Source organism: Eucyclogobius newberryi, unplaced genomic scaffold (assembly GCF_026437365.1).
Source record: "Eucyclogobius newberryi isolate DKJ021-1_F unplaced genomic scaffold, fEucNew1.0.hap1 SCAF_5, whole genome shotgun sequence".
NCBI classification, from domain to species: Eukaryota; Metazoa; Chordata; class Actinopteri; order Gobiiformes; family Gobiidae; genus Eucyclogobius; species Eucyclogobius newberryi.
The window spans coordinates 12297383-12349828 of record NW_027316167.1 but is presented as its reverse complement, the minus strand read 5'-3'; the positions used below and the strand labels follow the sequence as shown (position 1 = coordinate 12349828).

Here is a 52446-nt window from a genome sequence, read left to right as displayed (position 1 = left end):
CTTTGTCACCCTCTGTTGGCCACAGGGGAGAATGAAGGAGGCTGAGCTTCAGTTAGGAGCATGGCTATTCACAACATGATGCTAACGTACATCCAGTTGAAGCACTGAAATGATGATAATAAAGGAGTTAAATGTGTCATGCTAAAGAAACAGAAGGATACAGTGGAAACACTTTGGTGAAAGTTGATTTCAAGAGGTCGTAATGTCTTCAAATTGAGATCAAGACGCTACACAACACACACAATGGTTCAATCTGCTTCTTAAGATATTTTATGATTTATTTAGTCCACTCACATCCACGACCCTTAAAGTTGCACCTACAAACACCAAACTTTACAATCTAAAACAAGATCTTGACAGAACATACAGAAGGATTTGTTGATATCTAATTCCAAGCCTGATTTAATGCAATTGTGAGTCTAAAAAATGAGGCAAAATTTGAATTTTTTGACAACTTTCCGCTGATCGAGTTGACTCAAAAACTAAATAAGCAATCAAAATCTCCTCAGTATTTTTTTAACAATTAAGTCAACAAAAATGAATCAAAACATTTAAACCTGTCTGTTTCTATGTCCCAAATACGTGCAATTTTGGCAGTTTTTGCTCATAAATGCCTTTAATTCAATACAAAGAAAACTTGTAATACATTTTTTTCTTACATTCATGTGAGAAGTTTGAAATGGACATCTTCAATTTTAAGATGTTTTCCCTTTCACCTGCAGCATCTGGCCTGAATGAAACAGAGATCCTTCTCACCTCTGCTCACTGTGGATCCCTGACCACAAACGCCTGGATCCCCGCTCTCCCATCCTCGTGGACCGACAGAGAACAAAGTGCACACGCCGTGAACACAAACTGCATCCGAGGCTCAGTCGAAACGCTGAATGAACTGTTTACGTCAAAGTGTCTCTCAGACAGACTCCGGAGGGTCCTCGGTCTCCACAACTGTGTCCTAGAAACACACAGACGGGACAATGCTCAGGTGAGTAGACGGATAAAGACCTGGAACAGCCTGTATTTAAACCTCCTCAGGGAACATGAACATAGTAACGCTGTACACAACAAGAGACTTGACATATTTGCACAAGAGCGTTCAATTCTCTATCAAATATCACTATCACTTTTTTTAGCTGCAATGAAGTTATTTGATTGTTTAAGTCTTGTTTTTGCCGCTTCCTGTTACTGGCAAAATTTTGAGGACATTTCACCATTCAAAAGATTATTAATTACTATCATCATTACTATAATCATTCTTAACTTGAGTATAGAGCGTGTTAAATGACAGATTGTAAGATTTGTACAACTGTCTGGGCTTAATTTGTTTGTTTTTTGCCGAATGCGTTGAGTTTAAAAGGTAAAAGCTTTGAGATAAAGGCTGTGGGACATATTTGACTGAGAGAATTATTATTGTGTGTCATCAGCTTAAGTCCTACAGCCAATTCATGGCTTTCAGTCACATGATTCCATCCTGATTCAAAGGACGGTGTGAGGACTTTTCCATGCTAAACTGATTTTGATATAAAATGCTTAGTTGTTTAAATAGTCTATAATACATACATTGTTTTATTGTAAGTAAAGGGGTTGGAGGTTGTAGCACCAAAACCTTCCTACAGATGGCGGACATCACCAAAAATATATATTTAAGGATGTTACATATTTACCTCAAAAACAAACCATCAAATACCCAATCTGTCTATGACATTTTTGCTCTTGTTTTGCCTATGATAAGATAATTTTTCAGAGTCACATTTTAACTATCATATGTGAAAATAGTGTAAGCAACAACAAGCAATTTCTGCGCTCTTGGTAAATTCTGTTTCTGCATCTTTGCATTACACCTTAAAATCAGGTTTTGCCACTGTTAAAGACTTCTTATGTTTAAACGTTTCCTACATTTGTCTAGAAAGCCTCAGTTGCCTGTGAACACACATTTGAAGACTTCAGCTTTCGTGCCAGTTTGAGGACTTTTCACCATTCAAAGGCCGGACCATTTTGTTTTTAACCGTTGTAAATGTCTCATGACTCAGAACAGAAACACAACGACATTATCACTGGATTTACCATCTGGACTTCACACAGAGGCACAACAGATGCATCTACAGAGGGAGAGAAGGGTCATTATTTCTACATCATTACTTCACCCTTACTTACTAACCCTACATGATCAAAGCTTGGGCTGCAGTCTCTCTCACCTGCTCTTGAGCGCCCTCTAGTGTCAGCTTCACATTCACACGTAACTGTCTGTTGCACAATATTTGCCTGAAGCGTTCTGAGCCAAGTGTGTGTCCACCAGCCTTCTGTGTCCCATATGAGACGGCGGCCTCCATGTAACGCTCAAACTGTGAGGCACCGAACAGCTTTGAGTCTGAGTCTGGCCGAGATGAAAAGGATTCAAAGGAAATGGATGGATTGGACAGAATCAAATCGAAATCGAAAGATCGAATCGAAATTGCGATTTGAGTCAGCGCAATTATGAAATCGCAAGGCTGTTTCTGTGCCTGTGGTTTAGACTGGGACAAAGATGTTCTGTAATTCATTCTAGTATTTATTTACCTGTATTTAACCAGGTAAAAACTGTGAAGAGTGACCTGGGCCAAAGTCAAGAACAATTGCAGCACACAAATCGTAAAAACAAAAAAAAGTGTGCAGATTTACACTAAAAACAAGACATTTAAGAAACATTAAAACTACTTTTTTTGTCTGTAATGTCTATGTCTCTGTGTTGGCCCTGCGACGAGTTGGTCACTGTCCAGGGTGTACCCCGCCTAAGGCCCGAAGTCACTGGGATAGGCTCCAGTCACCCGCGACCCCGAAAGGGAACAAGCGGTAGAAAATGGATGGATGGATAAAACTACTTTTAAAAGCACAGAGCATTTTTTTTCTTTATTTTTTCAATTTATCAGCTTTATATTTGAATCTTCTGTCAAAAAGTTCACGTTATAAACACGACCAGAAGACTACAATCGGCTTCTGAAGCGACAGTAAAAGCATTAGATGATCAGTGTTTGTTTTGCACGTGAATTAAAGCAAATGTATGAGGCCATGTATTATGTTAATGTGGATGGTTCATTTGAAAGCCGCCCGCGCGTCTCTCAGAACTGAATAACAAAACAGAAACGTTCCTGATGGGACGAGGTGAAGTGGTCAGTGATTCAAACCACGAATGAGCGGATTTCATTAACATTAACAAATTGTGTGTGCTCTTGGTTTATAAAAGCGCTTTGGGCAGCTCAGTTTGGCAGATCATTTCACAAAAGCGTCAAAAACAACATCATTTATTTAAGCTTTGGCTAAAACTGTTAGCTGTGTTTTCCCTATAGTTTGACGATTTTGGTGTGGTTTACTATTTATTATTAGACACTTTATCAAATTGAGGTTTAAACCTTCTTTGAATATAGATACAGGACAAGTCAGAACAAATAATTAAAGTATTGAATTAAAAACCCGACGTGAGCAGTTACAGCATCAATGGTTTTATAGTTTTTAATGGGTTTATTCAATTACTGGAAAATGCAAAAACACACAACACAAACATCTTCTGCTCATATTGTGGTCAATGTTTGAAAGTGTAAAAACATGGAGATTATTAAAGGTTTAAGGAAACATTTCAGTTTGTGTCCAGTTGTATTTCAAAAGTTGAATCCGTCTTGGTCAAGAAATGTGTAGAATTCAGTGATTATTTTTCTGTATTTCTAACCTACTTATCTGTGTACTAGCTAGAAAAAACAGGTTACTACAAAATCCTGCAACAATATGTCAGGTTTGTTTCTATGTTTTTCTAATTAAAATATTTGTGCCCCGCCTAAGGCCCAAAGTCACTGGGATAGGCTCCAGTCACCCGCGACCCCAAAAGGGAACAAGCGGTAGAAAATGGATGGATGGATGCAGATATTTGTATTCGTGCTAAATGTCTATAGTTTTGAACCAGTGAAGAAAAAACAGAAGAAGAAAGTTGAAAATTAGTGTTAGTATAAGTATAACTAAAAGGCAATGTATTTCGGTGTTTTTTATTTATTTTTTTACTTTACTTTATTATATTGATTTATTGTAATAATTAATTGTATTATTTTATTTTTTAAATAAAATACATAAAATAAAAATATTTTATTTTATTCATTTTATTCATTTCATTTTATTTAATTATTTTTCATTAATTGATTTGCTGTATTTGTTTTATTTGATATATAATTGGTTGCATTTGATAAAACAGCTGGGATTTTTTTGTAGTAAAGTAAAACGGATTTTGATTAATTATACGCATGAGTCCCACCAGATCTGAACTAAAACCAGGTCTAAAGTCTACACCAGGACTAAAGTGTTCTTCTGGAGTTTGAGAAGAACCCCAGAGCTGCTTTACATAAGTTCATTACACATTTATTGGTTTCTGATAAACGCCGGTGTCGAGCTTCGGCTGCGTCTGAGGAGGAAAACAGATTGAATGTCAAGTTCGACGTCACCTCCCTTTGTCCCGACGCTGACGACTTCAAACTCTGTCCCGTATCGGCTTACACTTTCAGAAAACCGTGACGTCAGATGTGGGTCATCTCCAAGCAACCGAATAAAACATGTTCAACAATGTATCGGAGTGAAGAGAAGTGACTGTGTTTGTAGCATTTCTTTCCAGTTACAGATGTTTTTATAGCTAAAAGTTGAAGATCTTACCTGTAATTTGGCCTGAGAAAGTTAAAAAGAAAGGGATTTTTGAGTTGAGAGTAATAGACATCGAGAGCAAAACAAACGTCATGGTGTGTCTTTGTTTAAAAGGTATAACTTCGATGGCAGAACAATTGTATTTATTTAATTGAACACTTTGTGTCTCCACCACATCGTTTCATCCGAACACAAACCTGAAGGAATTAATTCTGAGAGGAACAAAGAGTCTGATGAATTTGAATGAGAGTTTGTGAGCTCCAGGACACGCCCCAGGACACGCCCCTGGACACGCCCCAGGACACGCCCCAGGACACGCCCCTGGACACGCCCCAGGACATGCCCCAGGACACGCCCCAGGACACGCTCCTGGACACGCCCCAGGACACGCTCCTGGACACGCCCCAGGACACGCCCCAGGACACGCCCCAGGACACGCCCCAGGACACGCCCCGAGGTTCAGCCTGAGTCATGTCCACAAACAACAGATGCATAAACACGTGCTGAGGCGCCACTGAACAGGGCTTAAAGGTGACACTGGTGACACTGGTGACACTGGTGACACTGGTGACACTGGTGGACTGGTGACACTGGTGAACACTGGTGAACACTGGTGACACTGGTGGACTGGTGACACTGGTGATACTGGTGACACTGGTGAACACTGGTGAACACTGGTGAACACTGGTGACACTGGTGACACTGGTGACACTGGTGACACTGGTGAGACACTGGTGACACTGGTGACACTGGTGACACTGGTGAGACACTGGTGACACTGGTGACACTGGTGAGACACTGGTGACACTGGTGACACTGGTGACACTGGTGACACTGGTGAGACACTGGTGACACTGGTGACACTGGTGACACTGGTGACACTGGTGAGACACTGGTGGGACACTGGTGACACTGGTGACACTGGTGACACTGGTGACACTGGTGACACTGGTGAGACACTGGTGAACACTGGTGACACTGGTGGACTGGTGAACACTGGTGACACTGGTGAACACTGGTGACACTGGTGACACTGGTGACACTGGTGACACTGGTGAGACACTGGTGACACTGGTGACACTGGTGAACACTGGTGACACTGGTGGACTGGTGACACTGGTGAACACTGGTGAACACTGGTGAACACTGGTGAACACTGGTGACACTGGTGACACTAGTGACACTGGTGACACTGGTGACACTGGTGAGACACTGGTGACACTGGTGACACTGGTGAGACACTGGTGACACTGGTGACACTGGTGGACTGGTGACACTGGTGACACTGGTGACACTGGTGACACTGGTGAGACACTGGTGACACTGGTGACACTGGTGACACTGGTGACACTGGTGACACTGGTGACACTGGTGACACTGGTGGGACACTGGTGGACTGGTGACACTGGTGACACTGGTGACACTGGTGGGACACTGGTGACACTGGTGGGACACTGGTGGGACACTGGTGACACTGGTGACACTGGTGAACACTGGTGACACTGGTGACACTGGTGAGACACTGGTGACACTGGTGACACTGGTGACACTGGTGGGACACTGGTGACACTGGTGACACTGGTGACACTGGTGACACTGGTGACACTGGTGACACTGGTGGACTGGTGAACACTGGTGACACTGGTGACACTGGTAACACTGGTGACACTGGTGACACTGGTGAGACACTGGTGACACTGGTGACACTGGTGAACACTGGTGACACTGGTGAACACTGGTGAACACTGGTGACACTGGTGACACTGGTGACACTGGTGACACTGGTGAGACACTGGTGACACTGGTGACACTGGTGACACTGGTGAGACACTGGTGACACTGGTGACACTGGTGGACTGGTGACACTGGTGACACTGGTGAGACACTGGTGACACTGGTGAACACGGGTGACACTGGTGACACTGGTGACACTGGTGACACTGGTGAGACACTGGTGACACTGGTGACACTGGTGACACTGGTGAGACACTGGTGACACTGGTGACACTGGTGACACTGGTGACACTGGTGACACTGGTGAGACACTGGTGACACTGGTGACACTGGTGACACTGGTGACACTGGTGACACTGGTGGGACACTGGTGGGACACTGGTGACACTGGTGACACTGGTGGGACACTGGTGGACTGGTGACACTGGTGACACTGGTGACACTAGTGACACTGGTGAACACTGGTGACACTGGTGAACACTGGTGACACTGGTGGACTGGTGACACTGGTGACACTGGTGACACTGGTGACACTGGTGACACTGGTGGGATACTGGTGAACACTGGTGACACTGGTGGACTGGTGATACTGGTGACACTGGTGGGATACTGGTGACACTGGTGACACTGGTGAACACTGGTGACACTGGTGACACTGGTGACACTGGTGAGACACTGGTGAGACTGGTGACACTGGTGAACACTGGTGACACTGGTGAACACTGGTGAACACTGGTGACACTGGTGACACTGGTGACACTGGTGACACTGGTGAGACACTGGTGACACTGGTGACACTGGTGACACTGGTGAGACACTGGTGACACTGGTGACACTGGTGACACTGGTGACACTGGTGACACTGGTGAGACACTGGTGACACTGGTGACACTGGTGACACTGGTGACACTGGTGACACTGGTGGGACACTGGTGGGACACTGGTGACACTGGTGACACTGGTGGGACACTGGTGGACTGGTGACACTGGTGACACTGGTGACACTGGTGACACTGGTGAACACTGGTGACACTGGTGAACACTGGTGACACTGGTGGACTGGTGACACTGGTGACACTGGTGACACTGGTGACACTGGTGAACACTGGTGACACTGGTGAACACTGGTGACACTGGTGGACTGGTGACACTGGTGACACTGGTGACACTGGTGACACTGGTGGGATACTGGTGAACACTGGTGACACTGGTGGACTGGTGATACTGGTGACACTGGTGGGATACTGGTGAACACTGGTGACACTGGTGGACTGGTGACACTGGTGACACTGGTGAACACTGGTGACACTGGTGGGACACTGGTGACACTGGTGACAGGAGAGAACGGTGCTGAATGTCCCGAACACTATGAGCCTCTGAACAGCCATGAATTCATGAAGAAAAAGAAAAACAGTTCAATGGTTTGCAATACATATCCAATACAGTTTAGCACATTTTATCAACACAAAGTCTCCAAAGTGCTGCACAGAGTAAAAAACAAGCACAAGTAAAATATGCTAAAAATAAGAAAAAATACATAGAAAATAAATAAATACGTACAAACCAAATAAAAACTAAATAAAACAACATAAAATATATAAAATAATAAAAGACAGTCAGAGGACCACACATTCCTCATGCCGGGGTAAATGCCAGTAAGAATCTACAATCTTCAAAACAACATTAATGCGGTTAAAAGTTTGCTCAAATGTTTTATGATTCATGTTAGAGTAATATTTTTGTAATTTCTTTCTCTGAAGAAGTTGTAACCATAGCAACAGTAATCAAATATTAAGACTAAATCGTTTGTTGATCATTGGTAATGCCTTCACCCGCCACTAGGGGTGATTTCGCACTGCGTTAAACTCTGCATAATTCCTGCGCCTTATTTTCAGGAAAAGGTTATTTCTGTGTAATCTGCACTTTATTAGGATTATTTTACTGTGAACCTAACGCTAAAGAGACGTTTAATTCTCCATTGTTTTCATAGAGAGGACGCTTCTTTACCCACAATATGGCATTAAACGTATCCGTCTCGCCTCTCCACAGACCTGACTTTGGGACCTGGCCTGGCTGCAGTGGAGTTAGATACGTTTAATGTCACATGCTGCTCCTCCACCAGAAAAATTGCGTTGTGAACCTTTAAGACGTTGATGATATGGTCATAATGTCAGATGGTGGTCCTTTCAGCTGACAATAATCACACTTTTGGGGCTGAAAAGTGAAAAGTGTCTTTGAACTTTTTCTGTCACTTTTGTTTATTTGTGCTGGACAGAAAAGACGTTGAAATGTGTGTTTTTGTGTCACGTGAGCAGTAATGATGGAGCACACAGCAGAGGTGTGTTTGTGATATTCAGACCATAATCAATCCAACAGCATTTTTAAAAACATGTCTTTAAATGCATTAGTTCAGGTTTAATCATTCGACAAATGTGGAACGTCTGTCTAATTAATCACAAAAATGCCAAAATATCACCTTATTACAGTTTATTTATTTAAAATTTTTTAATCAGCTCTTTTTGTTGCACTTTTTTAGATATAAACCATGTTCTAAATATTCAGATTTAGGATTATCTCCAAACCACATTAGCTACATTTCCATATATTGTCCACTTTTCACTCTAAAGCGGGGAATTGTCATTGAATAATAGTATTTAAAATAAAAGTTCTTTAAAAATTACAGATTTGCACCTCAAAAACAAGAAAGATTGCAGTAGAAGTAATAGAATAATATGTGTTTTGTTCATTTGATTTTAGTTATGCATTACTTTTTGAACAGATTTAAGTTATTTGATTTAATGTATCTATTTTATTGCTTATATTTACAGCCTGTTTCCATTGTTCCGATTTATTAGAACTTTCTTTTGCCTCCTGCTGTCTTTTAAATGTTTTATAATGCGTTTATGCTTGGGAAACGGTCTTGTTGAAGTTTAATTTAATGTCTTACTAATTAAAACTGCAACGGAGCAAAGACTAACTACTGTGACTACTGCTGTAGACACGCCCCTTTGGACAATGACACATAAACTATTCCAGAGGCTTCTTCACACATGTATTGCTTCTATTTCTCTTCTTTGGTACAATTATACACATCTAAACATATTTCACAAGTTATTTAAACTCCTACTTCAATATTTCACTGCACAAATGTTCCTCTTCTTCTCGTCCCTCCTCTTCTTCCTGAAATAAAACGTAAACGCTTTGTGTGACAGAGATCTGCTTTGGGCCTGTTCCTTTTCCACCTGAGATTTCAAAAAATGGCCCACATGCCAGAGAAAGGTCGTCCGTGCAGTGGAAAACGTGCCGTGATGAGACATGTGGGCACAAAACTGAGCAAAGTCAATGGAAAGTTCACTGATAAGAGGTTTTTTCCAGGTGGAGTCCAGTTTTGCAGCTGCAGCGGCGACAAGGACAGATAACGTGCATTTAAGGACTAAAAGCTCTGAATGTTTTGTACTGGGAGGCAGCTTGGGTATTTGTCTGAGGTTGTATGATTATGTTGTGGGATTAAATACAATAAAAAGTATCTTCTGTTGGACTGAAAAGTGAAGTAAATGTGGTTAAAAGAAGAGGCAGCGTCGATGTTACAGGATCTGGCTCCTGATGGTCACGTTACACAAGACGTTTGGACTGACGCACTCGCAGCTCAGTGGGATTTCATCAAAAAAAGCTGATAAAAAAGTCAATCTTACCCCATTTAGCCTGCTAAGTTCTGTTAAGTTGATATATTTCTGCTTGTCTCGTGGCTGGTCACTCTAGACTTGACCTGCTGTGCTCCTGTTTTGACCTTTAGTTTGGGGATGATGTTGGCCTCTACCACTTTCCTTTTTGTTACTTTGTATTTTTGCGAGGTCTTGGTCTTTCAAAGTAACTTAAAACTAAATCAATGTAACTTTTGTAACACTTTTGACTCTTGTCCTCTTGGATATGTGTGATCTATCTGGTTAAACTGTTAAAGTGGAATATGCAAAGATGATATCAAACAGAAAACACACTGTGACAAATATTCAACACAGAAGTATCTGTTTGTTACACAATGATCTCTAAAAGTACACATGATTCCACCACAGGAGCAGTGTTCTCTTCTCACTACACTGCAGTTTGATCCTGTTCCTCCCTGTGTCTGTTCTTCACTGGCCAGAGTTCATTTCAAAGTTCTGCTTCATACTTTTCAAACGGCCTCGCCCCACGTTACCTCTCTGACCTGTGGGGGTCACACTCCTCTGGCTCTACTTACGATACAGGAATACAGTTACTCAAAGTACTCTGAATATGTATTTTTGCTACATGTTGTCAGAAGTAGTAGTTATTTTCCAACATCAAGGAGAAAAAACTCAAATCCAAACTTGTATTTAGTTGTATGATCTAATGCTACGACATATAAAACACGCCTTCAGTACAGTCTTACAATATAAAACACAGACGCAAAAAATGTGAGCCGGCTCTGCTCCAATCACTAAACGCTCCGGTCACTTTGTTGCTTCTAAAAATGGCCCAAACCAGCTCGAGTTCTATGTCAAGTTTAAAAATCCTGCGTCGTATTAAAAGGCCGGGGTCAGGCGAGGTCACGGTTCGGGGCGACCCGCAGCGGCCTTTAAAACACGTCAGGCGCTGATCCGTTTCACCCGGGGAGCATTCGTGAACGCTCTGTCTAAGTTTAGCCGCGCTCTGGATATGGACACGTCCTAGTGTTAAGAGTCGTAATAAAAGCAGGTCCGAGCGGTCGACAATGTGCGGAGAAGGTGTCGGGAGAACGAGTCAAGTGCACAGCGGGAAAGTGGTGGACGCGGCGGGGAAACGCGACTGTCCCGTGTGGCATTTTAAGTCCATTTCATTTTTGTGGAGCCCAAAATCACACCAGCGCTCGCCTCGCAGGGCTGAACACTGTCACTGGTCAATATTAGAGAAGCAGATTAACCGATGTTCACAGGAAATAAGCAAATAGAGAACTGTCCCAGAGCCTCCTTTGGGTGAGGGGGAAAAGTCCACTCATGACCAAGGTCCTGGCTCAGGGATCATTATTATTATTATATTTATTATTTAATTATTGTGTACAAGAGTCCAGATGACTACAACTGTCTCTTTTTCTACAATGGAACACACTGATCACACCGACAAGAACAAACCAAAAAAGCTTGCAAAGACTGGTGGGGTTAAAAGATACAGAGACAGTTTTGTCGTGATCTATAATTACTCTCAAATCTCATTTCAATGTTTTTATTTTATTTTCTATGCTCGGTTATTGAGAATGCAGGAGAGAGAAGCTCATCTCATTTGTTTCAGAGAGCAGCTTAAACATCTTACCTTCTTCTTCTTCTGGTTCTTCTTGTCCATCATGGCTTCTCCTCCTCATGTTGGAGGTCAGAGGTCATTGCTCTTCGCCTCCTCAATGACCTCATGCAGCTTATTCAGTGGCTTTTACTTCTACAATTATTCATCGTGTTAATCATGGCGACCTCCTGTTCTTCAAAAGCGTCTGCACTGTAGAAGTGGTTATTCACTCGGTCCTGGAGACGCTGAACTTTTGCATTTCCTCCAGCTCTGCTTGTTTTTGGAGGCCAAATGTCTGGGGAACATTGTCTGATTGTTGTTCTCCTGGTGTAGGTTTTTGACAAATTCTTTAACCTCTTGTCTGGTTTTGTTAAAGAGTTTTCCCCCCAAACTTTATAATGTTCTTCTTTATCTTCCTTCAGCTGCTTCTGTAGCTCTTGTAGGAGTTTTCTGTTCTGCTGGAGCTGCAGATTCTCCTCATGGAGCTTATCCAACTGCTTCTGTAGCTCCTCCACTTTTATGATAATAAGGGTTGAAATACGGCGACTGAACAGAGAATATTTACAACATGAGTGTATTATTGATCAAAATCAGAAATTGTTTATTATTTATTGTCATTTTGATGTACAGAACACGACAGCTGCGACTGGCACAAAACGCTGCCTGTAAATTCATTGCCACCGCTGAGTCTTCCCGTGTATAAACATAAGCCACGTTACAGCGGCTGTAAGCCGGACGGCACACATCCTTAATTAATGAGATGCGGAAGGACAGAACACCCTTGAAGGTGTTTGAATGTGAAGTTAAGCTCCAATCATGTTCCAAGAGCTGCTCAGAGCTTATCCCTGAGAGAGAGGGGGGAGGGGGAGAGAGAGGGGAGAGAAGGGGGAGAGAAGGGGAGAGAAGGGGGGGAGAGAGGGGAGAGAAGGGGGAGAGAGAAGGGGGAGAGAAGGGGGAGAGAAGGGGAGAGAAGGGGGAGAGAGAGGGGAGGTGGTGTTTTGAACAGCCTTAAAGGCTGGAGAGGGAGAGAACAGTCAAAAGTGAAAGAAAGAGACGTAAAGAAAAATGTATGACATTTACATGAAGTAAAACAAAAGCGTGATATGGTTATGATGCCGACACTTATGATCGTTTTGCAGATAAACTCAAATTGATTGTTTTTTGAAGATTGTAGTTTTTTTTTTGCATGAGAATCAACACATTTTGATGCTTTTTCCTTCTTGAAATGGCCACAACAAGTTCATGAAAAGAAAATAAACCTGTATTTCTGGCATTAATAATTCAACAAGGTGAAAAATAGAAAATGGGCTAAATTTAAGACCAAAAAATACTGTGTCGTGAAATCAATCCCCAGCTCAGACGATTTGCTGAATGTCTTCTCTACTCTCTTCACCAGCAAAGTTACATTTTGAATATCTGTAAATGAAGTAAAACCAGCCCATTTTGGACATGATTAATTGTCTTTCACTGTCGTTAATTGCTCTATAATTGGTTTGAGGTGATTGGGGTCAAGTGAAGATAAAAGCTCCTTTCTTTACTTCAAAACAAACTAACAGAGCCATTCTTCTCCCAAAAGTAGGTCACATGTGGACGGCCTGTGGTGTTCAGGGTGGAGAGGGTTCATGCAGCGCCCCAGAGGACACACGTGCACACGCCAAACGTGCAGAAGGACACACGGGACTGGAAGACGCGGAAAGACAAACATATGATATCATCCGCCGGCGTTTGGCCTGGATTCTGGGCTGGATCCGGTTTCATTTTCAGTCCGGAGTCTGAGTCATGGCTCAGACTGTGGCGTTACCAAGAGCGAGGCCCCAAGAGCGAGGCCCCAGCGACACGTGGAACCAAACCTGTTGTTATAAAAGGAGTTACGTCTCCACGGTAACTCCACTGACCTGAATACGGATGATCACAGAGGTTTGTATGTAACTAGGCCTCGCTATAACTGCACATGGACCAAAAGAGAGTTCTGACTGTCTGGCCCCGTAACTTTAGACTGTGGACGGGCCCCACATCGACACATTTGTTTTATTCTCTTTGTGACTCACGACAACACAAAGAAATACAGGTTATTCTGTTTAATACTTAATTTAATACATCTTTTTGGCACGTCATTTTGATGGGGCAAAACGGCATATTGAGGAAATAAAAGCCACTAGAGGCCACAGGAAATGTTTTGCTCACAAGCCTGAGAATAGTACAGCATTATTATTATTATTATTATTATATTATGCATTAAAGGTGCACTATGGCTGCGTCTGAACACTTTCTTTGCCTCCTCTTGTCCTCGATTCCTTCAGAGGACATGAGTGTGTCCCAGCCACAGGTCAGTGGGAGTCTTTCCTTTACCCTGCAGTGAGGACCATAAGCTGCTTAAAATGAGTTAGACCAGGGGTGACATTTAAATCCGGCCCATCCAACATCACACATTGGACTTTCTTATTCATTTATTCCATTTTGTCCACGATTTTATAAAAGTGAACTCTCAAGATGCTTACTGTGTTGTACATAAAAATAAAGCTGTAACGCACTTATTTCCAGTCAAATCAATCATTCAGGGAAGAATGACCCTAAATATGAATAGGACTTTTAAATGGATTTCGCCAGGACATCTTTGCTTTATTACACGACCCTAAAAGTAAAAATATTTTTTTGTGAATTTACCTTCAGCTTTTAAAAAATAATTTTCAAAACCCAAGTCATAAGTCCATGTTCCTGTTCCTGCTCCTGAAGCATGAATATGGACTCTTTCACCACATAGTCCAGGCTATATAAAGCTATTTATTTCAAATCGTTTTTCTAGTTTAATTTTTTACATTATGTTTGGCCTACGACCCAAAATGAGCTGGACACCGCTGTGTTAGACTAAATACTCCTAATGTCTGATTTTCATTCAAAATAGGACAAACCCTAAAAGTGAATCATTTCATGCAGGGCAGAACTTGGCATTATTTTTCACTATTTTTATAAGCAAAGGTTTATTTTAGGATTTAAAATTTGAGTTAGGATTAGACGTATGTTTAGATGTGGTTTATTTGGTTAAAATTAGGGTTACGATAAGGGCTCTAGCATTTTCTTTGGCAAATGTTAATTTTAGACAAGATAATCTTTCACAATCAGTGTAAAATTAGGATTAGGATGATTAGAGGTGAAGAAACCGTTAATTTAGCTAAATTTAGAGCGTTGGGACATGGAAAACTGGTGCTGACCCTGGAACAAATGCCTAACTTTTACGAGCAGTGACACGTGTACGTAGATGTTTTCCATAACTGCAGCCAAAGACCAAAGCTCGTCTCAGACCAAGTCAGTCTGTTTTTAATTGTACAACTCTTAAATCAAAGCAAGACAAACATCTTTATTTTCAGATGAATATTTGTTTAGTAGATTCAGCAACTTTTTCACCAATTCTTTTCCCTTTGCCGTTGTTCCTGAACTTACATCGCTACAGAACAAAGTCATAACTGTGACAAATAAAGTGTTATTTATCTTTTCTCATGTCTCCGTTGTAGTTTCCTTCCTCTGATCTCACTCGCAGTAAGGTTCTTGCGTTAACAGTGCATTTCATTATCAATAAAAAGCACTTACTCGCATTTGAAATAATGAAAGACAAGTTTAATGCTCTACTGCGGAGAACACATCTCCATGACTCCATCGTGCCAGTGATTTATGCCCTTCCAAAGTAAAGTAATCTAATCCAGCAACGCTCGTAAAATATTCATGTTACAAACCCATCGCTTTGAGGAACAAGACTTGGAAAAGACGAGACAGAGGCCAGACTCTTTGCCTGTAATTTTATTTTGATATTTTGTAGAACAGGGTAACCAATGATTACAAAAGAAGTCCGCAAGTGTTCTACATGCTACACCTTAAACCTAATTCATCATCATGCTTCTGCTTTTTGAAAAGGACATAAAAAAAAACAAAAAAAAAACATACAATTAAAACCAACGCACAGTTTATACTCACCATTGACTTTGAATGTACCCTTCTGTTGCCTCCATGCACACGTTTGTACAGAACAATTAGATAAAAAATTAAGACTTTAGGCGCTTTCTTTTTTTAAACGATAAAGCAGGTTTTCCACCAAAGCCAAGAATGCACCTTAAGAAAATAAAATATAAAATAACACAAAGAATGACATCCGTTTTGGACAATATCGATGGAAAATGAAATATGAAAAAGCCGCTGGAGCTTTTTTTTTCTCTTCTCGAACACAGATTAAGTCGTTTCCTACCATAAAAACAAAACACTGACACGCCTATATAGTGCCGAAATGACCGTGGAAGTCTGTCTCCTCGAACGCCTCTCCCATCTTCAATAACCACATCGAAATAACACCTTTTGATAAAATAAATATCGCAAATCTCGCTAGAAATAAATAATGATGATTGAAACACGTCACTATGTTAAATGCTTCGACAGATTTCATTGACGAGACCTCTTGGTTTGGTGGTGTGAGGATGGTCGTGGGTAAAGCACTAGTTTGGCTCCAGAGTGTCTCGCCCGCGCGGCTGTTACCTTGAGGTAGATAACACACTTTTTACATTAACGCCTACGATATAATGGTCTGCTGCTGGCATCATGTGAAAGATTTACAGTATGAAAGGGTTTTAAGGAAGCCTTCTTTTGGGGGAAATCAGAATAAAAACGAATAAAAAAAAATAAAAAAAAGACCCCCAGTTTGCAGGATGTTCCAAAGGTGTTTAAAAGCCGAAGCAACATTGGCAACGCCTCCTTCCGTATGTCCAACCCAAACAGCCCAACGACATCTCAAAATAAGAGTCCGCGAATGTCCCGTCGACACCTTCCCCGCTCACGATACAGTACTGAATGTGCAAGCGACATGCCGCTGTGGCCGTGAGGGTGTGGACATAGAACATGGAGGGTCAAGGCTCAGAGCGATGGTCTTAAACACGCCGCTCGACACAAAAGTCAAAGAAAGAACCGTAATAAAAAAAACAGGTATGAAATAATTCAAGTACAATTATATACTATATTCTTATAAAATTGCCTAGATGTTGCACTGTGAGGAGGACTGATGCTTAATTCAGGTGTTTGAAGATGCTGCTGTAGGTTTTGTGGGCGATCTGTGGCGAGCACTTGACGGCGCAGGGCGACAGCGAGGCCTGGATGGACTTCAGAGGCAGATCTTCAGAGAGAGAGTCCAGCTGCATGTTCAGGACGATCTCCGCCCCGCACCCCAAGAAGGCCGCGTCCTGCAGCTCGGTGTCGGGGCAGGCCAGAGTCTCTGCTGGACACTCCTCCTTTCGTCCAAACAGCGTGTCCAGGTAACTGGTGTAGCTGCCCTCGGGTTTGTAGTCGGCCTGCTCGCCGCAGCCGAACGCCGGCCACACGGCGTCGCCCAGCTGTGCCAGGTTCACCAGGCACTTCTCCTCCTTCTCCTGACTGATGGACTTGGACATGGGGCCGGATCGCGGCGCCTCCAGCTGAAAGACGGAGGTGTTGAGCTCGTTCAGGAGGCCCACCTGGCTCAGCAGCGCCACCTCTGGACAGGGCTCAGGCTGCAGGCTCAGTTTGATGGTGCTGGCGATGAATGAGTCGAAGTCAAAGCCCTGGCTCTGTGGGGCCTGGTGCTTCTCCTGCTCGCGGTCTTTCTCTGAGACGCTCTTCTGCTGCAGTGCCATCTTCACCAAACCGTTCTTCTCACACTTGGTCTTGGACTTGGTCTTCTCTTTGCTCTGCTCCTTCCAGTTGGACAGGTCCATGATGAGTTTGGGCTCGTAGTAGTGGTTGACCTCGCTGTCCCTCCACACCAGGTTGTCCAGGTACGACGGCGACACGGCCTTGTAGTTGCAGGTGTGGCTGCACTGCAGGTCACAGTACTTGTTCTCGTGGTACTCGTCTGACCACGAGCGCTCGGCCGAGAACATGGACGAGTAGTCGTACGACGGCTCGTCCATGAACTTCTCCCGCTCGCCGTCTGCGTATTTACGAGGATCCACCTGAGAACGAAGAGGACGCACATCAACATGAGATTTAAGACAGAATAGATCAGCCGACATTTAAAGCGCTAGGTTGAAGTCTCACCTGGACTTCCTCCTCGTCCGTGACGTCGGACAGCGCTCTGGGATCCACCTGCACCTCTTCAGGGTCGTGGGTGCTGCGCAGGTTCCAGTCGGCCTCGGACAACTGGCTGTCATGGTACCTGCCGCGACACACAGATAATGAGCATGTGCGCAGTACAAGTACACAAAGAGCACAACGTGAGCGGCGGGAGGGCGCGGTACCTGTCCCATGTGTGGCTGTGGCTCTGGTCCATGAGCAGGATGTCGTCCACCTCGTCCTCAATGTGGAAAGGGTGCAAGGAGATGGGCTCGTCCAGCGGGAAGGAGTAGTCGGACATGTACGGGTGGGCCAGCGCCTCCTCGGCGGTCAGACGGTCCATGGGGTTAAAGGTCAAGATCTTCTCCAGGAAATCCAGCGCTGCAGGCAAAGAAGAGATAAGATTATTAGAAGATGAGGCGTGTGCGACAGGAGTTCAAGTCAGAGGCATTTTTCAACCTGCGTAGAGCGTAGTACTAAAAAGGGATGCAACTAATTATTATAGTACTAGAATTATTTTTTTGATTAGACGAGCCAAACTTTTTAAATACATTATCAACCAAATAAAGATTCAAGCATGGTGATTGAAGGCTTCTAGATGGCGAATGTTCATGAATAAAGTCAGAAATATATATATTTTTTTGACATTTTGATTTAATAAAGCCCCCGTCTTTGATATAAAAGCAGACACACTTTACAAAATCAAAATGAAGCAAATAAAATGGCTTGTTCACAAAGTTTACTATACATTTGACTGGTTGATTTTCCACTTGGTAAAATGTGCCCAAATCCACGTTGTACATTCATTATACTGTTGTTCGTAGTTGATTAAGTAATAACAGTTGGAAGTCTAAGCTACAGAGTGAGAACAGGAGGAGTGTGACCCAGACGCGTGTTTGACCTGAGCAGAGGACGCTCACATAAACACATGATTTTGAAGAACGCTGTGAGATTCCTGCAGCTCGGATCATGTGACGTGGAGGGGAAATTTAAAAAAAAAGGAGAAAGGAATTTGGAGCAGAGAGATTTGGTGTGGAGACTCTTGTGACCAGAGAAACGCTTTGGATCGATGTGAATGCAGTTTATATTCATGGCTGTAATGCAGTTATATAATCGTTCAATATGTCCAGTTTTAAGTTTCTAATTTTCCATACACACTAGAAGTTCATAATACAGTTGCGAATAAATTGAGTGGCAAAAAGAATAGGTGACTACTACTACACAATTGACTGTGCACCTCAAAAAACATCAATAATTGTAAAATCCCAATGTTGTGAAAAGCTCTTGAAAATCCCTCTGGTGCAGGTGTATAGTGTATATCACAGGTACTCCATGAATATCCCTTTTGTAAATGTGTATAGCGTATATCACAGGTACTACATGAATATCCCTTTTGTAAATGCGTATAGTGTATATCACAGGTACTCCATGAATATCCCTTTTGTAAATGCGTATAGTGTATATCACAGGTACTACATGAATATCCCTTTTGTAAATGCGTATAGTGTATATCACAGGTACTACATGAATATCCCTTTTGTAAATGCGTATAGTGTATATCACAGGTACTCCATGAATATCCCTTTTGTAAATGCGTATAGTGTATATCACAGGTACTACATGAATATCCCTTTTGTAAATGCGTATAGTGTATATCACAGGTACTCCATGAATATCCCTTTTGTAAATGCGTATAGTGTATATCACAGGTACTACATGAATATCCCTTTTGTAAATGAGTATAGTGTATATCACAGGTGCTACATGAATATCCCTCTGGTGCAGGTGTATAGTTTATATCACAGGTACTACATGAATATCCCTTTTGTAAATGTGTATAGTGTATATCACAGGTACTACATGAATATCCCTTTTGTAAATGTGTATAGTGTATATCACAGGTACTACATGAATATCCCTTTTGTAAATGTGTATAGTGTATATCACAGGTACTACATGAATATCCCTTTTGTAAATGTGTATAGTGTATATCACAGGTACTACATGAATATCCCTTTTGTAAATGTGTATAGTGTATATCACAGGTACTCCATGAATATCCCTTTTGTAAATGTGTATAGCGTATATCACAGGTACTCCATGAATATCCCTTTTGTAAATGTGTATAGTGTATATCACAGGTACTACATGAATATCCCTTTTGTAAATGCGTATAGTGTATATCACAGGTACTACATGAATATCCCTCTGGTGCAGGTGTATAGTTTATATCACAGGTACTACATGAATATCCCTTTTGTAAATGTGTATAGTGTATATCACAGGTACTCCATGAATATCCCTTTTGTAAATGTGTATAGTGTATATCACAGGTACTACATGAATATCCCTTTTGTAAATGTGTATAGTGTATATCACAGGTACTACATGAATATCCCTTTTGTAAATGTGTATCGTGTATATCACAGGTACTACATGAATATCCCTCTGGTGCAGGTGTATAGTTTATATCACAGGTACTACATGAATATCCCTTTTGTAAATGTGTATAGTGTATATCACAGGTACTCCATGAATATCCCTTTTGTAAATGTGTATAGTGTATATCACAGGTACTACATGAATATCCCTTTTGTAAATGTGTATAGTGTATATCACAGGTACTACATGAATATCCCTCTGGTGCAGGTGTATAGTTTATATCACAGGTACTACATGAATATCCCTATACACCTGCACCAGAGGGATATTCATGTAGTAGGTGTACACTATGCACTGACCTTGGGGGCTGACTTCGGGCAGCAGAGTCTTCAGAGGTGTGTGTGGCATGGACATGTCGTTGTCGTTGATGAACACGGGGATCACACTGTGCAGTTCCTGTCGGTCTTCTTCTCTCAGCACCGGGATGGACTCCAGGATCAGCTGCATCTGTTCCAGCTCATGGGCCCCTGGAGCACACCACAACAAACACCAGAGGGGTCATTACGGAGGAACGCCAACAACACACGGCAAAAGTCTCACTATAAAACAAGCAAGATACAAAGGGGTGCCCTAATCTTTATTTTATTTGATCAAATTGAATTACTACTTAAAATGTATTTCACTTATTTCATCATATTATATTTGTGTTACTATAATTCTTTTGCATTTTTAAACATTTTTTTTCAGTTATTGTGTGTAAATCCTGTGTTATTCCACTGTGACAAACAAAGACCATGATCCTTTGCTTCGGTTCATTGTAGGAAATATAAACACTCATCACTTAACAACCTTTAGCCTTTTGAAATGTGAGTAAAGATATTAAAATGAGCATCGATATGGTGCAGCGACATTTGCATACTGGCTGGTTTAAACCTGGTCAGGTGCCTTCTCTAAACGGTTACGTAACGCTCTCATTGAGTTTGTGTGAAAAGAGCTGAATCACGAGGCTGCTGTGGTCTGTGTTCAGCTCCAGGCATTTGGGAAAGAGCAAACGAGAAGTGCGTTTGAGTCAAGCGAGAGAACGAGCGTGTACAGGCCTGTTCACGGTCTCACTTTTTAAAAAAGAGGGGAAAAAAGCACAAACAGGACAAAATTTGACTTGAATCATTTCTGCCGTGTCTATATTCACTTCCTCATTAGACTCATTTCTCTGTGAATATGAGTCTGAAGATGAGTGGTGGTCATTAGCCAGTAAAATCTATAAATTAGATAGGCACCAGGGTTCAAAACGAGGGGGAAAAGTAGCAGCTTAAAGTCAGAAAAGTACGGTACTATTAGTGTTTTTATTATCATTGTGGCATCTAAATTGGTATCCGGTAATGAGCAAATTTGTTAGTATTGAAATAGAGTTTGAAATAATTGTAGTGACAATTAAATTAAAGACAATTTAAAATCATATCCATTTTAGCAGATTAGCGGTTTGCAAGACAAACCTTATGTTGACCCTAATTTGCAGAGGATAAAAACTTAGGCACCTCTGATCTACATAATCTTCAAAATCTTTGTCAAAATAATCCTTGGCTCATTACCAAAATGTCATGCAAATATATTCCCCAATGATTCTACATTAACACAGCAATTGTCAACACGCAGTGACTCAAGACGCCAAAGTGTCTGCTGTTGATGAGGGACAAGCGACAACCAATTATTTTGGATCTATTTTAAGAGTAAATCCTGTTCCTCAGACCTGCCAATCACAGTGAGAACATCCAGGGCCTCAGTCCAGACAGAGGAGGCAAAATATAACCCATGATGCATTTGTAACCCATGGGCCTTTTACAAATGCAGTCTTTTCTTTGGTTTTGTTTAACAAGAACCATGATTAAAGTTACAATGTATTAGTATCTGTATTTGTTATAAAGACAGATTCAACCATGAGGACATTTCTTTCTTTTGTTCCATTAAAGACACTAGTGTAGAGTATCAAAACCACAGCATAAAATACATTTACCTTGCAAAATAATTGTAATTTCTTTAGGTTACAAATAGGTCTTAGACTTGTTCTGATAAAGCTCAAGATCATCGTAAAATTGTTGAGGAAAAGTCCATTTTTGTTTGATTTTTTTTTTGTCTAGTTTCTTTTAAAGCCTGCTTGTCTCCATGGCGACAAGTTTAATGTGCTACTGTGAAACATTCCAGACAAAGCAATAACAGAAAAAGCACTTTTTACACTTTAAACTATGACCAATACGCAGTGGCCCACGCCTTTGCATAAGTATTGTTCAGAGCTTCATTTGCATAAACACAAAATGACTCAGATGGATTTGTACCTGCGAAGAGGGTTTTCCCAGTGAGCATTTCTGCGAAGATGCAGCCGGCCGCCCACATGTCGATGGCTTTGGTGTAGTTGTTTGGAGAGAGAAGGAGGCGCGGTGATCGGTACCACTTTGTGACCAAACCTTCAGAGAGATGCCCCTGGAAACAACACCACAAACATCCATCAGCACCTTTAACAACACGGGGAAAGTGTTCACGTCCAAGTTATATACAGACAATAATTAGCATCCAAAACAAGAAGTTGATTCCTGTGGTTTAATTAATTAACATAAAAAATTAGACCACAGTTGGAAAATTGTTCATTTATTATTGTTTTTCCTCCATAATTCTGTAGAGCACTGAAATAAATAAAATGTCTATGTTTTAAAGCTACTTTCTTAACTTGGGAATTATTTTCAGCTTGTTCTTAAATGACCAAGCTGTAGTATGAGAAGTCGACTATTAGGTTGTTTGAAAAAGTGCATCTCTAGAATATGCAATTACTAAAAACATGCAATCAGCTGACATTAAGGCAATAAATAAGGTTAAAATGGACAAAAGAATAAAAATTGACTGGAAAAAGTGGTTTGGAGCAGATTTTGATGTTAAAATGGCCCTGAAGTGGAAGATCTGTTATGTATGTCGTCCCATCCAAGCCACAATACACCATTTTAATTAAAGAAAATAAAGTTTTGTCATTTATTAATTCAATGTCTAAAAAACACTCATTAGCATCCCATAATGACCCAGTTCCATTTGAAGTCCATTCCCTCTCCAAAAGAGACACATGAAAGCCTTTGATCAGTCAACTTTGGCCTCATCATTTGTGTCAGTCGGATTGTAGGACGCCCGCGTGAAGCAGATCATATTCTTCATCCACCGCCCGTTTCTTTCATCACATTAAAAGCCTAAAAAGCCGTCGCCTCCAGTGGGACAGGGTTTAGTCATCTCCCCCCCCCCCCCATGTCACGTAGGCCATGGAGCACAGACAAAAAGAGCAAAGCGCCGTCGCATCAGATAAAAAAAGATGGCCTGGACACGTGTGGGCCGTGTCAGCAGTCTAAGCATAATCCCTCTGAGCGCAGACATCAATGACCCCAGTGTGTCGTCCAGTCTGGTGCTCTGCTTCAGCACTGACCACACACTCATGGACAACTGGAAATGAGTACTTCATGTTGGGCTCATCAAGTCGGAATTCATCTTTCTTTAAATATTAGTGTCTCACACAAATGTATTGCGGCACGGGAAGGTCTCGCCTGAAAAATGTGGACATACAAGCTCTTCCAAATATAAAAAAAGGATAATACCAAATGTTATTATGTGAAAATCAGAATGTGTAAAGCTTAAACTGTTTGCATTGGTCCAAACGCATTCGTTGCGTCCTAATTCTCCACCACAATGGGTTTATAAGGGCGTTTCACAACTTTCAGAGGCCAGAGCGGAGTTTTACCATCAGCACAAATGACAACTAGCATGCGGCTGATAAAAACGCTTCTTAAGTAGATGCAGACAGCACACAGCAATCTCATTTTTACAAGAAATCTATCCTAGGTCAAACCCCATTCTTCCATGGAGAAAGTCTTAATTTGGTGTGCAGATACTCAATACGTTTAGATGACTTGAAGCAAAAAGTGTCATTTGTCGCACCAGTTTTTTGCTCAGCTTGTTTTTGGAAAAAAAATGGGAATGGAAATGACTGCAGTGACTCAACCAACAGCCAGTGCCAAATTGGACAAGACAACCACGCACTTAGAACATGTTATGCTCACAGTAAAAACGGTTAGCCTGCAATAATACTGATGAATTAATAAATAAAATCAATGCTGTCGTTTGTCTGCATCTCGTTTATGAGGGGGAAGGGCTGGTAAAACAACACCCTCCATTCACTGGTTGTGATGGGACAGAAATGGCCTGCCAAAGACCGTGCCATGGCTCCGATTCATGTCCAAATTTGGCTACTAAGCATTACACCAACCGGTAGTGAATCATACACGACACGCGCCCATGTCTCGACGTGGGCACTGCAAAACCACCGCCCACTGGAACAAACAAATGATCCGTTTAGCGAGCAACAACCCACAACACCAGGACAGGCAGGAATCAGCACAACCAAGTGCATGTCACTGGACCAATTGGAAATTAAACGATACAAGAAGATCCGCAACTTCAGTCACCTAAATTATAATGTAGAGTATTACCAACTCGCCCTAGGCAACAGATTCATTGTCCATAGTTTCTGGGTTGTGCTGAGAGTTGAAAGTCTGCTCAGCATTGAGTCAGCAATGACCAGCAAGCATACAATTTAGCCAAACTGTCAGATACAAGGCATTTAACAGAGATAAAGGAGAATTTTATTATACTTTTATTAGTGTAGATAACCCATTGACCTGGAACATTGTTTGGTTGTTTTCCAGAGGATGAGTGATACTTTTAATACAAGCCCCAGAGGACGACCGAGCAAACATTTACTCAACGCATATATTTTTAGTGGTATTTGCTTTACTAAAGGAGTGTTCAGACTGGAAACCTAGCCTGAAAGGAGCCAGATATTTGTGGCAATCTTGATTCGAATGCTACACATCATCAATTTGGGCTGACTCTTGTAAAATGTGATCAGGAAAAGGCCGAGCGTACAAAAAACCCTCACGGCGATTGGGTGAAGCGTCACCGAAGAGCAAGCAGAGAGAATCAAACGTTTGTTGAATCCAGGCGATTGAAAAGCACAAAGCGATTCCCTTTGCATGCTTTTCAAAAACCAAATAGTCCATATTTCTGCTAAAATAGGTCAGCACCTCCATGTTTGTTTTGGTTCTTCGCCTTTGCTTTGCGCCCAAACCATGAGCATTGCCGTGCGAGTTAAACCATAGCGTTTAAACAAAACTAGGCCATCCCACACACATCGCTGGCAACAGTTGGTAAATTAGTTCCGTGACATTTAATGAGATGAATCCTGCGCATGTTAATCCTCATCAGGCACTCGCTCTTCTGCAGGACGGACCAGATGAATCTCGAGTTTGATCGGACATCGTTCTCATCTCCAGGATAAAGCCAGGCTAATTTGAATAAGCCCGGATCAAACGCAGTCATCGTGCATATTTCTTGCAACGCAGTCGCCCACGCTCTCCCACACACACGTGAAGAACAAGGGCTATAAACGGCGATCCACAGCAGCCGAGCACATTTCACACATGAAGCGGTATTAATAGAGCTTTATTTATAGATTTTATTTCAGTGGAGGCTTATCATGTGTCAAGTCTGCCGAGCACTGTGTCAAATGTCGCCGTGGCTGGATTTCAACTACCAAAATGACCTAGATCAACGTATTCCAGTTTAATGTGATGGAAACGTTCTCTTCTGAAGGCTTTATTCTAACACGAGTCAGGCGTAGCGTGAACTGGGGAGCGAGGGAAGAGACATTCAGCAAAAGCTTAGAAGGCAAGGAAAGACTAATTCCAAACTACGCAAGAATTTAACTTCAAAGTGAACTGCAAAAAGATGGTTCAGTCAGATGGTACAGAAACTAGGTCAAATGTTGTGCGTGTCTTTGGATTAGAGGGTTTGAACAGACAAAGAAAACTTGATGAACCCGCTTGCCCTTTTATAACACACAAGAGTTACCTGTGGTCGTCTCGGATTGGGCTTTTCGCTATTCATTTCTTCCTTTGAGTAACTTCGGGGCATTTCGCGGTATCACCTTCCATTGTGTAAGCCTGGATTTGAACTGAATGACACACGTTCTCGCAATATCTGCAGCTACTAATTCAGCAACATGAAGGTCAATGTGCTCATCGTGCCAAGATAAATGGAGAGAATTCCAGTTCAAAGAGCACACAAATCACGGATGTTTAGGAGACAGATGACGGGAAAATGTATTCCTTCCTCGTTGTAATGCTTCTTGACTAGAAAGTGTCGCTTTATTTTAAAAACTTCCTCAAGTTAACGACAGGTTTCCAGCAATTCAAGGCTTTAGTTTTATAGATCCAGGAAAAGGTTGGGTAACACATTTGGTCATTGGTTGTGAAATGATTTTTATTTACGGTACTTCAAGATGATTGTTCAAGGTCCACTACGCAAGCTTTCTTTTATTAAAATACTACAATACTATGACCTACACCCACAAAAAGTACCAAGAGCTACTATATATGGCAGGGTTCAGAATAAGCGGTATCGCATCGCAAAATGTGACGCAATTTCTCTCAAATGCGATGCATTCGTCAGAAAAAAGTGCTTTTGTATCGCAGCTTTTGCGATACAAAAATGTATGTTCAATTGTGTAACCAAAGCGCCTAAAAAGGTCTGATCACTCGTCAATCGATCGTCAATAACAGCATGACACACTTGACAGGTCCCGCTGCTGTCACAGATCGCGCGTACAAAAACTGCTGAGCTGGAGGAGCCGCCAGGAGCGCGCGCAGAGGCGATGAGGCGCTTTACGAGCGCCGCGTCTCGCTGATCTCACATACTTATGTGTTACACATAGTTATGTATGTTCCCGTTCTCCCACATAACTATGTGTAACATGTAGTTATTGTGGTGAGATGAGTGAGACGCGGCGCTCGTCCAAACCCCTCGTCGCCTCCGCGCTCCCGTTTTCACCCCGAGGATGTGGAATTCAAAGGGGTCAAACTCACTCATGTCCAGGACAAAACCAAAATGTGTTGTGTGTGTAAGATAAGTCATTCTGATACAAACAGCTCATCGTCAGGACGACTCTGGTGGTGATATGTAACTTGTGAGTGGAAAGACAATATGTAAATGAGACTCATGCAAATAGTCATCTGATGATGATGATGATGATATGGAAGAAAGTTGTAAATAAGACCATCTGACTTGGTGTTAATTAATTTGTTCAATAAATAATTTTATTTGCAAGTTTTCTATTTTATTTAGGGAAAAAAAAGTGTTCAAAAGTTCATTTGTTAAGAGTTTTTTTTAAATAGAATATTTACAAATACATTTGAAATAAATAATCTTGTTATATCAATGGAAAATAGTGAGTTACTTTTGTGTTTTGCTATGCAATTATGAAATTGCTATACAAATTGGAGAAAAAAAAATGCTGATTGTGTAGCAGCACCGCTATACAAGTGAAAATCCTTCATCTGAACCCTGCGTGCTGTCACATATTGTATTTAACCACAGATACAGAACATTACTTAATTACTTCCGAATTAACCACTGATTAAGTCCTGATCTACAAATGACTCGATGTGAATTTCCCTCTGGAGCCACACGTCTCAAACATGTGCTGTGCTAAAGAGCAGCACTTCACTGAACACATCGTGCACTACTCTGTTACGGCCTGTAAAACCAGGTTAAGACCAAACAGAGAAGGATTTCTCAGACTGCTCACTTTCTCAGAACAAAACAGGAGGATAAGTCTGAAATAAAAGCGGCTTTGAGTACAGAATACAGTTAATCTGCGAGTAGCAACGCAAAGCCCTTGAAGAGGAAAAAGCCATTTCATGTTGTAAAACGTGAATTCTTGTCATTCTAGATTCCGAGCCACAAGCGGTGCAACGTTCTCAGAGACAAAAGCAGCTCAAATGCACCTACCACAGAGATTATTGAACAAAAGGCCAATCAAAATTGTACATGTGGTGGTTTGTAATAGGCATTTGTTTTAGTCCATTTATCCATGCTTTAGAACAGCGAAGAGTAAAGTAAGGTTTATTATGTCTCCTACTTTTAACGGTTTTTCAAATGGAACTTGTTAACTCAAGCTTTATCCATCTAAGATTTGTCCTGATCTATAAAATTACCAACCAGCTCATAGAAGTGACTCCCACCTCACTCCAGAATTGCTAACTGAAGTAGTTTGACTTTGGATAGCTTTAAAAGTTATAATGTTATGTATGATATAATGTAATCTATGTAGTGTTTATCTGGCAGCAAGTATCTCTTAAAAGCAGTTATAAAAAGTCACCAGGCAAATCATAGCATCACACTCTTCGGAAATGATCAACCACAACAAAAACATGAATAGTTTGCAGTCTTCAATAGAAATGCCACTAAATATGGATAGTAGTCTAATGAAGCTGAGAACCAGGGTCAAACAGTTTGAAGTGTCAACTCGATGTTGAAACAACCCGAGTCTGCACAGACGGCTGTTTTAGCGCGTTGGCTGGTCCGACTACAATGATATCACGGTACAGCACTACATAAAAACTCTCCAAAGAGACGCCTCCACATTCCTCTGATGGTCCCGGGTCGGTGAGGGCGGCGGGTTCATTCAATGCACCCGTGTAATCTGCGCTCAGACTCTCGAGGCATTGATAAAAGAGCAGACTGCCTCCACTGCGGGGAGACTGACGGGAGCAGGATCAAAATATGTGCCCGATCACACTTTGTTCGCAGCTTACAAGTTGTGAAAACGCAAATGGAGAGTTGTGGTTAACGATGCAGACGGTCAACAAACCTAAGTTGCTTATTTTAAAGTGCCCATTATCCTATTTTGGGTCGATTTACAATGGTTGAAATTGTAATTTTTTGGATCCTCTGTAAGGAAAGTGAAGGCAGACGATAGAAGACTAATAAGAGAATCGAGACGCAATCTAACTAGTAAACTCATTAGTAAACCAGTTAAGAGACTTATGATTTAAGTCTAGGGGTAGCAATGACCCCTGACAAAATAGAGGACAATCAAAGGGAAAACAATTAGTCTGGATAAATACTTGACATATCCTTTGCAATTTATCCAATTCACAATCATCTTAGAGCCAATAGCAACTCAATCCATTGGAAACATGCGATTTATCGATTAATAACTAGTCGACTAACTAAAAATAATATGTCAATCATTTTTTTCAACTATAAATAGTCTACAACGCATTAAAAAAAAGACCTTTTTCATATAACATTAAATCAAATGAAAACGATCAGTTCCAGATATTCGTCAATTATACACCATTTGAAAATATCTGCTGAAATCTATACAATATCCCTAATAAAATTGACACCATACAGACTCTCAGAGGAAGGCATAGCAATGACAAACTAAGGAAAATGAGCTCAACATGACATCAGACTGGTTTCCACTCTGGAGTTTCTTCTCTCGAGTAGCAGACGGCCTCATTGTCTGGTTGGGACATGACTCACGGAGCAGTCGTTCATGTGACTAACCTCCTTGGTACCAGCTGTGCTCGTTCCTGGTAAACATGTGTGCGATTGGCTGATGGACGTTATATCTCAAGATCTATACACAGCACGTCTAAGGTCTAGGCACGTCTCGGCCTGATGGATATGAATGCTCTTGTGCCAGCTTTGGCGATGGAGAGTCACGTGAGCCTAATCTGACACACGTGTGGAAGCGTCGAGGAGATCCAGACGAGCAGCTGAACCAGGGCAGGACTGTGGGGCGGGGGCGGGAGGGGTCCAAAGCAAATCTGCACCATATGGACTTACAATTGGAATTTCCTCCTTCGCTTTGTGTAGGGGCCAATATAAGGGCAGCACGAGATGTCGGGACACCGCTGGCAGGGCACTTAACACACTCAGGGCCAGTGAATCAGACCGATCGGATTTGGGTCTCTCTGGAAGTTCACGCTTGTTTCAGTAATTCTGTTTACACGTTTCTTTGTTTTCCATTTCCCAGATTAGTGGCCCCATAAGTAGAGATCAGAAATCTCCTGCTCCATTTTTGAGTCCATAAATCATCCACAGACTAGTGCTGAGCATTTCTGATGTCAAATTGCGTTTATTACAACAGCTTTTTCCCATGGCGAACACCAATCCTGATGAGGATTGATGAACACCCGACTAGCAGTCATGAGCGGTTTATAATACATGCATTCATACAAGATTAGCACACTGCTAATCCAGGCAATCAGTTTAAAAAGAACAGAAATGACTAAGAAGATAGTTTCAAAACCACCTCACATTTGCTTATGGTCTGTACAAAGCTGCACACGACTGCCTTTACAGTCATTGTGGATCCAATGTATGACAGAAAGTGCAAGTCTCACAAAAGCCACCAAACACGTCACAGTATTCTTTTTGACACAGCCAAGTTCACTAAACATTTGCTGCTTCGGTCACAAATGGTACATTTAAATGTAACACGACGATGTTATCTTGAGAAACGACTTCCAGAGAGACTCAGTTTCCCCATGTGAGGCGTTAACCCAAAAAGGCACAACATCCTGCTCTGTTTACTTCCTGCTGCAAAGTCTGCGTCACTCTGGGGACCAACACCACCGGACGCCACATGTGAGAAAAAGACGCTTCCTTTTTGCTCATGTGCACTAGTGTTTCCCCATTACTATAATAAACAGGAGGTATAAGTGGTCCACCATTGTCTAAAAACAATACAGATTAGTCAAATTTGGGCTATAAGCCGCTTCTTTTTTCACACGCTTTGAATCATGTGGCGGTTTTAACAATGGGGCTAATTTATAGGTATTTACAGGCTAACAGCCTCTAAGGGCGCTCCAACAGAAAGCCCGCTTCTTACTCACTCACCAAGAACAGAGCCAGCTGTGGAGGATGACAGACACAGGTAAATCAGCTCACAAAGTCAGTAGGGAGCTTCAAAATGCTTCATGTTTTATTACAATCAGACTCAAATTCAGATAAATCATTCTAATGAGGAACTGAATTTAAAGGAGTCTAAATGCAGATACAGATGGAACCCCTCTGTCCATGAACCCTACGACAAGCTGCCCCCTGTCCAGGGTGTACCCCGCCTAAGGCCCAAAGTCACTGGGATAGGCTCTAGTCACCATCATAGACCAGTGCGGCCTATAGTCTGACTTTTACATATTCATAATTAGGGCTCTGAAATAAATAAAAACTGTAAAGAGTTGAACAGAGACTAAATCCAGTCAAATTTAGACTGAAGGGAAAATAAAAAGCATGTGTCAGATATAGATTGTTGTGCAGCACCTAATTATACGATTTAGAAGTAGCTTTATACAGAAAAAAGGTCTTTCAGTATTGATCTCATGAGCATATACAAGAACAAAGCCATGATACAAAAATAGCAGAATTTATTCCTCCAAAGTTCAACCTCTGCCTCAAACAATATGCTTTTTCTGCGGTTAACCTCTCGATTAAAAAAACAAAACCAAACATTGACAATTAAGTCACTTTTAGACGAATGATGGAATCCTGCGAGTCTAAATTCTCCATTTTCTGCTCACGAGTCTAAAACTGAAATGTTGTGGCTTTGGTTTTTTGATGTTATCACTCTGCTGTTCCGCGAAGGCCAGCGTCTTTAATGACGTACAGACACAGTCACACATCATTTAGCTGCGTAAAGATAATGGTTTATTTATCACAAGACGTCTGAGTCTGGCTATAACAACCAGGGGCCCTTGTTTACGGTTATGTCTGTAAATAAACACACATATTTCCTTAAACTAAAAAAAAAAAAAAGTATATCCACAACCACGGCTCATCTGAAATGCTACAGTTTTATAAGAGGTCACGTCACGAGGTCATTAGCAAAAACAAACACGCCCAAAGGTGTTTCGTCGTGTGTCAAAGGAACAAAGAGGTTATCATTGAACTAACAAACGTAACAATTCCGAAACAGAAGCTACAGTTTCAATAACTGTTACGTCAAGTCATTTCTGGAACGCCCATAAACACAACACCAGGACTAACTTCAAGGGTGCGTTTTATTGTGACTATTTTTAGATATTAAACGATTCACATGGCACGTTTTTTTTTTAATTAAAATTTTCCCTTTGAACATCTTTGTTTGTAGAGATGTAAGGCTCATTTGAAAGAATTTAGACAAACTTCACACCAGCCTACCTCCAACTGTCCTGCATCACAACACGCCTCCTTTGTGTTTTTTACAGACGCATTGGGCTATTTTTAAAAGTCAAAGTTGCAGGTTGTGTTTTTGTTCGCTCCTAAGACGCTACAATTTGTGGATTTCTTGCTTGTTGGCAGTTATGGTAAGAATTTAAAAAGCCATTAATGCGATTAAAATATGCGACTAGGGATGCACAGGTCCAGATTATTCTTCTTCTAAACTGATCCAAATGGGTTGTTGAGCAAGTGTTTTTTATCTTCCAACTAACCACAGAACCGCTTAAATAAAATTAGCTGATCAATTGTTTTGGTCTTATTTTTGAAGGGCTTGGTTTTCCAGCAAAATCCGCAAATTGTGAAGCAGGTTGATACATACTACCGACTATGGCTGTAGTCGACTAAAGAAATGCCCTGCTGACTGAATAGTTGACTAAAGGGGGAAGTGGTGTGGAACTGGCAAAATCTTACATTTTTTTCAGTATTTCCATCATCTGACCATGTATCTGACACTCACAAGACTCACAAGGCAACAACCACACTATTAACACAAAAAAGTGCTATTTATATGTAAAAATGCAGCTTACTCCATGTCTTCTTCTTGCTGTTGTCCCATTAAAATATGTAAAATGTGAATAAAATAATTAAGTCGACTTTTGGACGATTAAAACTATGTGATTAGTCTACTAAACGACAGCTCTACAGGCAATATGGGCAACTACTCGCCATCTCCTCCATTACACATTACAAGCCTTTAGAATCCTGTGACGCCATCTTGACACCCCACATTTGCAAACCAGCGCATCGCCTTAACAGTGAGTCCATCCTACCTTATGCGAGTAGTGCGGGTCCATGATTCGCGCCAGTCCGAAGTCGCCGATCCTCAGCACCAGGTCCTCAGTGCTGACGAAGAGGTTGGCCGGTTTGAGGTCCCGGTGCAGGACGTTGGCGGAGTGGATGTACTTGAGCCCTCGCAGGAGCTGGTACATGAAGAGCCGGGCGTGGTCCTCCGAGAGAAGGCCGCGCTCCAGCACCTGGCACAGGTCCGTCTCCATGTACTCCTGCACGATGTACACAGAGTTCACCTCCGTCAGCGACACCACGTCCTCTGTGAGCCTGCAACCGTTCGGGCCCAGCGTCTCGAACACCTGCACGAGAGGGGAGAGTTTAGTTTGGATAAGATTCAGAGGAAATGACGGTTATATTTCAGGTTTATAGCAAGGTAATATACTAAATAAATGCTTGCAATGGAGAAGTCTACAATATGAATAGCTGAGCTAATGCAAGAGTCGCATACATTTGCAAATATGCCAAGAGAGGTGTAAATATTTTTAACATATTAAAAACAGGATCAACTGGGAATGATTTTAGCCAAATAATTGTAGCCCTTGCCATTTGCTAATTGCGACTATCAAAATTAAAATTCGATTAAGATATTTTTTGATGCTCCAATTGAAATTTTGTGATCAAGCAAACAATATGATAAATTGAATCAAGGCTTTAGTCTAATTTGTAAGACTCACATTTCTCCATCTCAAGCTGTCATTACAGGCATCATCTGAACCACAGCTTTTCTTCTTTAACTAAGGCACTTTGTTGCCTTGTAGTCTCCATGTGGTATTTGACTTTTCAAATATGTTTCAAGTCCAATAGAGCTTCCATTTGCTCTTTGTTCTAACACCACAAATCTCACCATGTCCAAGCTAATCCACCCAAGCAGCGCACATGCTCACCTTCACAATATTATCATGGTCCAGCCGCCGGATGATCTTGATCTCTCGGAGGGCGTGCTTGACACTCTGTGGGTCGGTCAGGATGATTTTCTTCACGGCGACGCGTTTGTCACAGTCCGTGTCCACCGCGGAGAAGACCAGACCATTCCCTCCGTATCCCAGCGGCTTCAAGTCCATGTAACGCGAGCCCAGGTCAAACCCGTGGATGTTCATCAACGAATCGAACTTCTCTGCCATCTTGACTACCTTTAACCGACTTTGCACGGCCCGTTTAAAAGTCCAACTCTTGACTTTGAGACCGCTCCTTCAGAGGCTGACCCCCCAGTACAGTCGACTACTAACTTCCCCTGCGTAGCCTTCACTGTATTATAAGGGGCAACATTATCGCAGCTAAATGTGTATCCATTGTGAGAAAGAAAAGGCAAAATCTACTAAATTGAATTTGTTTTCCAATCTTGGTTGAGCAACTGTAGTGTATAAAGACTGTGACGGAATGGACTTTGAAGCCAATTCAAAAGCATCTACAAAATTTAACTAAAAAAAGCATGTAGTTGCATCCTCACAGTGCAGTACATTCAGTGTTTGACTGGTCCTGAGCAGCTTCATAGGACTGTGCAAAAAAATCAATGCACAAACTGAAATTTAACTAGTAATTTTCCTACTCCTCCTTGTCCGCTATAACTTAAGACACCTGATCCGTGGGTTGAAATGCGTCTGGCCTTGAGTGTTCTGTTTAAGAGTTAAGCCTCAGTGATCAGGTGGCTCAAGTTCGCCACAGTCGCAATCAAAACTATCCTCCATTTTAGTTGGGTATAACCTGGAAGAAAAACAAGACAGAAACAGCGAATTAGAACTCGTAAATAACAATTAAAACACATTAGATTGAGTAGTTGAGTAGTTATCATGTGGATGCCGGTAATAAATTGCTTAAATAAACAGAACAATGGTTAAAAAAAAAAATTGCCTTCAAGGGTCACATTATAACCAACACTAACCACAGAGAGTTTCTTCTACTACACAAAAAAACGCATCCATGTAAAATAGTTAAAGGTGTAACTTCGGGTTGGCTTCAAGGTTTACTCTTCATTGTAATTGCAAATTGCAATTTAAGCTTCAAAATGCTGTGTGTTTTATTACAATCAGACTCATCATATTCACAGAGGAATGAGTCTAATGAGGAAGTGAACGTAGACGCGGCGAAACGCAGACACACGCGGACATGTGATATACGGCGGTCTGCAGTTTAGTTTTAATGCCTGCAGCATTAAAATTAGACTTTCTTGACCAGACCTGACCCACAGGTCAAAATACAACACTGCATCACTACAGTGGGACATATTTTTGTGTAAATATCGCATGCTTAACGTAACCCAAGCTCAGGAGCAGATGAACTAGATGTGAAGTCACAGACACGGGTAAATCAGCTCACACGGAGTCAAGGACAGAGGGGACAGTAAGGACAGCTGTGATGTGTTTTCTGTTTGTTAAGCTTCAAAATACTGTGTGTTTTATTACAATCCAACTCGTATTCTTTTGAACCCCCGGTTCAAAAGACAACTGACGCATCACTACCATGTGCATGTGTATACCATATTATGTGTAAATATCAGGTGCGGTCCATATGTGGACAATCTCGTTTTTCTTTGTAAATTCCGTGTGCACAGCTTTTATTCAGGAGCACTCTATAGCCCGGAAATTATTGTGGTCAACAAGTATCTCAAAAAATCTTGCAATATTTAAATTTATTTGTTTCAGTCCTAAAAGCGATTACATCTTAATTCAGACCAGCAGGTGGTGTACCCTCCAGGAAAGCTACATAGTACACCTTTAAAATGAACAAAATGGCCAAAGGGTAAGTTCAGATGGAGATGAGACTAACACTGCTGACAAAAAAACACTTTACGCAATGTTCTTAGTTGTTGCCTCAGGTCAAGACAAATTCCTCAATAAAAAAGTTAAAGTACAGTCAAAAGACAGGCAGTAAAGAGACATCAAAAAGATCAAATCAAACCCAAACATTGTGAACAGAATATTGAATGCCGTTTACCGCCCCTGCTGTAATAAAACCCAAGAACAAAGTAATCACATGAACCTCAGACCACAACGACCTTTTCACACAGCGTTTGCACAATGTAGAAAAATCCCATGATAGTCAGTGAAAACTATGCAGGTAATAATCCTTGGTCTTAGTTTGTGCAATAATTAACTACAAGGACCATAGTGCAGAGTAGGTACATCGATTTGAATCCAAATAAAAGAGTAAAGTGCAACTGGATGACGCATTGTTTGCAATAGGGTCTGACATGAAATACTTTGACAAAAAGGCATTCATTTTAGTCAACACAAGAGACACACTCGTGCCTAATCATATACAGGCAGGAGCCAATGTAGCGGTCTATATACAAGTATATGTTTGCTGTAAAAGTATTCAAATTACCAGTATTTGATTTGAGTATTTGATCTTGGTAGATTGGGATAACTACCTTATCAATACTAAGGCTGCACCTATCAATTATTTTAGTACAGCAAGTCAATTTGTCAGTGATTCATTTTTTGATTAACTAGTCAAACAATAATTTATTTAGTCAATTTAAATCGTTACATATATTGACAAGAATCACAACTTTGTCATTTTAATTCAATAATGCTGCCATTTTTTATGATAATCATCTTTCGGCATGCACACAAATTTAATTTATTTTATTTTAAAAGCTGGCTTGTCAGCGATTAGTCTATTGTAGACTTTTTAAATACATTTAAACCAACTATAAGGTTGAAATATGGTGACTGGAGGCTTAATAATGTCAATAATGTTATAAAAGGTCTGACATGATAAAAATACGATTATGGCCATTTGCAACTCTACTTTACGTTTCACAAAATGATAATCAAACCAGCCAAATATTATTCAAGCGGTCGATAAGTCGCAATTATTTCGATTAATCGTCGTCGCCCTCGTAAACATCGTCGTTTACCGGCGTCGCTCCTGTCCGACAATGGAAACAGCCCCTCCCCCCGCTCGGCTCGCCACGGCCAGTCCCGGTTTCACGGTATCGACCATCGGCCACGAAAAACCAACACGATGCGCGATAAGGCCATTTCCCCCCAAAAGCGGTGCAAGAACACGTAACATTTACAGTCAGAAAGCAGGTTAGTCCCGGTGTTTTGACTCGTTATGTCGGTAACGGAGGCTTCGTTTCAGGCGGAAAAATAAATGACAAAAATCCAGACCCGCCTTGTGGTTCAAAACGACAAGAAACCCGCGGCGAGTACGGATCAGACACACGCGTATTTCAACAACAATGAACTCAATCGACCGATATTTATACGTTTTACTGTGTCACGGACGTCGGCGCGTGAGAAAACCCGGCCGAAAGCGCGAACAAAGCCTCATTGTTGGCCGAGGATCTGACTACGTGGTAAGGGTTTCCGAGCGGAAGGAGCACAAAGCCGCGGCAGGAAAAACGACACAAACCGAGCGTACGCGTGACATAAAAGCGGATAACGTGGTCGCGGCGCGTTCGTGAAGACGCGGTGAATGTTCTACTCACAGTCCTTTGTCGTCTCATTAGATAGTTTCCGCGTTAAACCCGGTCAGAGGGCTGCGTGCGCTCCTCTCCGCGAGCCCTGCGGATCTGGTGGAATCGCCATTGAGGCAGGGCTGGACTAACGACGGGTGACGTCATGACGCTGCTGTGCGTAAGTGTCGGAAAAGTCGCCACCGCCACGAGGCAAAACAAATAAACTCAACGAACTGGGGAAATAAACACGTCTTTTTGTCTGATTGGTCCGGTAATAATGGGATATTAGAATAGTAATGACTGTTTGTTTGACTGTGTTTTGGGCTATGACTTGAAATGTGTTTGTTATTGTGGATTCATTTGGTCACGTGGGCATTTTCTAACTCATTTATTGTTGTTCTTTGATATGGGAGTGTGGAACATTTTGGACATTATTTGAAATAGAGATTTATAGGCCTATTATTATTATTATTATTATTATTATTATTATTATTATTATTATCATCATCATTATTATTATTATTAGGCCCGAGCGCCACAAGCTGGCGAGAGGCCTATTAATCTCGTAAGGCCGTGCGAAGCACGGCTGCGAAAGTGCGCACATAGTGCGCACAAAATCGAGCGCGAAGCGCTCGCCCACTTCCAAACACTCACTAACGCACTCCTCCACTCATGCACGCCCCGTGCATACTAATTAGTTGTAGGAAAATGGAACATTACCGTTGTAAACGGGCGAAGCCCGTGCAAAAGTTCGCACTAAACGAGCACTTTACATTGGGATGACGACCGCGAAGCGGTCGTCATCCCCATATAAAGCACTCATTTGCGCTAAGTAGCTCACGAATACGTTCCCCATCTCTTGCATGTTCCGTGCATATAAGCATGTAAGGCAAAAATTGAACATTATTACTGTATAGAGGGCCAAAAACACAAAGTGGGCGGAGCCCACTCAAAATTATCGAAAGTACCCGTCAGTGACCAGGGACCCACACCATGAGGTAGGAAAGCGCGAGCGCTTTCCGAAAATGTATAGTTTATGATATTTGAAAAATGGGAAACATTGTTTTCGCATCGGAATATTATTCTTTCTTTCTTTCTTCTTCTTCTTCTTCTTCTCGGGACCAACCCCCCTATTTTTCACCCAGTGAACATTGACGAAAAGTCACAAAAATTTGCACGCCTCTAAAAATCGTGCCTCTCTACATTCTGGCTATTTCCCTTTTCTAAAATTAAAAAAATTGGCGCGTCAGCGCCCCCAAATGTACCAAAAATGCATTGAGAGATGGGAAATGACCCAAAAAAAATCTGATCGTAGAATCATGAAATTTGGCGCAGAGGTAGATGGTGACAAGAGAAGTAAAAAATATTATTACGGCAACGCCGTCCGCCCAACCAAATGTCGGCCATATTGCTTCAAAAATGGCTAAACATGACTTCGGAGTTTTTCCAAACGTCGTACTTTTACGAACTCCTCCCAGGGCGTTGGCCCTAAAAAGCTGAAATTTGGTGAAAATGCTACTGAGGAGTGGGACATCAAAAGTTATCCAAATTACATTGATACCTCTCACGGTCTCTGTGCGGCGAAGCCGCAAACTGTAGCTAGAATTTCAGAAATCTCCCATATTTAAAATTTCTGCCGTTTGCGCAGATAAAGTCCGAATTGCGTCAAATTAGAATCAGTTGTTAAACTCTTTGCCCTAAACCTACTTGAAGTGAAATAAATTCATTTGGCGCCACAGCGCCCCCTACAGATTTTATATGGAGGTTAAATGTTTAGTTTTGCGAAATTATATGAAATTTGACACACAACTCAATTTTAGCATCCCCATCAAAAAAGTCAATGACTCATGTCATAATTGTTATGGCGTTGCCGTAACGATGACCGAAACCTTTCATGTTATTCCAATGGGGAAATCGCCAGAACATGTTTACACTTTAGACTTTCACAAACTCCTCCCAGGGCGTCAGCCCTATTAACCTGAAATTTGGTGAGACTCATCTTCAAGACCATCAAAAGTTATCCACATTTTCATTCAAAGAGTCACGGTGTCTGTGCGGCAAAGCCGCACATTTTGCCAAGAATTCAAAATAAAATTGCTTTTTGATGGTAAAACAAAGGGGAGAAGATGTGACAGCGTCACAGATTCAGCAGTAGGCGTAATAAAAGGACAATTGGGGCGCGTTAGCGCCCCCTCCTCTTGCGGCGTGGCGGCGGTGTGGCGGCGGCGTGGCGAGGGCCGATCATTGCCGGTTGCGGCTATATTTATTATTATTATTATCAGGCCTATCAGAAGTGGGTTATGTATGTTGTGTTTATCAAAAATCACTTGGGTTTCTCTATGTGTCCTAGAGTCAGCAACACAGACACAAACTGTACATTTTTGTGGACATAGTAAGCCTATTTTTTTATTTTGATTCTCATTTTTTATCTTATAGCTTATTGGCTCGAGCAATTCCATAGAATGCGAGAAGTCGTTGATCTCGCCCGGTTTCTTCTTCTTCTTCTTCTTCTTCTTCTTCTTCTTCTTCTTCTTCTTCTTCTTCTTCTTCTTCTTCTTCTTCTTCTTCTTCTTCTTCTTCTTCTTCTTCTTCTTCTTCTTCTTCTTCTTCTTCTTCTTCTTCTTCTTCTTCATGGTTTTCTGCCACAACTCGGGCATTTTTGACTCCATGAACATCGATGAAAAGTCTCACATGGGGGCGAATAAAATGGAACTTGGAACGGGTACAGGGAGGTGGGGAATGAAGTATAAAGTGTTTTTTTTTAGACTTTAGGCTTTCTTCAGACTTTATTCTTTAGACTTTATTCTTTCTGCCACAACTCGGGCATTTTTGACCCCCTGAACATCGATGAAAAGTCACACATGGGGACATAGATGCGATCGGCTCGGCCCGAACTCCAATAAAATGGAGGTTGCGAGAACGCCCGTCGCACCAGTGCCGACTAGAGCAAAAAAGAAAAAACATGAAACTCTTAATCTTTGGCCTAGGCACTTGAGACTTGGGACAGTGATAGAGCGACCTTTGACCTCTGACCTTTGACGAGTAAAACACACCTGGCAGCATCGCTCTATGATAAACAGGAAGTCAGCCATGTCGAATCAAAGTGGCACCGCCACGTTTGACTTTTTTTTTTTCAAAATCGTACTTGTCCTAGGATTTTTGTTCGATTGAGCTCAAAACAACACGCTGCATCTAGCGACATTGAAATTTAATAATCAGCCAATTTTTTTTTAATATTCCTTACTTAAAAGGCTTAATTTCCTGTTTTTTCAAGGACAAGTCACGCCTAATGGAAATGATCTACGGAGCTCATATTTCACTCACTAATGCGTTTTTATGATCTGATTGGAAATAAATACCCATGTAACAAATTTACTCTATAGCGCCCCCTACCCATTGTGTGAAAAACTCAACATTGTCTGATTTGTTTGAAACTCATGGATTATATTTTCCTCAAGACGCCATGAAAAAAGTGCATTGCAGATATTGTGTATTTTTCACTCTTGGCCAGCAGAGGCGCAATGAATGCCTTCACTTCCTCTTCCTCTTTTATTTTGATGGGACATTTCCTCTCTTAGCATTAGCATTAGAGTTGGCGTTAGCATTTGCATTAGCTGCGGGTCTCTGTTGCTAGGTGACGGAGGTACAGGGAGGGGGAGTGCAGCCGGGTCACTGAGGCTCTCTCTCTTTCTCCCTGCTCAGGTCTGCGTTCAGCACAATCTTGCAATTTGTCAGGACAAACAACAATTTGAGTCGCAAACTACGCAATCATCAACGGTGAATTACTGAGCGTCGTTGGTATGCCCCAAAACGCAGCAGAAAACATGCACTGGCGGGAAGGCCGTCGCACGTGTGGCAAGAGCCATCATTGCTGCTAGCACGGCTTTACTTGTTATTCTTATCCCATAGCAGATTTGAATTGTTTCTCTTTTTTACTTATTCATTTTTCTTTATTTTTATGTTGCACCGAATCACCAAGACAAGTTCCTATGTTTGTGAATTCTGTTAATTGACAATGGCAATAAATCCTTTCTGAGATGTGCGTTTGAGTTACACTTATTTAATAAAGACTACTGCTGAAAGTAACAGTATAGCCTACGCTTGGAAATAAAGGCTGATACAGCCTGTTCTGAAACTATAGGCCTGTAATGATAAAGATATTAATGAATAAACCTCTTAAAATAAAAGCTTATATAGATGTGATTTTAGTTCAAGCTATTGCTTAAGATAGGCCTGGTAAAGCCTAGTTTATACCCTAAATGCAGATCAGGACAAATAGGCAAACCTCAGGTTCTATTCAGTGAGTTGGCAATAAAAGCTGCTGATCATTCAAACGCTGCTGCATCAGACTGAAAAGCCTTCCAACAGCGTTTTTAGACCGAGAGTGCGCAGAGAACAGTGTGAGTTTACCTTATTTTACCTTTGGTCAGTTTTACATGCAGTGAATGTTTACCTCTTCACATTTAGGCTGACATAAAGCCATCTTGAACAACGTGCAGAAAAACAATGTCATCATGCAAAACAAACGCAAACAGCATGTTTTTTGAATCGCCACATTGAGTCCCTCTGCTGTCTCTATTGTCGGCATTAACTTTGTTTCCAGAGTGCATGTCGCGCTCTGGTCACTAATGGTCACTCACTGCGGCGGGAGGATCCGAGTCCGCAGACGCAGCCACACCGCGCCTCCTCTTCACGCCTCCAGGACTTGTTTTCCGTCTAGTTTAACTGCATTCCTCTCCTCCCTGACCGCTCTGCTCTCTGTCCGTGCGCCGTGGCTGTGACTGGACGCGGGTGGACGGGCGGTGCAAGCGCGCGCGCCGCATCAGAGCCGCAGCAGCAGGCGCACCATGTGAGGACCCACGCGCCCGAATGCAGATGCGCTCCCTCGCAGCGGATGGGGACCGAGCATGCGCAGTGCGGACCCGGGATGCGACAGGCTGCCGTTCTGATGAACCAGCAGCAACATCAAAGTGCTCAAAGTTACGTAACGACCCAAACCAGAGCGCGTGCGGGATTTAGAGACAGTGCCACGGGCTGAGTCGGACCTAAACTGACACCAGCACATCAGAGGAAATAGGGAAGATTCACTTCTGTGTTAATTCCATTCAGGTATCCCTCCGTTCTCTGCATATTACATTTTTATTATAGGCTACAACATCCCTTTCATTATGAGCCTCCCGTTCACATTTCTCCCGCGCATATCCTCCTTTCTATTATGATGGGGGCAAGGTTACATCTTTGTTTCACCCGTGATGTTTCCGTTTACCCTCTGTCCCTCTCTTAAGTCGGTGCATGATTCATGAGGAGGGTTCTCCCAAGTTATGCAACAGCAGAGTAACACTGCTGCAGCCTAACCGTGCCAAGACATCTAAAATCACACTCTTTTTTTCCTCCATTATCTCTTCTATAATGTCAGATTCTCTGTGTTTCATCAGATTATCAAAGATCACTGAGATTGGAGACCACAAATGACAAAGTGCAGTCAATAAGATGATCCTTAGTGTGTTTGCACTTGTAGTTTTGCATTGTTATCATGTCCATACCATATTTTAGTAATATTCAGTCAAAATTGAGTTTTATTTTGACGGCTTGTTTTGTGCATGCTTTTTATTCAACCATAGTTTATATAATAATTGATTGTTTTATGTTGCACGATATTAATAAAGTAAAAAGTTTGAGAATTTTGTTCGCTGACCATGGCAATAAAACTCTTTCTGATTTTGATGAGAGCTGACTTGGCGGCACAATCAGAGATATTCTTATGCAACCTCAGTAAAGTAAAACATGAGTGGATTTGGTGTCTAAGTGGAGACAGTTACCTCTTCAGCTCATTGTCCCGTCATTCACCTGCTCCACGCTCTGCCACAAATGTTACCAAAACTTTAACGCCGGTTTGGACATTCTAAACGCACATTTGATTGATCGTGAAGGGAAATCGCATGGGCACAGTAGTTAAAAAGATACATTAACAACACTTCTGAGCATGAAAATATAATTCAAAAACATGGGAAGACAAAAAGTGGTCTAATAGGGATTCACAGCCCGTGTCACCTCAGCTGACCCAGAAACTGCCGGCGGTGTAGATGTCATGTTCAAAATAAAAACAGTTGGACGTGACGAGGAGTTGGACGTTGCACGAGGCAAACATGAGTGAACGTCAAGTGGGTTTCTGACAGCAAACACGGCCACGCAACCAGCGACGTCAACATAAAACCCTACGCATTACAACACGATTTAGATTGAAGTTTATCTTATATTCAAAATGTCAAATTTCAGTGGCATTTTAATTCAGTTTGGAAAATACTTTATAATCCGAGAGTATATACTGACCAAGAACAAGCTTTTCTTTCTTATTGCATTATTTTATTGGCAATTAATTAAATAAAAAACATTCTTGGTCAAGTTGGTCTTTAAATCATACTGTATAATCCAGCTCCTCTTGTTGTCATGACTGAACTATTATAATTTTGACATAAAACAAGCAAATCAAAACAGTATTGCAGTTTTATAGACACAAGTGCAGTATATTTTTATGATTCCATCTGACACTGGCTGCTCTGATTTTCTCCGAATAAAGATGTCACGACGTTGAGTAATTACATTCGTCCAGACCTCATCTACTGCTGCAAATGTTTAATTTAAATGCAGTTATTTTCTTAATTAGTTTCCCGGAAGGCTCTCCCTGTGATGTGACGTGACTTGAGCTGGTGTTAGGTAACAGTTTTGCAAAGGGGTATTTGGTTGCAAATAGGTTGTAAAGAATTCCAACACGTAGATGACAGATTTACTAAATATGACATGGAAACTCAATTCTTCATTGCGTCTTAAAGAAAAGGTGGACACAAAACACAACAATTGACCTATTTACACTTCCAGCTCGAATACAACAGCAGCCTGTAAAAGATACTTCTCAAACCTTTAGCAACTTTTAGCTTTTTCTTTACCGTGGTTACGTTGGCGACCCTTCCTTCTCCTCTACCTGTAAAACGACCATCTTATAACGGAAAATACAATTCCTTTATGATTATTTAAGATGTTTTGGAACTGTAATCTACTTTTGAGAAGCTGTTACTCACCACCTGTTCATTTTGTGATTCAAGAAGTCTAGTTTGGACCTCTTTTTGGGAGCTAAATCCTTGAGAACTCCTCCAAGTCTCCAAATTTGAACTAGAACAGGATCAAACTAATTCAACACTGGAACTAATCCAGGTTCAAATCAGGTTCAATTCAGGAATTCAAAGTACTGGTCTGTACTTCTGAACCAGGACAAAGGTCTGGTCAAGACCTCATTCAAACCAGGAGGAGCAATCAAAGCCACAATGACTGAGATAAAGTCTAAGCCAGAACTCCATAAAAGCTCAATCAGAAAACCAACACAACATTTGCAAATCTTGAAACATTTAAACATGATCGCTAAATTCACCAAAGCTGCATTTTAACATTTTATTCACTGCACCGATCCAAACCGACCTCATTTTGAAACTGGCCGACACAATGCAATGCACGTTTGTTATTCGGAGCCACATCTCTCATTACTGCACCGCTGCCCTTGTGTCTCTGTGAAAAGAGTCATCCACCTGTCACCTGTCATGTACCATCCTTAAATTAAACTTACCCTTTGATGCAATGTCCATGACTGCTAAATCCCACATCGCACAAAAGTTACGAGTCCGTGCATGAGAAGTAGTCCGGGCGACAGGTGCGTGATGGCGTAGGTGTTGTAGTAGTTGTATTGTTAGTGCAGCAGTGGTATTCTAGTCCATGCGTCTTGGTTGTGAGGCGGAGCTCCACGGAGGGTTGTTATAGTCCGGGCCGGAGGGGGAGGAGCCTGGTGAGGAGTCAGACCTTTACTGGCACACACTAACTCGCTCCTGGTCACGCACCCACAAGGGCCGCTGCACAAGAGCTGGTATTATTGTGTTCAAGGACAAGCTTTACTTCCAATGAGTGGTGCTCAGGTGGTGTTACTGTTCAACTGCTGAAGCGCTTGTGACAGGTTAGACTACATCTTTCACTGAACATGATTATTAAGATTTTACTACCAAGTTTTTAACCTATGTTTCATTCCACAACTGTTACCTAGCGACCAAAGTATAAACAATGTCAAAATCCATACACAATAGTTATGGTTGTGTTAGTTATGACAAATAATAATATCCTATAATGTCCTAAAATGTCCTATATCTTATTAAACAAAGTAATAATTAGAAAAACATGGTCCCTGATAAATAAATAATAAACTAATCATATGCACTGTAAAGTAGTAAGTCATAGAGATATTAATATGAATATTACTCTTATGATTACTAGTTTTACTTGGTCGGGCAGTTGCGTGTTGAGGAACATACATGTGCACATACTGTAAACATGTGGGATTGTAGCCATGGGCTGATTTCCATCTGTCCCACATTCACGCTCAAAAACACACCAGAATACGGACCATTCCTTCACCTATCATTTTCCAAAACATGGGCTGGTACAGGTCAGATCTGTGGAGAGGCGAGTCTGCTCAGTGCAGAAGCATGTTGTTTTTTATTTTTTTCTTTAGCAATAAAAACACCTGTAAATGACGGACCCCCTAAAAGAAAATGTTGGCTACACTTTATTGTATTATAATATATTAACATAGACCTGTTCTGTCGTGATATTGTTTTGCCTTTTCAAGCCATCAGTTTCCAAATAAAACATAAGAAAATACTATCTTTACCACACTATGCAGTCCTTCATTGTCAGAATCCATTACAACATTTACTTTATAAGACAATGAGCCACACAAGGCTAAATGACTTCACTTGTTACAATTTCAAAAGCCAAAGAGAATGTTGTTTATCACCAGGATCATTTGAGATTTACCAAAGCCTCTGAAAGCAGCGCTGGCTCTGGTCCTGAGCGAAAGTGGTGCACAAATGAAATGGTTTTGATATAAGATTGTTCCATATTTGCATTCATGTCATCTCTTACCAACTGATAATAATGACAAGCAGTTCAGTTCAGACAAACGCAAACTCCACACATTCTATAGTGACAAACATTTGAAGCCACAGCTGCCCTGGACAGACAGTGACGTGGATGGACTTAGTTGGAGTCACATACATTTGTCAAATCCATGGGACTTATAATGACAAGAACTAGAAAAAATGTAAGTCTAGAACAAAATCTACAATAGCACAAAGATGTTTCCAGAAGAGTTTGAAGTCCAAAGTCTTTTTACGCAACAACACTTGCATGTTTCAGGTAGAGAATGTCCTGTGACCTGCTGTTGACATTACTCATAATAAAAGTGTTATAAATGCCAGGAACGGGCAGTATTTTCCTTTTTCTCTGAACTGTTGTCTGTCCAACACAATAAACTGCCTCCAGGTCTTGAAAGTGCGAGAAGCCCACAATTTAACCCCTTTAGTGATATTACGGGTATCCAACATGGGATATTTTTAAAGATGTAAGTAGAGTAGCCACAAAAACTGTACTCAAATAACATTAAATATAACATGACTCAAGCTGAAGCACAAAATACAGTGTGATTACTGAAGATACTGATAGAATTACTGATAGAATTAAAAGTATTGTGTCGGAAATCTACTCCAGGAAGTACAGTTTCTTGGAGTAACTAGATTGATATTGGCATAGTTTGAATTCTGATCCAATTCTTTGATCAGGGACAATGCACAAAAAACTTCAAAATATATTATGTGCCTGTTTGATGTCACAGTTACAATAAAATAGTTTGATTCGCTCATTAACAATATATAAGAATAATTCTCACAGTTTTGAGAGCGAAAATGCTGGATATCACTGCACCACGTAGTTCTAGAATGTAAATTTACTTTTTAAAATTAGAACAAAGATAGCAAATAAGCAACAACAGGCGATGACGGAATGGCATTGCATTCGATTCGATTCATTCCAAAAGTCCCCATGCAATATTATCTCGCCCAAACGCAGCAGACGGTAACGTGTGAAAGTGACAAGCTGATAGATAAACCAGACGTCTCTCGGATCAGGCGCGCGTTATCCAAATACATGTGATGTGATCCGCGGAGTCTAAGTGGAATGAGGGTCCAGCGTGTCACATGAGAGGAGTAAACAGCAGTCCGACGGGGCAGGAGGGCAAATGTAAAGCAGCACTGTCACCAGACCTTTTCACACACATTTTGTACGTTTTAAAATCACAACATTGGTCTAAGATGACATTTAGAAACAGGGCTGTTTGTTTGAATTGGTTTTATTCTGAATTTCAATGGTTGGTTTTTGATGGTGGGATTATGTCTGAAAAGTGTATCGATGTATTTTATAACACGGTGTCAAAGTGCACGTTGTTGTTGAAGAGGTTGTGTCTGTCAAGAGGATCATAAATGTCTTACGCTAGCTGTGTTTTATTTTATATTTTATTTTTATTTTTATCTTTATATTTATTTTTATTTATTTTTCCCCTCCATCCCTTGTTGGGAAATGAGAGGTTTTGTCTATAGGAGTTTTTGTTTATAAGAGTTCTTCTATTAAGAGTGTTTTTTAAACTTCTTATAAGTTATCTGTTCTTTTCCTCTGAATCTACCTGCGTTGCAACAATGAAATTTCCCCATGTGTGGACAATAAAGGATTATCTTATCTTATCTTAAATGACTGTCCTGTTGTTCAGAAATACTGGACTGAGATTAATGAAGCGCTGCAGACCGTCTTCAACGCCGACATTTCCGTTGGACTTTGAAACTGTGTATTTCGGATGTAAAGCTCTGACAATGGGATGGATTGATGGATACCTGTGGAATGCTCTTTTGGCTGCAGCAAAAAAAACAGTGACAAGGAGATGGATGACGACAATAGATATGTAAAAAAATGGACAAATTTGTGTCATTGGAACAAATGGGGACAAACAGTATTTGGACTGACTTTTAACAGACTGTACTTTTGTCACGCTGCACTCTGTGTCTTGGTCTGCGGTTCTAATAATAATAATAATAATAATAACAACTTTTATTTATATAGCGCTTTTCAGTGACCCAAAGACGGTTCTGTATTTTTTGTTTGCATTATTATTAAAAAAAATTATATATAATCAAATCAAATGTATTTATAAAGCACAATTCATACAAACTGCAATTCAAAGTGCTTTACAGTGTTTAAAACACAATTTTAAAAAATGAAATAAAAACACAACGCAATTTATAAAAATATAAAACAATGTACATCAGAGTAAAAATAAAGAATAGAAATAATGTAGTATTTTAAAATATTAAAAAACAGGTAAAATTACGTCAGTCATAGGCGCGGCTAAACAAAACAGTTTTTAGCTTGGATTTAAACACAGCCGGGGGCGGGTTCTGTCTCACAACTTTGGGGAGGCTATTCCAGACCTTTGCCCCATAGACCTGGAACGCAGATTCTCCGTGTCTGGTCTTGGCTCTGGGCACCAGCAGGAGACCGGTCCCTGAGGCCCTTGGAGTCCGAGATGGTTCATATGACACACACAAGTCAGAGATGTACTTTGGTGCTAGGCCATGGAGAGACTTACACACAATTAGAGCTGCTTTAAAGTCTATTCTCTGAGCCACAGGAGCCAGTGCAGAGACCTGAGAACAGGACTAATGTGATGGAACTTCCTGGTTCTGGTCAGGACCCGAGCAGCAGCGTTCTGGATGTACTGCAGCTGTTTTACAGCTCGTTTGGAGAGACCAGTGAGCAGGCCGTTACAGTAGTCTAATCTACTGGAGACAAACGCATGGATACGTCTGGTTGGGACACTATGTTTTTCATTTTAGCAATATTTTTCAGATGGAAGAAAGCTACTGATGTTATTGAATTGATGTAGCGGTTGAAATTCATGTCTGAGTCCACAATTCCTACATTTTTTACCTTGTTTACGGGTTTTAGAGAGACACTTTCTCTAAGTTTTTGTGGGCCAAAGACAATGATTTCAGTTTTGTCTGAAAACACTTTCAGTTTCAGTTTTGTCTGAAAACACTTTTAAATATTCGACGCAAGATGTCAAGATGCCACTATTCTCTCACATGGATCACGTGTTATTGCCTTGCTATGTTGAATTCACTGCAAATGTTACACTCTGAGGGCTTGAAAAACCTGTGCATTGAATATTTAAAAGGGGAATTTTTAATTTTCATTTCAATTTTAGGCTGAAAAAAAATCTAATTTGTATGAGACAAATGATCTTCCATGCATTTACTTCTGATACAACTCTGCGGAGTGTTTTCTCGTATCAATACACTTCAAATAGCTGTCATAATTTGGAATTCTTTCTTTAGATGCAATTAAAATGTTCCTTGTTAATTTGCCAACTATTTGAAACCAGTTTAGCAAGTTCACAAGTTGGCATATTATGAAATAGATTGAACTCTATTTTGAGAATTGGGCAAAGCTAAGGTCAGGGAAGTCCTCCTTACAAAACGATGTAAGTGGAAATGAGCCCATAGGTCGTCTTCTCAACTGCATTTGAGCTTCAAGGTTGTCCCCAAATGTCTCATCTCTGTCCACACGTCCTGAAAACACTTTGTTCTTTCCTTCAGGTTCCACCCACGCACAATTACAAAGCAGTCGTCGTAACAAGAAGCACGTTTGCAATTTTGACCTATATCCAGAATGAAGCCGGGCACACGTCAATGTAACCTCATTTGCATAAGGAAGTACCAGTTGTGTCGGTCTCAAGTCTAAATGAAATACTGGGTCTATTGGTGTTGGTATTATTATGAGAAATTAGATAATTAAACAATGACTAACACTTTGGTTAAACCTGGCCAAAGAAAATACTGAATCATTCCAAAAAACAAAAGCCAAAACAAAACCCAAAAGGACAAAGTCTCAAAGGTGCAAAAATATTTATGTAACTTGAGTGTCTGACACTTTCTTGTCATTGTTTTGCCTAAAATGTTGAACAGCACGGCTGTAAACTCATCTATCTCCATGTAGACAAGCAGAAGATGCTACCAGTCTAGGTTACAGGTCAGATCTGCGGAGAGGAGTCCCCGCTCAGAGTGAAAATGTAGATTTTTGGAGGCATAAAAACAGTTGCAATTTAATAAAAGCAAGACACACAAGATTTACAAGTGGAACATTACAGGCAAAGCAAATAAATCTCCATGGAGACAAGCAGACACAAACCAGGTGAACTGTTGATTTATCTGAAATATATTAGCTCTTGGACTACGGTAAATTGCAACTACATTTAGGAGTTTACAGTCAGTTGTACAGATAAGAACGACCTGATTATAATTACCAATGTAACGTTAGCGAGCTAAAGTGAAAATGAATAAAATCAAAATAAATCAATTTTTTAGAAGATTAACAACTCTATGAAACGCTGTAAAAGTTTCTGAAATAAAAGTCACAACATTGACTTCTCCGCTTGAAAAGCTGATCACCTGAGGACCATGTGAATGCACTAAAACCAGAAACAAAGTGGGAATGACTCACAACACTCACATTCATTGCACACATGAGATTTCTTAGTGTGGATGGTCATTGTAAACATCCTACTGCTGCGAACAGGCTGCCCTTCTCTGCACAGTGTAGGTGTGACCAGCGCTGGAGCAGGTCTTATATAACCACTGGCTCTCAGGACCAAGCTGACCCTTATAAATCACTCTGGGGGTCCGAGGTGGTCATCTCTCTGACCAGCGAGGAGGTATTCACACGGCCATCCTCACATCACATACCACATAACTGCAGGATTTCACAGCTCCACGACAGAGGCCTGGGCACAGAGCGAGCAGGACATTTAGCGCCCTCCAAAACATAAACACAGAGGCTCGATGTGAAGACGAGGAAGCGACTCTGAGGAGGGCGCTAAAGAGGGGGGTCCGACGTGCAGCGGTGGAAAGAGTGCTTAGAGTTTGTACTCAGGTAAAAGTGCAGTTTAATGGCTAAAATGCACTTAATTACACATGTACAAGTTAAAGATGCTTCTCAAAATACTTCAGTTAAGTTGAGTTTTATCCAGTGATTTTATTTGAATTGCATTACTTGTCAGCAAAAGCAGTTAGTTCCCTTGTTTCCCTTTTTTAAAACCTTTATTTAACCAGGTTAAAAAAAAAAATAACCTTAAGATCGTCGCATGACATCGGCCATATGGTATTCAATCCTATATATTTTGGTAAAGCCGTAAACAACAGTTGCCTCACAGTGTTGCAAAAAATTATTGATTTTACCAGCAAAATGAAACAATCAAACAGTTATTGGTCAATAGAGAAATAGATTAAACAATGTTCATAGGAATTAAGAAAATGTTGAATTGTCCCAAAGCATCTCCTCTAGAGCCTCTTTCTCAGCAAGGAAAAACTACAAAAAAACAGAGGGAAAAAGTAGAAACCTTGAGGAGAACCACAGCAGGAGAGATCTTACTCCCATGGATGGACAGGACTGAAACGGGACTGAGCCGGGACTGAGCTGGGACTGAACCGGGACAGAACCGGGGCTTAACCGGGGATGAACAGGGACTGAGCCGGGACTGAGCCAGGACTGAGCCGGGACTGAACCGGGACTGAACCGGGGCTGAACCGGGGCTGAACCGGGGCTGAACCGGGGATGAACAGGGACTGAACCGGGGCTGAACCGGGACTGAGCCAGGCCTGAACCAGGGCTGAGCCGGGACTGAGCCGGGACTGAACCGGGGCTGAACCGGGGCTGAGCCGGGACTGAGCCGGGCCTGAGCCGGGCCTGAACCGGGACTGAACCGGGACTGAGCCAGGCCTGAACCGGGACTGAACCGGGACAGAACCGGGGCTGAACCGGGGATGAACAGGGACTGAGCCGGGACTGAGCTAGGACTGAACCGGGGCTGAGCCGGGACTGAGCTGGGACTGAACCGGGGCTGAGCCGGGACTGAGCCGGGCCTGAGCCGGGACTGAACCGGGACTGAGCCAGGCCTGAACCGGGACTGAACCAGGACTGAACCGGGGCTGAACCAGGGCTGAACCAGGACTGAACCAGGGCTGAACCAGGATCGAACCATGTCTGAACCAGGACTGAACCAGGACTGAACCAGGACATGCAACACATCATATCGTGAA

At 41.5% G+C, this 52446-nt stretch overlaps 1 protein-coding gene across 3 annotated transcripts; it reads right to left on the bottom strand.

The window, feature by feature from the left end:
• Positions 1-15431: 15431 nt before the first annotated feature.
• mapk6 (mitogen-activated protein kinase 6) lies at positions 15432-45139 on the bottom strand. Of its 3 annotated transcripts, none has more exons than XM_072465430.1 (8): positions 45045-45139; positions 33909-34725; positions 33006-33323; positions 22431-22575; positions 20460-20627; positions 17904-18099; positions 17704-17821; positions 15432-17618 (listed from the first exon to the last, which is right to left on the bottom strand). In XM_072465430.1, the coding sequence occupies exons 2-8, from the start codon at positions 34143-34145 to the stop codon at positions 16698-16700; spliced, it is 2103 nt and encodes a 700-aa protein (XP_072321531.1). In that variant the 5' UTR covers positions 34146-34725; positions 45045-45139; the 3' UTR covers positions 15432-16697. The 3 variants fall into 3 exon arrangements, with proteins under 3 accessions (XP_072321531.1, XP_072321532.1, XP_072321530.1); XM_072465431.1 differs by lacking the exon at positions 45045-45139 and adding an exon at positions 42070-42154; XM_072465429.1 differs by lacking the exon at positions 45045-45139 and adding an exon at positions 37460-37605.
• Positions 45140-52446: the final 7307 nt, after the last annotated feature.

Bases quoted from the DNA above. Each gene is read 5' to 3' on its own strand.
- mapk6 (XM_072465430.1), bottom strand. From the start codon at position 34,145: ATGGCAGAGAAGTTCGATTCGTTGATGAACATCCACGGGTTTGACCTG. The intron at 17,822-17,903 runs GTACCGCGCCCT...GTGTCGCGGCAG, and splicing joins CACAGCCACACATGGGACAG to GTACCATGACAGCCAGTTGT. The intron at 17,619-17,703 runs GTGAGACTTCAA...CTTCGTTCTCAG, and splicing joins CGGACGAGGAGGAAGTCCAG to GTGGATCCTCGTAAATACGC.